The sequence below is a fragment of the Musca autumnalis genome, unplaced genomic scaffold, assembly GCF_047663935.1.
Source record: "Musca autumnalis isolate F117 unplaced genomic scaffold, ASM4766393v1 scaffold_1, whole genome shotgun sequence".
Lineage (NCBI taxonomy): Eukaryota > Metazoa > Arthropoda > Insecta > Diptera > Muscidae > Musca > Musca autumnalis.
This window is the reverse complement of record NW_027411644.1, coordinates 285,803,927-285,876,015: the sequence shown is the minus strand read 5'-3', so window position 1 is coordinate 285,876,015 and position 72,089 is coordinate 285,803,927.

Below are 72,089 nucleotides of genomic sequence, written 5' to 3'. Positions count from 1 at the left end.
ATGATTAAAAAAATGCCAGCTGACCCCATCTGCCACCGGCTAAGTTATTCCTCTTATACCAAGCCTCTAAAATCGTAAAAATTCCGAAAATCGGGAGGTACGTTTATATGGGAGCTATACCTAAACTTGAACCTATACTGAACATTTTTATACCCTCAGCATTTATGCTAACGAGGGTATATACACTTTCATACGGGCAAAATGTGCCTCATCGAAATAATGGTTTTAGACCCCAAGTATGTTTGGACGAAATGTGTTTTGGACAATTTGGAGTCGATTCAGCAATGTCCGTCCGTCTGTCTGGCTGACGATAACTCTCGAACGGATGAACCGATTCGGTTCAAATTTTGGCTTTCGTAATATTTTGCCCAAACTTAGTTTAAGTTCGAAGATGAGCTATATCGGTCCACTCCTTCCGGTACCTTCCCCACAAAAGTTCGAAACTGTTCGGAAAATTTGTGCGCACGATAACTCTTGAAGGGAGTAACCGATTTGGTCCATACTTTGCCCATCGTGGAGCGTGTACCAGACTTAGATCAGGTTTTAATATGGACTCAATCGGTCCGCTCTGTCGGGTACCTCCCACACAAAAATTTGGAAAAGTTCAGTTTAGGACCATCTCTCGAATCGCATTGATTTTTGCTTTAGCAACTTGTATCCACTGCCCTCCATACGACGGTATAAGTTTCATCAGGGGCAAGTCCATACTTCCTGAGAAAATAGCCTGAAAGTTGAAACAAAACCCCTATGACACCGTGTGAGGAGGTTGGAGGGCAAAATAACTCTCGAACAGGTCTGCCGATTTGGTCCAAAGTTTGGCCTTAGTAATATTTTCTCCAAACATAGTTTAACTTCGAAGATAAGCCATATCGGTCCACTCCTTCAGGTACCTCCCCCACAAAAGTTCAAAAATGTTCGGAAAAATTGTGCGTACGATAACCTTGAAGAGAGTGGCCGAATTTGTCCATACTTTACACATCCTAATATATCTACCACATATAGATCAGGCTCAAATATGGGCTATATTTGTCCACTCCAACCGGAAACTCCCACACAAAATTTCGGATACATGTTTACTTTAAGACCTGCTTTCGAATCACTTTGATTTTAATACTCTCAGCATTTATGCTAACGAGGGTATATACACTTTCATACGGGTAAACTGTGCCTCATCGAAATAATGGTTTTAGACCCCAAGTATGTTTGGACGAAATGTGTTTCAGACAATTTGGAGTTGATTTAGCCATGTCCGTCCGTCTGTCTGCCGGTCTGGCTGGCTGGAGCGCACGATAACTCTCGAACGGATGAACCGATTCTGTTCAAATTTTGGCTTTCGTAATATTTTGCCCAAACTTAGTTTAAGTTCGAAGATGGGCTATATCGGTCCACTCCCTCCGGTACCACCCCCACAAAAGTTAGAAAATGTTCAGAAAATTTGTGCGCACGATAACTCTTGAAGGAAGTAACCGGTTTGGTCCATACTTTCCACATCGTGAAATATGTACCAGACTTAAATAAGATTTCAATATGGACTGAATCGGTCCACTCCTTCGGGTACCTCCCACACAAAATTTCAGAAAAGTTCAGTTTAGGGACATCTCTCGAATCGCTTTGGTTTTTGTTTTAGCAACTTGTATTCACTGCCCCCATACGACGGTAGAAGTTTCATCTGGGGCAAGTCCATACTTCCTGAGAAAATAGCTTGAAAGTTGCAAAAAAAACCCTATGAAACCGTGTGAGGTGGTTGGAGCGCAAGATAACTCTTGAACGGATCTGCCGATTCGATCCAAAATTTGGCCTTAGTAATATTTTGTTCAAACATAGTTTAAGTTCGAAGATAAGCCACATCGGTCCACTCCTTCAAGTACCTCCCCCATAAATGTTCAAAAATGTTCGGAAAAATTGTTCGTACTGTAACTTTTGAAGGGAGTGGCCGAATTGGTCCATACTTTACACATCCTAATATATCTACCAGATATAGATCAGGTTCAAATATGGACTATATTTGTCCACTCCATCCGGTACGTCCCAGACAGAATTTGGGATAAGTTCACTTTAAGACCTGATATGGAATCACTTTGATTTTTGTTGAAGCAACTTGCATTCGCTGCCTCAATTACGATGGTAAAAGTTTTTTCAGGGGCAAGTCCATACTTCTTAAGCAAACAGCCCGAAGGGTGTAAAAACCCCTATGGCGCCATATGTAGTGGATGGAGATCCATTCTTTTTAGTATCTCCTCCGCAAAACTTTTGATCTTTAATCCTAATCAACATTTTTGTCGGTTCAAACGCCCAAAACTTTTAAAACCCCCTAAATACACAAGTTTTTTGGGAAAATTTGTTTCAATATACACAGGCTGAGGGTATATCTCTGTCGGCAGAGCCGACTGATACTTTTTTACTTGTTTGCAGGTATTTTGCTCACTCAGAACTCAAAATGCAAAATTTCAAAAACGGGAGGTACGTTTATATGGGGGCTTTACCTTAACGTAGACTGATATTGAATATTTTTGCAATGAGGTATTTGGTTCACTCAGAACTCAAAATGCCAAATTACAGCCAAACCAGTTGGAAAATTTCGCTAAAGTTGTCAAAATACCGAAAATCTGAGGGTACATTTATATGGCGGCTATACCTAAACGTGGATCTATATTGAATATTTTTGGTAGGTAGTTTATTCACTCAGAACTCAAAATGAAAATAACATCCAAATCGGTTGGTTAATTTGGCCAAAATGGACAAATTACCACAAATCGGGCGATACCTTTCTATGAGAGCTATACTCAAATATGGACCTAAATCCACTAAAAATGGATTTCTATCTTTTTGGCTTGTTATAAACCTACGTTTAAAATTTGGAGGCGGTAGGTCGATTAGAACTATTTTTGACAATCTTTTCCATACAAGTGGCAGTGATCCCACTGATACAGGTAGAAATTTTGATCCGATCGGCACGAAATTTTGATGGCTGACGGTGGTCCCAGAGAGGAAGAAGGCTATTGATTTTGGTGATGGTCAGATAATATACAGGCTTCGGAATGTTCAAATCTGCAAATATTCCCGGTAGCGTTATTCCAAAAGCAAAGCCTGTCAATGGAAGAAGAAAAGTTTACCTTTAAAAAGATACAATGTAGGTTGGCGCAACATTTTTTACTTGAATTGTAATGACGAATCTCCCAGCTTTGGGTAGGTGCGTTTCAACAAACGAACTATCATGATATTCTGAGGATTTTATTGATCCCAATTGTGTTACCAAATTGGTGAAATACTTGAGATATAGCAATAGGCGATCAGATACCCTATTTCTAATTTGTGGAATTTTATTTCCAATTCGGTTGTTTTTGTTCGCATTGATGGTAAAATATCCGAGTTATTGAAAAATGCACTACGCTATCAATATTTTAATATTTTGAAGTATTTTTTAATGACACATACTTTCTCTTCTTTTTCTCTTCTGCCCAGGTTTGAATCAGTACCAAGTAAATTGTCGACAGTAGTCAGATATAAAATTATTAATTATTTATTTATTTTTATTAATTATGTTTACCAGTGATAAGCTTATACACAGGGGTAGTGGCGTAGGGTAGCACATCGTTGGCTCCGTCCCGACTATAGCCTTTGCTCACTTGTTTTGAGATATATAAGTTTAATTTGGGAAATTGCAGTCATGACATTGTTTTATAAGGAGAGGACACAGTCAGTGAATTGTCACAATTTGAACTTCTATGCCTCAAAACTGTAAAACCTACGAAAATTTTGTAGAGAATTGGAAAATGTGAACATTGACCGCGATTTATTTAAAAAGAGCTCCGGCGATTTTTTTGGTTTTTGAATTTTTCTCATCTATTAACATTGTAGTTTCAGAATACGCAAATACTTCCCAGGTGTAAGCACCTTCCATTTAAAGTTGGTTCAAGAGCACCGTGATAGCCTTCAAATTTAATATGTGATATTTTCTTAGACCACTGAGTAGTTCTACAGATCTTCACAAAAATTTGGTTCAGATATGGATATAGCCCCCATATATAACTTTCCCCGATGTTGCTATAACTCGGTTAATTTTAATCAAGTAGCCTGCAAATATAGTATGTAATATTTTCTTAGCACCGTGGTGCAATGGTCTGCCCACCCGCCTTGCACACTGAAGGTCGTGGGTTCGATTCCCCGGCCATGCAACATCAAACATTTTTCAACGGCGGCAAAATACCCCTCAGTAATGGTTGCGACATTTTCTGAGTATTTCAGCCATGTAAAAATTCTCTACAAAAGTGGTGTCTTAGACACGCCGCACGTTGGGGCAAGATTGAAAAAAACGGGTCTTAATTGAAAAATTGAAACACACATTTTTGATTATCTGTCTTGACAGGGTTAACGAGTACAAAATTCTACCTCACTAGCCAAAATAGCAAAGTCGTATGTTGTTTACTTTTCGTGTAGCACAGTGTTAACATTGAACATATTTTTAAAATTTAAGAAACAGGTGAAAAGTATTAAATTTTGCTGCTTTTAAATCGCCATAACTTAGTTTATGCTACATAAACTTGGCATTTTCAAACTGGATATTTCAAACATATGTCGAGAAGGTCGTGAGAATTTTTTTTGTATTTTTCTCTTGATTGTTGTCCTTGATATTGCGCAAAAAAACTTGCGTCTAGCTTGCGCATTTTGAGTTATGTCAAAAATGGTGCAAATAGCTGTGGGTCAATTTTTTGCATTTTGGGGGTTTTGTCTTCATTTTCCCTGTTATTGCTGTACAGTATGTCGTGTTTATGGTTTAATGTCTGTGGTCACCCTACATAAGACAATGTGTGCAGGTCCACCATTATGTTATAGTTACTATATATAACGATTTATATGAAATGATGGCGATGCACAAAAATGGAGATTTATTAAAAAAAAACAAGTAAAAAAGTGTCAGTCGGCTTTGCCGACAGATATATACCCTCAGCCAAAGTGAAGCGAAACTTTTACCTCCGGACAGATCGAATGTATTTCAGGTCTCTTCAGAATTTGGCCCTTTTTGGACATTTGAACTTGCCGACAATAATGTGGAATAGGAATTAACTGCGTTAAGACACCTATATTAGGGGGGACCTATATTGGCCATTTTAGAAGTTTAACTAAATTTTGATAAAATATTAGGAGATCCAAAGTGATATATTTTAAATATTGGGGAGAAGTACCGAAAGTTGTGGACTGGTATTGCCCCATGAAACTAAGTTTGGATATAATATGACGAAGACCAAATGTTGGACAAGATCGGTTGAACAGTTCAAGAGTTATCCTGTTCTTCGACCGCCACATATGGTGACATAGGGGTTTTTTACACCTTTCGGGCTGTTTTCGCAAGAAATATGGACTTACCCCTGAAAAAACTTTTACCGTCGTAATGGTGGTAGCGTATGCAAATAGCTTGAACAAAAATCCAAGTGATTCGATAGCAGGCCTTAAAGTGAACTTATCCGAAATTTTGTGTGGGAGGTACCAGAAGGAGTAGACAAATTTAGCCCATCTTCGAATTTAAACTATGTTTTGGTAAAATATTACGAAGGCCAAATTTTGGACCGAATCGACAGATCCGTTCGAGAGTTATCTTGCGCTCCTACCACTACACAAGGTGTCATTGGGGCTTTTTGCAACTTTCCAGCCATTTTCTCGGGAAGTATGGACTTGCCCCTGATGAAACTTGTACCTTCGTATAGGGAACAGTGAATACAAGATGTTGCAACAAAAACCAAGGCAATTCGAGAGCAGGTCCTAAACTAAACTTTTCCGAAATTTTGTGTGGGAGGTACCCGAAGGAGTGGACCGATTGAGTCCATATTGGAACCTAATCTAAGTTTGGTAGAAATTACACGATGTGCAATGTATGGACCAAATCGGTTATTCCCTACAAGAGTTATCGTGCGCACAAGTTTTGCGACAATTTTTGAAAATGTGTGGGGGAGGTACCTGAAGGAGTGGACCTATATGACCCATCTTCGAACTTAAATCGAATCTGGACAAAATATTTCGATACCCAAAATTTGATTTAATAATTTAAATAGCACCATAAAAAATTAAATTTTTTTGATGTATAAAGAGTAATATTTTTTTACGCATCAACAGTGCCCTTTTTAGAATGGAATCGTCAACTTCAGTTAGAAATCGGAGTCTTAGAAACATATATTTATGGCAAAAGTAGTTTAGAAGCATATTAAAAATTTATTTATTTTTTAAAAGTATTTAGAGTTAAAAAAGTAGCGGAATATTTTATATGGAGGTTATTCCAAAACGAGAATATATAGAGATGATGTTTGATAGAAATATTTTCAATCCCTTCAAAATGCACAATTCACAATTTGAGCTAGTTTAGTTGCAATATATGCATAAAATATTCGAAAACCCCCAAATTTGACTGTAATGCTTGGTTTACATTTACGAAATCCACTCGATTTCAACTGTCAAATCCTTAGGTTAAACGTCAAATGAAATCCAGATGAGATTTCATTTGACGTTTGAGCTATGGAATTGACAGTTGAAATCGAGTGGATTTCGTAAATGTAAACAAAGCATAACTCTATATGGGGTCTATACCAAAACATTGACCTATATTGACAAATTTTCATACTATGAAGTCTTAGGCATTCAGAACTATAAATCCTAATTTACAGATAAATGTACTAAAAAATGTGTGTCAAGACCCTCGAAATAAACAAAATCGGGAGATACACATGTATGGGAGCTACACTAAAATATTGACCTAACTTAATAATTTTTTGCCAAATATTATCTTAACCAATAATTTATCATATTAGAAGATTTTAGATTCATCAAATAAGAAATGTAGGCAAATCCGTAAAAACACTTCATAGTGTTTATGGTACCCATTTATGAGGGCTTCGAATATACCTCTCCAATCCCTCAGTTTGCACCAAAACTGTGTTCCGCTATATTTATTGAAGTGTAAACATTCGAAAAATATTAACATTAGATCACTCAAATGCTTCCCTGAATTAATCTCCGTTTTTTGGAATCTTGCCCCAATGTGCGCCGTTCGGACAACGCAATACACAGTAGGTCCCATATCATTGAGCTAATATGAATCGAGGTGCGCTCATTGATGTGAGAGAAGTATCCTTTGTCCCTTCTTCGATGTTTGTGGAACAATTATTATTTTTTTTTAGGCCAGAGTTTTACCGATTTTGACAAAAATCATTTCAGATTTGGATATAGCACCCATATCTATATTTTACCGATTTTGCTATAAATCGGTTATTTGTTGATGAATAGCCTTTAACTTTAACATGAGATGTTTTCTCAGGCTACCGATTTGAACAAAAAATCGGTTTCGATCACAAATGAGGCTGTACAGTTCTATGTGGGTTATTCAGAAACACCGACCTATGTCCACAGTTTTTGGAAGATATTTTTTACCACTAGGACCCCTACATGCATAATAATAGCAAATTCGATGTGAAAATGTAGATATAAACGAAATACCCCAAATCGGGTGAAAACGTTATATGAGGGCTATACCAAAACATGAACCTACGTCCACAATGTTTGTACATAAGTTTTGTGACCTCTAGGAACCTTAAATTCCAAATTATAACTAATTCGGTCTGCAAATGCGGCCAAAAAGGACAAAATACCTCAAATTGGGTGGTATCCTTATATTCCACATTGGGCCCAATGGCAGGTTTCTGAGGCAAAAAGTCTAGTTTTGAAGTCATATATTTGTATAAATTAGTAACGGGATTAGATTCTTAACACTTTGAGCCACTTAGAAACAAAATCATTTCAACCTGGCAACGCTTCGTGGTCACATACCGAGCTGTCAAAGATATTGCATGTTACTTTGTAAAATTTTATAAAAATTTATCCAACGAAGAACAAATTTGTTTCGCTCGGCAATTAAAAACCGCTGATTTAATAAACAGTTTTTTTAATGGATAAAACGTGTAAAGGTATATAAATTAATATTCTGATTAAGAAATAAAAGAAGTTAGATTTGGTAAGGAATATTTGAAGTAGACTTGTGGTGTATTTTTTGTGTAGTTCGTATTGTAGTTTAAATAGTTTTTGGAATAAAACTCGCGGTATTGCGATGTATTGTCGAAACTATATATATATGATAGAAGGTAATAGTGAGTACTATATGTGTAAAAAAATTTCATGTCCGTATGGATCCGAATACTTATAGAAAATTACTTACAGATAGCGTGACACTTAAAAATGTGGATATTTTAATTTATTAGACTGGGTTGGGACTGGACGATGCTCAATATGACACAAGTCGCCAAATTTTATAGTAATCTTATCCGAGTTACACCAAGCATTGAAATCTTCAATATTCTAGATCTTTAAATTTAATAACTGGTACTACAAACACCTACTAAATTTCAAGATCTTAACCTGTAATTATAAAGTTTTCAAATAACGGACGCGATCGCGGTTTTCTACTTCCAAAACATAAATTAATGATAGAGGTCACAATTACTATTGTTTTGTATACCAATGCGTCTAATAATCTCTGAGATTTCGCGTTTGGCTAAAACTTGTTGTGGGGGAGGTCCCCCACCCCCTCCATTTTTCGGTATAAAAAGTACCTTACGATCTATTCTCAGACCTTATGAATCTACAAACAAAATTTTATCAAATTCGGTCCAGCCATTTCAGAAGATTTATATTTCGAACATCATGGTATACCTGAAAAGGTTTCTATATATATGTAGATATATATCTGAACCGATCAGAGCCAAATTTTCAGGACCTGATTCTAACCTGAACAGGATTTACCATATCAAATTTTAAGGCGATCGGATGCAAATTGTGACCTTTGTGGGGCTTAAAAATAAAATCGGATTAAATCGGATGAAACATATACATGAAAACTATATCTATATCTGAACCGATTCTTACCAAATTTTGCAGAAGTACTTTTATGCCCATTAAAAACATTGGAACGAAATTTGGTAGCTCTAGCTGCTTCCAGTGACTTGTTGCCTCAAAAACCTGTCATTGGGCCCAATGTGTATTCATATGGGCAATATCACAACTTGGACCCATATAGCCCATCTTTGAAAATGGCCTCCCGGCAAACAAACAACAAAAACGCATCTCGTCAAAATTTCAGCGTCCTGTCTCTAGTTTTGCGGATGCTAGAGTGATTACAACAGACGGACGGACATCTATAGATCGATTTTAACCTGATTATTTCAATGCGAATGAAAAGGAAAACAAACGTAGTATACCCTCCATGCTACAGGGGCGGGTATACAAAGTATATTCATCACCCTAGTCATGATTGGATCTGTTAGTGGAATTATAAGGCTCGTTGATTATGATATCTAACCCAAAAACATTTTAAACTTCAATCGATTTAAATTCCATACAAATCTGTCCTTCAGTTGCTGAGGATATTAAACAAGCAAATTTCCTGTGTAGCGCTCATACTCGCACAAGAGTGAATCTGCAAGCTATTATAATTTGTGATCCTTACATCTGGCCGATTTTATCGCATATTCTTTAAGGCGAGAATATCAGTTTGTATTTTCCAAGTGCATGTGCGCAAACTGCACATACGATCTATACAGTCCAGGCATTCATTCAAGGTGCAGATTCACCACGAAACTTAATGTTAGAAATTGGAGTAGAGCATTAGACCTAGGCCCATAGAAGACTGTAGTACGTTCGTCTTCTAGATCAAATCTGTTGTTATATAAATATAAAAAAGGAAATAAGAATCTAGTATGATGCCTGTTCCAGAACCTGCAAGAATCTACACATTTTTAATCCGATAACAATTTTCCCTTTATGTTATCAAAAACATAGTAATAAATGTGTAGATTCTTGCAGTTCTGGAACCGATCAATGTTGTAGCCCTCAGGTGTTGTTTATTAGTTTCAAAACCAGGACATTCACATTTCAGGGTTTTAAAGATTTGATTGATAACAAATCAACTAGAAAATCATATTTTTTAATAAAAATATCACTGCCGCTATCATTTGTCACGCAAAATGGACTCTAAATGACAATTTTTATTAAGAGCTTTCATAAACAGTAGCACACATATTTTTTGACCAAATATTTTATTTACCTTCTATGCCACAGCATAACAAACGGAACAAAACATATCGAACAAAAAACCAAACCGACAAATTCCAAATAGTTTTCCACCGACTGACGATGAGAAATTTTCGCAACAATAACAATTGCCATAACGATAATGGTAACTACTAACTGTTATTACTAAAGCGTTTTACCTTCATTCTTGTTATTGAGACAACAAACAAACAACTGGACATTAGAGGAACGTACACTAACAACAAACAACGGCCACAGCAAACAAACTCCACAAGAAAAATACAATAGTTTTTTGGGGTAAAAGAAAAACCCAAACAAACAAACAACTATGTCTCAAATAAAATTCAACAATATTTGTTAACCATCTAGGCAAATAAGCGGCAGAAAATGCGAAAAACAGGGTCAGCTGCAATGCAAAAAAGCCCGTTAAACATTGGCTGAAGCGAAATGCAATACACAATTGTTGCTACTGACGACGACGACAGCGACCAGCAACACCAACAACAAAATTCCAACTGCAACAATTGTGTGGTAGCTAAAAACACAAATTCCTGTAATGCAATGTTGCACAGTGGCTTCAGTGGGAAACATAAAGTGGACCTAAATAAAATCCATAATCCTTTAATAGATGTCCTTAAAACGTCTCAATAGACGACCTTAAAGTCGCTTCCATAAACAACTTTAAAAAAAATCTCAATAGACGACCTTAAAATCGTATCAAAAGACGATCATTAAGGCGTCTCAAAAGACGACCTTATAGTCGTCTCAAAACACGAGTTTAGTCTTTATAGACGACCTTAAAGTCGTCTTTATAGACGACCTTAAAGTCGTCTTTATAGACGACCTTAAAGTCGTCTTTATAGACGACCTTAAAGTCGTCTTTATAGACGACCTTAAAGTCGTCTTTATAGACGACCTTAAAGTCGTCTTTATAGACGACCTTAAAGTCGTCTTTGTAGACGACCTTAAAGTCGTCTTTATAGACGGCCTTAAAGTCGTCTAAATAGACGACCTTAAAGTTGTTTCAATAGGCGACCTTAAAGTCGTCTAAATAGACTACCTTAACGTCGTCTCAATAGACGACCTTAAAGTCGTCTCAATAGACGACCTTAAAGTCGTCTCAATAGACGACCTTATAGTCGTCTCAATAGCCGACCTTAAAGTCGTCTCAATATACGATCTTAAAGTCGTCCTAATAGACGTCCTTAAAGTCGTCTCAATAGACGACCTTAAAGTTGATTCAATAAACCACCTTAAAGTCGATTCAATAAACCACCTTAAAGTCGTCTCAATAGACAACCTTAAAATCGTCTCAATAGACGACCTTAAAGTCGTCTCAAAAGACGACCTTAAAGTCGACTCAATAGACGACCTTAAAGTCGATTCAATAAACGACCTTAAAGTCGTCTCAATTGACGACCTTGAAGTCGTCTCAATAGACGACCTTAAAGTCGTCTCAAAAGACGACCTTAGTGTCGATTCAATAAACGACCTCAAAGTCGTCTCAATAGGCGACCTTAAAGTCGTGTCAACAGACGACCTTAAAGTCGTCTCAATAGACGGCCTTAAAGTCGTCTCCCTAGACGGCCTAAAAGTCGTCTCAATAGACGACCTCAGAGTCGTCTAAATAGACGACCTCAGAGTCGTCTTAATAGACGACCTCAGAGTCGTCTTAATAGACGACCTTAACGTTGTCTCAATAGACGACTTTAAAGTCGTCTCAGTAGACTTCCTTAAATTCGTCTCAATAGACAACCTTAAAATCGTCTCAATAGTGTATGGGAGAGGTACCCAAGTTTTTAAGAAGTATTACGCTGGACCAAATCAATTACATTCTTCTATAGTTGTCGTATTAGCCATCCAGACAGGCTATTATTTCAATGAGGCGCATTTCTGATCGTGACAAAGAAACTATACCCCCTGTAGCCATAAGGTTAAAAGTATAAAAATCCTTACTCTTTATTTTTCTCCACTGTACCTGTGTGTACGTCCTTACCATTTATATAGTTGCAATAAAGGTAAACCTATAGGAGACCATGTTAACTAACAAACATTTGAAGTATTAGCCAAATGTGTCGTTAAGAGCCATATAAATCAAATACAACGAGACACTCACATACACACGCTCCCCATTCTGTACTTACACTTGCACTCCACACTTTGACCATAAGACAGAATGAAACTTTTTTCCAACTGAAAGCAAATACATAAACCTAACACAACAACTCACAAAACCTACCTAGTAAGCATAATAAGCCACCGTTAACTAAACGTTCTCTTTCTCTCGGTTTTTTTTCGATTCCAATATGCAGCATTGGTGACGAAAAAAGTAGTAAAAATTTGCATTTAATGCACCTAATACATGCACCACCAACCAACGAAACAGCAGCGACAGCAGTTTCTTCCACCGTCACAATTGTAACGTCATCGATATCGAACAACTCGCCGCTACTTTTGCTTAAATTGCAATTGAAATGCCAGACTTTAATCTTAGCGTTACAATCATCGTTCTGCAGAATAAATTCACATTGAATGTCGTTCGTTGCGCGCTGCACTTTAAAAGAGTAGCTGGCAGCAGTCTAGGCTGTTTGTAGCTTTGAATGGCGGGCTGGCTGGTGAATGCACCCATTTTAATGACATCCATCCAAAGAAAATTGCAAACAAAACAAACAAAACGAAACGAAAAAAACTCCAAATACAATGGCTGACAACGCCATTGAAAAAAACTCCACCACTATTTAAAGCCGCCTGCTGACAGCAAACCTATGATGACGTTTCAATGATGATATTTAAAAAAGACCATTACCGCCACCGGAAGTTAAAGAAAATTGAATTCTGTTTTTTTTTTTTCGTTGATTTTATAAAAGTTTAAATGTTCTTGCAATTATTGGGACAGCAAATCAAGGGATAATTGAGGTGAGTAATTAAAACAATATTCAAAATATCTAATTTATTATGATAAGGATATGATATAGAAATACTGCTGTAATTTTTTTCTTGATCATGTTGTGTATTCAAGGATTAATTAATCCCTGTTTCATATCAAGTGGATTCTGAGCTCTCCGTGCTCTGAACTAAATTTTTGTGTAGAGCCATTATGCTAGTAGCCCATCCTTGGAAAAAAAATAACCATGATAATACTGAAAATAGTGCTGAATGAACACCCACAGTATTGGTAAGAATTAAAGAGAATGGAATGTGTACACTAGGACGACCTAAAAAAAACACAAATTTTCTTTTTTCGATTTTGTTATAGTTATATAGGGCCCAACATCCCCAAAATGTGCCAAATATGCATGTTGAAGCTATATCAAAATCCGATACGATTTTCATAATTTTTTGTAGAAATCGCTCTTCAGCCACAATAACTTTAGTGTAAATGCGCCTTTGGCCTAGAGCTGGCAAAAAGTCCATATAGAAACCTCATCTAAGTACGGTAGAATTTTCATGATCTGCAAAGTATAGATCATATCGGTTACTCCCTTCAAAAGTAATTGTGCGTAAAAATTTTCCGAACATTTTCGAACTTTTGTGGGGGAGGTACAGGAAGGAGTGGACAAAATATTGCGAAAGCCCACGTTTGGACCGAATCGGTTGATCCGTTCGACACTTATCGTGCGCTCCAGCGAGCCAGACAGACAGGCGGACGGACATGGCTAAATTAACACCAAATTGTCTGAAACGAATTTTGTCTAAACATAATTGGGGTCTAAAACCATTATTTCGACGAGGCACATTTTGCCCGTATGAAAGTGTATATACTCTCGTTAGCATAAATGCTGAGGGTATAAAAATATCATGGTTGCCGCGATTCAGGAAACTAAGCTCACCGCCACCTGAAGCTTTCAACGTACTGCATAAGGATCGCAGCGGAGGAGAAGGACTTGCCTTCCTAATACATCAGTCTGTCCAGTACACACATGAAATGTATTGGGGTAGCGGTAAAGTCTGGTACTGTCGATGTAGAGCTGCTTATTGTGTACATATCGCCGATTAATAGATATGCCCTTCGTTATATACCCGATGTTAATTCGCTTTTAGAGAGCAATAACCGTCTGGTGCTAGGGAACTTAAATGCCAATTATGAGCTTTAGCATTCCATCATAGGTAATGACCAGAGGTGTACAGCGGTGGCCGAGCAAAATGATAGCTCCACGTTTTGCACGGTAAATGAATACGCTCCTTCGAGGAGAAGAGGAGATTGCCACAGCTCGCCAGATATCACCATTGTGGCACCAGGTCTGATAAATGACGCATCCTGGCAACCCGTAATTTCCCTTTACTCAGACCACCTTCCTATCAACGTCTTCGTTAATAAACTACCATACTTCATAACGCTGAGCGCCGTACATTTCGGAACCATTGGAAAGCTGATTTGCAAGGGTTCAGAGAATTTACCATTAATCACTTCAAAGCTGAGAGAACATTCCGGGACATCATACCTACAGCAGTCGCTTGCCATACACCAGCTAATCGAATTACCGAAATCAGATCAAATTTCCTAGCAGAGGCAACGAGACTAGCAACTGAGTGTAATGAACTTCGTCGTAAGAACCCTGACGACCCAAGAGTTGCGACCGAACATCAATGGCGGCACGTAACCTATCAAAGGCCTTAAATACCGTCAACAATGCCAAGCTGTCCGAGGGTAGAGAGAAGACCACTCTTCAGCCATGTCTGTGAACACATATTTTGGGGAAGAGATAATTCCTTTTGGGGATGAAAGCCCTTGGTGAGTATATTAAGAATCTCGAAGGACAGATCCGCCGTGAGTCGAACTTCCACGTTATGGCGTGATGAAGTTTTTGCTAGAGACCCTGTAAGCCATCAGGAATTAGCGTTATATGTATATATATTAAATGCACAAAACGACCACAAAAACGCGACAAAATCGATTAGTTGTCAATGAGAGCCGTACCCAAAATTTTCTGAGCGACATTTTTGCAGAACATTTCGAACCTGAAAAACGTCATGTTGTGGTGCTTTTATAGCGGCTCTTAAAATAAAGGACGAAAGGACATTGAAGGAAGGTCCAAGTGCGCTACGAAAATAATCCTCATTCGATTTGACTGCAGACATGTCATCTCAAAAATAAGCTAAAGCTACAGTGAACAAAGATATAACGCTAATTCCTGATGGCTTACAGGGTATCTAGCAAAAACTTCCTCACCCCATAACGCGGAAGTTCGACTCATGGCGGATCTGTCCTTCGGGGTTCTTAATATACTCACCAAGGCCTTTCTTCCCCAAGAGGAATTTTCAGTGTAATCAACAATATGTGCGGACGCCGTATGTGGAATTCAGAAATAAGAAATCCAAAAATAAGAGTCCAAGAGTGAAAAAGGCTGTGTGATATATCCGGGCTGTTTAACCTCTACCTTTCTGGAATTCCATACTCTCCAGACGGCATAAAGCTCGTTATGTATGCTGATGATTGTACGATTTTGGCGTCGGGTCATATCGTCAACGACATATGTTATAGGGTAAATATCTACAATGCTGACTTAGTGCACTTCTCCCATCTGAGGAATATGAAAATTTCCGCTCTAAATCGTCTGCTACACTGTTCACGAACTGGACGGCTGAAATGAGGTTCCGCTAAAAATATTGGTGTTTTGATTCCTATCACTAACTACCCCATGATATTGGGTGTAAAGTTCGATGGTATGTTAAAGTCGTCTGCGCAGAGCACAGCTAGAAAGGGAGGTCCTCAAGTCGTTGGCCGGCAGAACTTAGTGTGCTGACAGAGAAACGTTGTTGAATTCTTTTGTAAGCTATGCGGATCCAGTCTTTGGTCTGTTGGTTTTTGGCAAGTTATATGGCTTCAGTGTGGTATGCGTATATTAGAATGCCGACCTAAGGACTGTAATAGGTGGAGGAGGCGAAGATTTTACCTGTGTATCAGCGCAATAACATGTTCTGATTTATGTTATCCCTGTGAGAGGGGTCTAAATTTACAAACGAGAACCTCTAGATTACGCCAACAGTCTACCTAGTACAAAGACCACCCCCAGCCATCGCAGCCAAAGAACGTCAGCTGTGAAGGCAAACATGAGTGGTTTTAGTCCAGTTATGATCCGCACGATGCAGTCGCCTCTATACGTATAAGGCAGTATTCGGTGTGTTGGCGGTGAATATCGACGTCGAATGAATCAGAACTATACTTGCCATAAACATAGTTGAACGTATCGAGTTACGAGTACAACGATAGCGTTGGCTAGGTCATGTCCTGAGAATGAATGATGACGCCTTCGCTAAAAAGACGTATAAAGGCGCAATATGGTAAGCGAAGTGCGAGGTATCTAAGACTTCGATGAATAGAACAAATAAACGATGAAATCAAAATGCCAGTTTATTATTAATTATGCTCTCTGTGCTATTTCGAAATGTTCAAACCAACTCGGACCATGATCGGCGAATCTGCACCTGGAATGTCAGGACTCTCTACAGAGTAGGTGCAGTTTGGGCACTGGCGGATGTACTTGATATGTACAAAGCTGATATTATCGCCTTACAGGAAGTGCGATGGAATCGGGCAGACGTAAAGATCACAAGCGATTACGCAATGTATTATAGCTGCCATAAAACGAAGCATGAGCTATGTGTTGGATTTATGGTAAACCGGAGGCTTACAAATCTCGCATCCAGTTTCACTCCGGTTGATGAGAGAATTGCCACAATCCGTATAAAAGCAAAGTTTTTTAACATTTGTTCATCTGCGTCCATGCTCCGAACGAAGAGAAAGACGAATAGACCAAGGATATACTCTACGAGCGCCTAGAGAGAGTATATGGCCGCTGCCCTGGCCATGACATTAAGATTGTTCTAGGAGATTTTAATGCTAAATTTGGAAGGGAAAATATATTTGGTTCCACGGTCGGCAAGTTCAGTCTTCATGAGTTAACATCCGACAACGGAATGATGCTGATTGATTTTGTAGCGGCAAAAAACATGGTAGTGAGCAGCACCAGGTTCTAACATCTCGACATACACATTTCCTTGTAGCAGCCAAGGTACGCACTCGTCTTAATGTTGCGGCAAAAGTGCGATCTAACACAGAACGGGCTGGTTGTAGAGAAGCTGCAAACACAAAGAAGCCTACTCCGCTCAACTGACCCGCATGCTGGAAGACATCGCTCCTTGTCCCGATAATGTAGAAGCGCAGTGGTAAATAATAGCCCACTCCCTTCAGACTGTCGCAATATCTATACTTGGGTACCAAAAACCTCCACCTTAAATGTATGGTACCATCAGGAGTGTCGTAAAGCTACAGAAGAGAAGAACGCGGCATACATAGCAACACTGTATTCAGTAGCAACACGAAGCGAGAAAGAATCTTATCGGGAGAAGAGGAGAAGCGTATTTTCAGGAGAAAAAAGAAGGAGCAAAAAAACGTGAGCGTGAGCAACTCTAGATGTTCAAGAGTCAGAATGAAGACCGAAAATTTTACCACAGTGTAAAACACCAGACTGAAGGATATGGTGCAGGAACATTCTCCTGCAAAGATCACGAAGGTAATCTGGTAACTGATACCGATAGCGTACTGAGTATTTAGAAGAAGCTCTTTGTGAAGCTCTTGGTATCGAATATGGGAGGCGATGAAGATACCCCAGAACCAATCGTAAATGACAAAGTTGAATGTCTACCACCTAGCCAAAGCCAGGTTATGACAGCTGTTAATCAGCTGAAAAACCATAAGGTAGCAGGAGCTGATGGACTTCCCGCCGAACTGTTCAAGACGGGTGGCGAAATGCTGATAAGGAGTATGCATCAGTTAATTTGCGAAATTTGGCAGGAAGAAAGCATACCCAACGATTGTAACCTCAGCCTACTATGTCCCGTACACAAGAAAGGAGACAAGACGGTTTGTGCAAATTATAGAGGTATAAGTCTCCCACCCATCGCATACAAAGTGCTGTCGCGCATACTGTGTGAACATTTAAATCCCATGGTCAATGAAATAATCAGGTCATACCAATGCGGTTTTAGACCTGGTGAGTCGACAATTGACCAAATATTCACACTTCGCCAAATACTGGAGAAGACCCACGAAAGATAGATCGACACATACCACCTGTTCGTCGACTATAATACCGCGTTCGACAGCCCAACTATAGCAAAGGTTTTTCAAGCCATGTCTGAGTTTGGCATCCCTACAAAACTAATTCGACTATGCAGGGTGACATTGGGTGACACAAGATCAGTAGTTCAAATAGGAAAGAACCACTTTGAGCCTTTCAACACAAAACGAGGTTTCAGACAAGGTGACAGTCTATCGTGTGACCTATTTAACATCTTACTGGAAAAGGTCATACGAGATGCGAATCTATATACGGCCAGAGATAAAATACGCAAATGACATAGACATAATAGGTAGATCAACGCGAGCCGTAACAGCCACCTTTGCAAAAATTGAAAAAGAGTCTGCCAAAGCGGGTCTGGCAGTCCACGGCGATAAGACGAAGTTTATGCTATCAACACGCAAGTTGTCCAGTAGACTCGGACCAACTGTGGATGTTGATAATTACAAATTTGAGGTAGTAAATGACTCAATTTAAACTTTGAAATAAAGAGAAGAATAATATTTGCCAACAGATGCTACTTTTGTCTAAGTAAACAATTTAAAAGCAAAACCACTGGTCGTCAAACAAAACTGACACTCTACTAGACACTGATCCTACCCGTACTTATGTATGGATCTGAAGCATGGGTACTTGCGAAAGCAGATGAGGCAGAACTTGGTGTGTTTCTTCGAAAAATTTATGGTCCAATATGCGTTGACAGTGAATACCGACGTCATATGAACCACGAGCTATACCAGCCGACCGACATCGATATAGTAAAACGTATCGAACTAAAACGATTGCGTTGGCTTGGCCATGTCAGCAGGATGGATAAAAATGCCCCCGTCACACAGTGGATCCACCCATTGGCCAAAAATAAAAAAATGAATGTCAAAATTTTGGTACAACATCTGGCAATACTGACAGCTATGACATGGACCTTTTTAAAAATATATTAGTTGTTGTTTCATTAAAACGCGATCTTCTTAAGAATAGCTTCAAAAGTTGGAGCATTTGACTAATATTTTTTGTTGTGAGTACAACCAATATTTTAAGTGCAAGTAACTATATTCAAAATATCGCGAAACTAATACCTATAGCAAAATATTATAGTGGATTTTGAAGGAGAAGGTAATAGCTTAATTTTCATTATTAAAAACTAGTCTTTTAGCGTTTGTGGAATTCTAGTTAGCTGCACATTTTCTTAGTGTATTTGGAATGCCAATTCGATCATAGACTTTTATTTGACCTAAGGTTTTAGTCATGATGCCCACTAGTGCCCACCTCAGGAATAATTTTCCAAAGTAGGTCATGGGCTTAAGATTATTCAGTATTAAAATCAGCTGCCATCTAGTGCCAGACTATGAATGGTGGGTCGCTGACTAATGCTGCCTTGGAATAGGGTTTCTATGGATATATTAGCGTATAACTCTGTTATCTGACCACGTACATTAACATAATTGGCATCAGTGGCAAGATTTGTCTTACGTTGCCTGTACGTGCCTTCCAGGAAGAACGCTATCTTCTTCTTCTTTATTGCATATTCGATATTCGAATGTTAGCGACCATATTACATTTCATGTATAATTTTCTTTATATATTATTGATAAAATATGAATATAAATCTCTGTTTCTTGCGACACTTATTAAATTTTCTGCATTTCGAAATTCCGTCCATTGTTGAATATTTTGAAGCCAGGACATCTCTTGTCTTCCTCTGCTGCGTTTACCTTCTATTTTGGCTTGTAGAATTCTTTGCAGGATGCGGTATTTTGGGTTTCGCATTATGTGTCCGAGATATGAAATTTTTCTCCTTTTTATGTGATCGAAGAGTTCTCTTGTTTTATTCAATCTTCGTAGAACTTCGTCATTTGATACGTGAGCTATCCACGGTATTTTAAGAATTCTTCGATATATCCACATTTCGAAGGCTTCTAAGCGCTTGACATCTATTGCTTTTAAAGTCCATACTTCCACAGAATATAACAAAACTGGCCATATGTAGGCCTTTATGAACCTTGTCTTTGTTGCAATGTTAATATCATGGCTTGTTAATACTCTTTTGTATTTGTGAAAGGTGTCTCTTGCCATTTCTATCCGGCATTTAATTTCTTTGGAGTTATCCCACTGATCATTTATTGAAAACCCGAGATATTTGAAGCTCGACATTCTCTCGAGTGGAGTGTTATGAATTGTTATATTCATGTTTTCAAAATTATCATATATTTTGTTTTATTGGTGTTTAATCTTAAACCATATGTTTCACTACACGCAGTTAGTCTTGTGACAAGGTTTTGTAGACCCGATAAGCTGTCTGCTATTAGGGTAGTATCGTCAGCGTATCTGATATTGTTTACGTATTCATTATTTATTAGGACTCCTTCTTGGACGTTGTTAACTGATTCCTTGAATATTTTTTCGGAATAAATATTAAACAATAGTGGGGACAGTGCACAGCCCTGTCTTACTCCTTTGGATATAGATATTTCTTCCGTAATTTCTCCATCGATATTAACATGTGCACTTTGATGCCAATACAGACTTTTAATGCATCTAATTTCTTTCTCGCTTATTCCAATTGTCGCCAGAATATCCATGAGCTTGTCATGCTGTACGGTGTCAAATGCTTTCTCGTAGTCTATAAAGCACATAAATATATCCTTATTGACATCTCTACATTTTTGAACCAACACTTGAACGCAGAATAGTGCTTCACGCGTTCCTTTTGCTTCTTTGAAGCCAAATTGTGTTTCACCCATTTCCCTTTCGCATTTTTCATATATCCGTTTATGTATAATTTTAAGGAAGATTTTTAGGGCATGGCTCATTAGGCTGATAAGTCGGTAGTCGTTGCATCTTTTCGGGTGAGATTTTTTTGGGATGGTTATAAATGTGGACTTCAGCCAATCCTGGGGGTATTGTCCTGTGTCATATATGTGGTTAAATAGTTTTGTTAGCAGGTCAACATTGTCACCATTTATCATTTTTAGTATTTCGGCAGGTATTTCGTCAGGACCCGTGGCTTTTCGTTCTCGGAGGGATTTTAATGCATCTTCAACTTCATTGTTTGTGATTGCCTCGCCTGTCATTTGCTGTGATATCCGGTTGTCATAATCCGATCTGGTAGAGTCTCTGAATAAGTTTTGTATGTATTCTTTCCAGATATCTTTCTTCTCAGCAGTTTCAAAAACGGGTTCATTATTATTGTTGTAAAGGACTGATGAATTGGTATTTCTGTAAATGTCGGCTGCTTCTTTCATTTTTTTGTGTAACTGGAAGTCGTCGTGCAGTGTCATCAGTCGTTCAATTTCTTGGCATTGACTGTTCAGGTGGTTATTTTTGGCTATACGCACTTCCCTTTGAATTTCCCTGTTGATTTCCCAATACATCTCGTAGTTACTATTTTTGTATTTTCTACGCTCATCCATCAGTTGAAGTATCTCTTCAGTCATCCAACTTTTACTCTTTGGTTTTGTGTAGTTTCCAAGCGTGTTACGTGCAATTGAATTGATTGTGGTCTTCACACTGTTCCATATATTTTCCACGTCATTCCTGTTGATATTGATTAATTCTGTGTTGACTTGAGAAGAAACGTCAGATCTTATTATAGGATTTTCGAGTTTTCCGATGTCAATTTTTCGATTTCGTGCTTTATTTGACTGGCGTGCTAGTTTTATGTGCATTTTTGCCATCAGGAGATTGTGGTCAGATGGTACATCTGCGCTAGGGTATGTTGTGACCTTTCTTACAGACGAGCAGTGTCGCCTGTTTATAAGTATGAAATCTATTTGGTTCCTTATCACATTGCCGACTCTATCTTGGGGGGATTTCCAAGTATATAACCTTCTTGGCGGCAGGGTGAACAGAGTATTGGTAATTTTCATTTTAAATTCCTGGCAAAATTCGATGAGTCTGTCACCTCTTTCATTTCTATCTCCTAGGCCATATATTCCTTTTACTCCTGCAACTATATCGCTTCCTACCTTTGCATTGAAATCGCCTTGGATTATGGTTATTTCATGCGGCTTTGTTATTTTAATGAGTTCTTCGACTTCAATGTAAAACGCTTCAATCTCGTCATTACTTTTATCTGCTGTAGGTGCATAGACTTGAATTATATTAATGTTGACTGGTTTTGCTGATATTTTTATTATCATAGTTCGATCAGATTTTGGAATGAATCCGATGACACTTTTGGCTATATGTTCCTTCACTATAATGCCAACTCCATTCCGATGATTTCTATTCGAGTTACCTGAAAAGTATATTTTGGCATTTTGGGATACAAAATCTCCAGTGTTTGGCCACCAAGTTTCACACACTCCCAGTATGTCCACATTGAGTCTATCCATTTCAGCTATGGTATTGTTGAGTTTTCCTGCTTCATATAAACTTCGAATATTCCATGTACCAATATTCAGTGTCTTTTTGGTTTTACCTCCGGGGATTCTTAGCACCCTCGAGTTACCGGAGATTGAGGGCCGTGTGTTTTGTTCTGCATTCATTGTTATATGGTTTTCAAGGGATAAATACATCAGTGATTTCCCCTTATCTTCTGATGGGTTTTAAGTTTACCGTCTTGATTTCAGCCGCTCTTCCTAGAGTACAGACGCTGTTTGCAGCCGCCCACTGTGGAAACAGACACCGCTACCTGTTGGTCCGCGAGAGGTATTTGATTTCCCTCCTACCACCCATATCTGGGAAGCATTCCCCTATCCGCCACCTGGGGACGCTATAAGAGCTATATTAAAAATTTTACCAATTTTCAGACAAAAATGTTGATTTTTTTAATCCGCTAAATTGGTTGGCTTTTATGTTGTTTTGGAGATTGTTTTGTTTCCCCAAGGCTATTTTTGCATCATAAGATAACCTTTGTTCATGTCATTTTGTATTAACAGCGTAAAACAATTCTTACCGTATACCCCCTCCAGAGGGGAAAGGGGGGAGAATGTTACGCTCGTGGTTTCTTAAAACACTGTTCGCAGCATCACAAAGCTGTAACCGGCGCATTGGCTTGATTTTTACACTCTAAATATTTTTGGCCACTTTCTCCATTCAAGTGGATCCACTGTGCGTCAGAAAGGCATTTGAATGCGAGCCACTCGATGGTATACGCCGCAAGGGAAGGGGAGGCCAAAAATCCGATGGAAAGATCAATTTGAAGAAGATATCACAAAACACGGCATCCAAAATTGGAGAAGTAAAGCAAAAGATCGGTGCCTTTGGAAACCTATTCTTAGTTCAGCTTATGGAACAAGACGTTATGTTTAGTATAAAAGCCATGTAAGTAAGTAAGTAAGTTAATGTCGGTTGTGTTAAGGCATTTCACAAGGTAAACTGTGTGAAAATTGCTGTTATCCTTTCTCGGTCCTAGATTCTTGGAAATGAACCCATGGTTCAAGGGTAGAATTTTTAATTACTTTCAGAGCAGAACAAATTTTCGCCGTCCATTGCACACTTCATAGCTTGGAACAAAAGTTGTCCATTTCCATGTACAGGCGACCAGGCCAAACTTAAACAGAGAATCTCCAGAAACTTCGAAACCTACATCTGTGAAAACAGACACTAATCTAATTCGACCTCTAGGGGCACGAACAAAATAAGTTAATTATGAGAATTTTCAACAGTGTTAAGGTCTATTAAGATTTCCTTCACCGAAATTTATGTATAAAGCTTTTGTCAAATATCTACAATCACGAATAGGCTGTTTTGTGTCTTAAAACCGAAAAATACAACCCTCTGTCATTGACTTACAAATTTTTAAAGCTGGTCCCTTTAATGATTTTTCCCATAATTTACCAATGCGACTATTCCCAAACAGCTTTTCTCAACATTCCCATAGCTAATCCTTAATTATCACCATCATCTGCCCTTTGCATATTCCCATGAGACAAGTGAGTATTTTATTGACAATATCACCATAACTTTAGCAATGCTAGCCAAATTTATGTTTGCCTTATCGAACTGTTGACAACAATCAAGGCATGATCCTCAGGATCATTTCGTTGAAGCTGCAATCAGTTAACCAGTTTTCTAAGTTTTTTGCAACATTCGGCCGTAGTACTACAGTTTACAGTTTGTTGTGTAAATTTATATTTGGCATCCATTCTGCATGGCCAGGTTTATGTTGTTCCTCGTAACTATGCGCATAGAAAGAGAAAATCTTAAAATTTATGGTGAATTTTTGTAAATTAAGTTCAACTAAATGACAGCTGGGCTTAAAAATGGAATTTATTTTCTGTAGATGTAGCGTTTTTTGCCATTTCTTCTTTTTAATTTCCATTTAGTTTTCTTGTGTCTGAGCTTTACGTAGTGTTGGGATGTTACTCGAAAAAATACTCTATGAAATGTTGGGATGTTATTTAACAACGAGTTGTCTGCCGGGCTGTGTCTGTTTCTTTTATTTGGCTGGCAGCTTTAGGTCACTGAGCTTGTCCACTTAATCGCACTTTATGCGCATGTGTGCACCCGCTCCTGCTGCAACATAAATTTACAATTTAACTACTTTAAGAAAAAGGAAAAAAACGGACGAAACGAAAAAAAACAACTCGCAAATACGATACAAACGCACACACGAAGGTAGCATGGCATTGCTGCACAAATAAACACATGGCTTCAAAGCAGACGTTCTTGTAAATAAGTTTGTTTAAAATGTTGTTTCTTTTCGAGATTTGACGTTTTCTTCTTTGGACAGAACTTACTTTGTTGCAGAACAAGGGTTAAGAATTACTGCGATAATTATGCCCATATTCTTCGAGTTGGTCTTAAGGAAATCACCCTGATTTTAATCCATGTTTCAACTTACTTAGATGGCTTTTATTCTAAAGAAACGCAATCGTTGTAGCTCGATACGTTTTGTTATATCGAAGTCAATCGGCTGGTACAGTTCGTGGTTTATAAGCCGCACAGTGGTTCAGAATTGTTTTCCTGGTCAAAACTCTGTAACTTTTGAACAGAAAGAGACATTTTCATAATTTTTTGTTCGACAGATAACGTAATCAGCTTTCCAATGCATTAAAAACAATCAAATTCGGTCCAGTAGTTGCAGAGGAAAATCATGCAATTATGAATACAACACAAAACATACGGCCCTCAATCTCCGGTAACTCGAGGGTGCTAAGAATCCCCGGAGGTAAAACAAAAAAAAAAACTAAAAATTGGAACATGGAATGTCCGCAGTTTATTCGAGCCTGGCAAACTAGCCAACACACTTAATGAAATGGAAAGACATAATATTGATATACTCGGCCAGAAGCAGAAACCATAGAAACGGAGTTGCAATAATTGTCAAAGCCCATATTGCCAAATGTATCACAAGTGTTATTTTAAAATCTGACAGGACCATGATGATAAAAATAATGGCCAAGCCACTTAATATAAATATTTTGCAAGTATATGCTCCTACAGCTGACAAAACCAACGAAGAAGTAGAACTCTTTTATAATGAAATTGGTGAACTCCTTAATCTGACAAAACCACATGAAATAACGATTGTTCAGGGAGACTTCAACGCGAAGGTAGGAAGCATCGCTGTCCCAGGAACAAGTGGACAGTATGGATTGGGAAATAGAAATGAAAGAGGTGACAGACTAATAGAATTCTGCCAAGAACACCGAATGAAAGTAGCAAACACATATTTCTGCCTACCCCCCAGACGACTGTACACGAGGAAATCGCCACAAGATAGAACAGGAAACACAATTAGAAACCAAATTGATTTCATTCTCATAGATACGCGCCACTTTACGTCTATAACAAAGGCCTCGACATACCCAGGAGCAGATGTTCCTTCTGATCATAATCTTCTTATGGCAAATATGTGCACAAAGATTATATCTAAATCCAAAAAAACACATCGTAAAAAACTTGATATTGGAAAACTTGCAAATCCCCTCATTAAAAGTAATATAACGCATAACTTAAATTTGCAACTGAACACAATTAACGCTGATGAGGTTGAAAATATATGGGAAAGAGTTAAAACTACCATAAACACCATATCTCAACATGATCTGGGAAACTACACAAAACCAAAGAATAAGGATTGGATGACGGATGAAATTCTACACCTTATCGATGAACGCCGAAAATACAAAAATTCAAATTACGAACTGTATTGGGAGCTCAACAGAGAAATTCAAACAGCCATACGAGCTGCAAAAACCGCTTATTTGAATAATCAGTGCGAAGAAATAGAAAGATTGAGAAACCTACACGATGATTACAACCTACACAAGAAATTAAAGGAAGCTGCTGGTGTATATCGTAAAACAACTTCTGCTGTACTATACAATGAGAGCAATGAAATAGTGACTGAAATTAGCGAGAAAGAAATAATTTGGAAAGACTATATACAAAAGCTCTTTACAGATGATAAAAGATCATGCTACGAAAATCAATCCACGCAAATATTGTCTGGAACGAGCATAACGGATTCTGAAGTAGAATGGGCCATTAAATCTTTGAGGGACAAAAAAGCAACAGGGCCTGACGAGATACCTTCAGAAATATTAAAACTCATTGATGGAAACAATCTACAACTATTTACCAAACTTTTCAACCATATATATGACACAGGACAATTTCCACAAGACTGGCTGAAGTCCACGTTTATAGCAATTCCGAAGAAGAGCAATGCCAAACGATGCAGTGACTATAGACTCATAAGCCTTATGAGTCATACATTAAAGATATTCCTTAAAATAATTCATAATAGGATATATGAACAATGCGAGAAATCAATGGGAGATACACAATTCGGATTTAAGGAAGGAAAAGGCACACGAGAAGCTTTGTTTTGTATCCAAGTTCTTATACAAAAATGTCGGGAAGTTCAGAAGGACGTATTCATATGCTTCATCGACTACGAAAAAGCCTTTGACACGGTACAACACGATAAGCTGATCGAAATAATCAAGTCTATTGGAATAGAAGACAAAGAAATAAGATGCATAAAAAGTTTATACTGGCATCAAACTGCCCAAATTGATGTCAACGGAAAAACAACAGAAAAAATAATGATATCCAAAGGAGTTCGACAAGGATGTGTCTTATCTCCACTACTATTCAATATATACTCTGAAAAAATATTTCAAGAAGCATTTTTAAATATTCAAGAAGGTATAAAAATCAGAAATAAATATATGAACAACATCCGATACGCCGACGACACCACTATTCTGGCTGATACTATGTCGGGACTACAAAGTCTTATGAACAGACTCACTGAATATAGCGAAAAATATGGGCTAAAAATTAATATCCAAAAGACTAAGTTCATGGTGATTAGTAGAAAGAATTCGCACACGGACACATCTTTAAAAATACATAACTCTACTATTGAAAGAGTAAAATGTTTTAAATACTTAGGCGTTCTAATTAATGAGGAATGGGACAACAGCAAAGAAATTAAATGCAGAATAGAGATGGCAAAGGACGCGTTTTCCAAATATAAAAAAGTGTTAACAAGCCATAACATAAACATTGAAACGAAGACAAGATTCGTTAAAAATTATATTTGGTCAGTATTGCTATATGCAGTTGAAATTTGGACCATTAAAGCTGTAGACATTAAAAGACTCGAGGCATTTGAGATATGGGTTTACAGAAGAATACTAAAAATACCCTGGACAGCTCACATATCGAACGAAGAGGTTCTCAGAAGAATGAACCGCACCCGAGAACTTACAACGCATATTAAAAAGCAAAAGAGTGCATACCTAGGACACATTATGAGGAATCCCAAATATAAAGAACTCCAATTAATTCTCCTAGCAAATATAGAAGGTAGAAATTCCAGAGGTAGAAAAGAAACAACCTGGCTCAAGAACATTCAGCAATGGACCGGATATCATAACGCAGACCACCTTATCAACACATCACGAAATAGAGAACTCTTTAGTCAAATCATAAATAACATTCAATGAAAATAGAAACTATGTAATTGTATGATCGCTAATATTCGAAAATCGAATAAGCAAATAAAGAAGAAGAAGAAGTTGCAGAGGAATTCAAGGTAAAAGCTAAAAAATTGAGTTTTTTTTTATATTTTGGAAAAAATATGAGTGTTTTTGAGTTTCACGGTACTCTTTAATCAACTTTAAATGAAAGGAGCTTGCACCTGGGAAGTTATTGCGGATTCTGAAATTACAATGTTCATAGGTATTCTTACCTATGAACATTATAATTTCAAAAAATACAAAAAATTGCCAAAGCGCTTTTTAAATAAATCGCGGTCAATGTTCACATTTTCAGAGTTTGTTAGGTTTTCACGATTTTGTTCGGAACCGCAAGCTTTTTAAAATAGAAACTAAAGAAAATGTTGTAGTAGTGAAAATTCTCTACAAGATTGTCCTTTGGAATATTTTCGTAGGTTTTGCAATTTTTGATATATAGAAGTTCAAATTGGGACATTTCAATGACTGTATCGTCCCCTTATGTCATGACTGCAATTTCCCAGCTTAAACTTATATATCTCAAAAATGGTACAACCTAAGAAAAAAATTACGAAAGCCAATCTTGTGGAGAATTTCCACAGCTATTCCTAAGAATGTGACCTGAACTTCTATATCTCAAACCTGGTAACCCTAGGAACAAATAATAGCAGTCAATCCTCTATAGAATTTTCACAACTACAACATTTTCTTTAGTCCCATTTCGATGGGACTTGCGGTTTCCAAGCGAAATCGAAACATAAAATAAACCCAAAAATGTGAACTTTGACCGCGATTTATTTTAAAATTCCTTCAGCGATTTTTTCTTGTTTTCGGATTTTCCTCATCTATAAACATTGCTGTTTCAGAATCAGCAAAAAACTTTCCATGTGTAAACGGTTTTAAATTATGGTTAGTTAAGGCGCACCGTACCTGTCATTGTTTATAAGGAAGCGATACAGTAAGAGCATAGTCCCGATTTGAACTTCTATATCTCAAAAATGGCAAAACCTACGAAAGTATTCCAAATGACAATCTTGTAGAGAATTTTCTCTGCTACAACATTTTCTTTAGTTCCGTTTTGCAGTTCCCATCAAAATCGTGAAAACCTGAAAAACCCCTAAAAATGTGAACTTTGACCGCGATTTATTTAAAAAGCGCTCCGGCGATTTCTTTGGTTTTTTTGATTTTTTCTTATCTATAAACATTCTTGTTTCATAATCCGCAAAAACTCTCCTTTCATTTAAAGTTGGTTCAAGTTCGATTGGCCAACTACAACTGTGTTAAAAATGTGTTACTAGATTTGAACTAAATCGGGTGGCACCGCTATATGGGGGCTCTAGGAAAAAAATTTACCCATATTGGTTTTGGTTTCACATTCATGTATTGTCATCCAAGTCTGAAAAGTGTGCAAAGATTTGATTGGTCAACTGCAACTGCGTTAAAAATGAGTTACTAGATTTGCACTAAACGGACACCGAAGCAAGTTAAATAAAAAACTGTAAAAAAATAAAAAATTAGAATTTTTTTTTAAATTTATAGTTTTTTCCAAAATTAAAAAAAATACCACTTGGGTTTTCATAATTCTCATATAACGCTTATATAAAAAGTTATTTAAAAAAGTCCATTTGTTTAAAAAAGCTGTATGGAAAAAACACACATTTTTGTCCATGTAAATTCAAAAAAATTAAAAAAAGTGTTAAACGGGCGCAACAGGACGTATGCAAAAGTATATATAAGGACACTCTCGGGCATCATTTTGTGAAAACGGAACTTTGTTCCAAACTGTTCCCCAAAAGTTCTAGTCCCCTAAATTTTGAATTTCACTAAAATTTTGTACCTGAGGAAAAATAAAATAGCTCACTTCGTGTAAATGCTACGGTAAGGAAAAATAAAATAGTTCACATCGTTAAATGCTACGGTAATTTGTTGAAACGTTCCTTTAAAACAACAATCCAACCTACCTAACAAAAAATCAATAAACACAATATCTGTTATAGTTTCCGAGAAATAGCTATTTCTTTCTCCAGAAATTTGCAAAAATTACGTATTTTCCAAAAGTGCCAAAAATTTTCGTTTTTAGAAGCTCGCCCCCACCTTTCAATATGTTGACATATTTTTTGGTTTCCTTAATTTCAATATGTTTACTATTGAAGCCCATATAGAAATTAACAATCCTTGACAACAAAATATGATGGTTTTGGCCAGGAAAATCGACTCCTGAACCACTGTGCGCCGCTGGTATTTACCTTCAATGCATATGAGTCCATAAATCTTTCGAAGAATTTTTCTATCAAACATACCGAGTTCTGCCTCATGTGTTTTCGCAAGTATCCATGCTTCGGATCCATACATATCTACCGGTAGTATCTCTGTCTGGTTGAGTGTGTTTTTTGTTTGACGTGGTCCGATTCTACTCTGCGTCTTGCGTGATGATACCAAAAAATTGGTCTTATCGCTGTTTACTGCCGCCTGGCGATGTCGATGTAATTTTCGTACACCAGTATCACAGTTTCTTTATTGCATATTGTGATATTTAAATAACGCTATGGGCTATATCACCACCTTTCACTATTCAGTATAGCCCCCATATAACAGTACCTCCCGATTTTCGGCATTTTGAGGATTTTATCTACAATTTTTAACCGAATTAGCGGTGATTTGACATTTGAGGATCCTAACGGTCACAACACCTCTCCACCAAGAATTGTCAACATATATCCATGCCTCCATATAACCCATATACCTTCCAATTTTCGGTAATTTGAAGAGTTTAGCAATATTTCTTGACTTAACTGCCTTTATTTCAACATTTAAGGTTCACAAAATATATCCACCAAAAATTGTCACCATAGGTCCAAGTTTTGGTATAGCCCACATATGACGGTACCTCCCGATTTTCGGTATTTTAAGGATTATAGCTACCCTTTTTAACCGAACTATCTGTAATTTAACATTTGAGGTTCCCAGTGGTCATAAAATATCTCCACCAAATATTGTTAACATAGGTCCATGTTTTGGTATACCCACCATTTAACGGTATCTCCCGATTTTCGGAATTTTAAGGATTACAGCTACCTTTTTTGACCGACCTACCTGTAACTTAAAATTTGAGGTTCGCAAGACATCTCCACCAAAAATTGTTAACATAGGTCCATGTTTTTCTATAGTCCTCATATAACGGTACCTTCCGATTTTCGGTATTTTGAGGATGTTAGCTATAATTTTTAACCGAACAACCTGTAATTTGACGTTTGAGTTCCGCATTGGTCACAACATCTCTCCACTAAAATTTTCAACATAGGTCCACATTTTGGTATAGCCCCCATATAACGGTACACCCTGATTTTGGGGGTTTTGACCGAACCATCTGCAATTCAGCATTTGAGGTTCCAAGTCGTCACCAAACTTCTCCATTAAAATTTTTCATTATAGGTCCATATTTTGGTAAAGCCCCCATATGACGGAACCTCCCGATTTTGGTTTTTTTTCAGGATATTATCAACATTTGTCGACCGAATTATCTGTTATTTAACATTTGAGGACCCCAGTGGTCACAAAACTTCTGCATTAAAAATTGTCAACATATGTCCACACTTTTATATAGCCTCCATATAAAGGTGCCGCCAGTTTGAAGAAATTTTCAGAAACATTTGCTAAACTTATTTAGGCATTTTGGGTATCCGTGGTCACACAAAATTTCGGAAAAGTCCAGTTTAAGACCAGCTCTCCAATTGCTTTGATTTTCGTTTCAACAACTTGTATTTGCTTCCCCCATTAAGTCGATATACGTATTTCCTGAGAAAATTGGCCGTACTTCCTGAGAAAATTGGCCGAAAGCAGTAAAAAGCCCTGCGGCACCATGTATAGTGCCTAGGGCGCATGACAACTCTCGACCGATTCGGTCCAAAATTTGGCCTTCATACTATTTTGTTTAAACTAAATTTAGATTCGAAGATGGGCCATATCTGTCCACTCCTTCGGATACCTCCCCCACAAAAGTTCAAAACTGTTCGCTAAAATTGTGCAAACGATAACTTTCGAAGGTAGTAACCGATTTGGTGCATATTTTACACATCGTAAAATGTGGGCTCCATCGGTCGACTCCTTCGGGTACGCCCCACACAAAATTTCGGAAAAGTGCAGTTTAAGACCTGCTTTCGAATTGATTTGATTATTTTTGCAAGAGCTAGTATTCGCTGTCGTCAATTTTACAAGTTTTTTAGAGTCCATAATTCCTGAGAAAATAGCCTGAAAGCTGTAAAATCCCGCTAAGGCACCATGCGCACTATAACTCTCCAACGGATAAACCGACTCGGTCCAACATTTGGCAGTCGTAATATTTTGTCCAAAGGGTGCCTCCCTCACAAAAAAATGTTGTTTAGGGCCTCCTCACCATTTTAATTTTTCTTACAACAGGTTGTACTTAAGGCCCCTATTACGATGGTACAAAATTTTGAGTGGCAATTCCATACTTCTTAAGAAAATTACCCGAAAGCTGAAAAAACCTTACCAGCCAGCAAGTGTAGTGGCTGGTGTGACGGACAACTCTCGAACAGATTACTGCGTTGGACCACACTTTGCATATCGTAATATTTCTTCGAAGATGAAATTCGAAGGAGGTGATTATAGGTCCACTCCTTTCGGTTCCTCTTCCACAAATGTTCGAAAATATTCCCTAAAATGGTACGCACGATATCTCATAAACGGAGCAACCGATTTGGTCGAAACTTTGGATCTCGAAATATTTTGTCCAAACTTAGTTTTTGTTCAAAAGTGGGCCCTATCGGTGCTCTCCTTGGGTTACCAGCCACACAAATGTTTAACATATTTGTTTAAGTGCGGTTAAGGGTCTGTTCACCAATTACATCTTTATCCCACCCCTACACACCAACAACCACCCACACTCAAAGTTTCTAGCTTCAGCGGTTTCGTCTGGTCGATGATATGACAGTCACTCACGAAGCTCTTTAATATATATACATAGATTTTGGACTTAGCAGTAAATGAGCTTTCAACTACTTATCCATAATGGTTATTTATGAGCATTTTATATATTCAGAATAAATGGTTAAATATGAACCTTCCATGTAAAAATAATAAGTTTTACGATCAATTTGTAAGAAGTTACTACTGCCACCATTTGCGGAACGAAGTCATTACTGGGATCATTGTCATCTTCTTTAGTATGGAATCCAACACTTTGGAAAAATTATATTTTCATAACATGAGCACGCTATCTGTGATTATCTCGCCCTTCTCCAAAGGAGGAAGCGATGTACAAAAGCCATCAAAGTTTGATGGTGGTGGAATTACATATAATTTTTTTCAAACTTCCTCACTTCAATTTATCTGGTTTCTCCTCCATTATTTTCTCCATTGTAACTTGTGCTGATTAAAACTATTGTCCACCTGATTATCAACAGGGAGTTACATCGGGTTTGTGTTTCTTTATAATTGTGACTTTTTCTCATTTGTGTTTTGTTCCACTTCCCCATTGATCATACCAGCCTCCTTATAATACAACTTAGCATTTCACTTTTTTCCTCTCTTTTCTACGCATTTTCATTGTAAGTGAAAAGAATTTATGATCCGAAGTCACATAATTTTTGTTGGCAAATAACAAATTGCCAAGGAAGTAAGCAGATTTAGTGGAAATTGTTTAATTGTGTCTACCTTCTTGGTCAGATAAGAATCCGTTCGGTTGCTTTCGGAGCGTTGCCCATGCCATATTGTAAGTGACGCACGCCTGGTGTCATGAAATTTTGGAATCTGCAAAAGAATTACTTCATCGTGGTTATTGCAACTTCATAACGGGCATATTGTGGATGGATGGACGGACGGGGGGTCGAAGTATTGCACAACAAGTAGATTCGATATTTTTATGCGTTAATACGCATGTAAAGTTTTTTTTTCAAGTTCATATTGAAGATATTCATTGGTGCAGTTTATTTGTTTGTCCGGCAAAACAAAAAAAAATAACATTTGAGCATTGGAAACGAGAGATTCGGACATCATAAACTGCAAAGAAAAAATAACAGAAAACAACTTAAGAAATCAGCTTATGTAGGTGCTGGAAAATAGCAAATGCTTGTTGGCTTATTTGGTAGGTAAGTGTCCACCTTAATGCAACGAAAGTGATGGACAAAGGAGTCAGAGAGTGCAGGCGGTAGAAAGCTAATGGTGTTGGTGTATAACTTTCTGGGCAGTCAAGCGACCGCCAGGCCGGCAGACAGACATTTTGGACATTTTGGTTGCAAAAGTTTGCAAGACTTCCATTGCAAAGACTTCATGCGTCGCACTTCATTGCATAAATTAAATTTGTATTGCAAATTTATGCGCCATGATGAAGTTGTTACCTGAACCAACATAATTTTTTGTCTTTTCGTTTCATTTGGACATTTGGGAGTGAGTTGGTGTCGTTCTTGCCGTAGTGTTACTGTTCCTGGGTTGTGATATTGCCGTTGTTTGCTTGCTGGTGGTTTCCAATTGCCATCAGCCATCCATCCAAACTAAGCATTTACCATATGGTCGTCGTCCCTGGTCGTTTTGATTCTCTGTGTGGTATGGCTTGGTGTGGGCTCCATGCGCTTGCTTGCAATTGTTGGCTTAGTTGCAGTGTGTGGCATTCAGGTGGTGAATATCACTGCCGTTTGCTGTTTTTTTGCTTATTTTTTGTTCTACAGTCTGTCTTATAATGTCTTTGAGGTTAACGCCCATTTTTCATTTTGGGAATCTCCTGTATATATTTCCTAGTTTGTGTTTTTCTTGTTGGCTTCCAAAAACTATGCTAAGATTTTTACAAGTGTTATATTACTTTTGGCGGATTCTGTTTAAATTGATTTGTTGCAAACCATAGCAGTGGCATTTCAATCGCCAGATACTTGGTATATTAAATATGTCCACACAAGTTGAAATGAATGATGACAGGATTGAATTTTTCAGCTAGCTAGGGAGGGAGCGGAATGTGACAGTTTATTTGGTCACATAAAAATGTTAGATGTAAAGTTTTTATGAATGACATTGAAAGATAAATATTTTTGTTGTTTTATTTATCTCAAGGCTAAAGGTAAGAAAGCAAAATAAATGTGTTCTTTGTTCGGTAGGCCGAAGTTTGAATGCCTCAAGCAATGAGTAAATCTTAAAACTATGGCCATGATATTAAGATTGTGTTAGCACATTTAAATTGGAAAGAGAATATCCTTGGACCCGTGGACAACGAGTTTAATCTTCATGACCAATAACACTGCGCTAAAAAGTCGACGGAAAAATGCGGGGGTTCTCATGCACCAATTCGGCTTAAGTGTAAAAACGCTTAGCAAATAACTGAAAAACTACTTTTCTCGGGTTCTATGCTGCGTAGAATACACCAAACAGTATAATTATTTATTTTTTCTAAAAAGGAAATTATGTTAGCTTACGAAAATGGGGAAAGAATGGGAAATGAAATCGGTTGAAAAATAAATGAGTTACGCATTTTTTTGTGTTTTAACTTTTTGGTTTTTTATGCATAACCATTCCTCCCTCCGGCTGCGGTAATCACTCTGCGTATTTTGTTTGCGGGCAGGTCAAATTCGAAGATGGACTAAATCAGTTCATGTATTGATATTTTAACGTTTTTAGCTACAAATTCAGGCCGAATTAGATATAATTTGGTATTTAGGGGTTCCTAGGTTTTAGCCGTTCGTCCGTCATCACTTTATTTGCGAAGTGAAGGAAGTTCCAGTTCCAAAAGCCGAATTATTGTCGTCGTTTGGGATTGGTTTAAACAAAATTTTTTTTGAAATGCTCTTTCCAGATCCTCATTACTCAATCTGTATCAGTTACCAGGGCCCTATTCCACGAAACAACTTATCAACTTTTCATTTTGCACTTATCAATATTTTTGACAATTCTCAAAGTTAAGTGTTCCACAGAACCATTATTTTTTGATAAGTGATAAGTTGCTAATTATAAAGTGAGTTTGCTTACTTTTCAAAATAATGTAGCTCTTTTTTTGATTTCTGTTCCACAAACGTTATTTCTGCTAAGTGAAAAGTTGTAACGGCAAAGCGTATTTTGCTAAGATTTTGCAAAAAAATTTGATCTTTCGTTCCACAGAAAACTCTGCATTTTGATTTTGCAGATCAAATTTTGATAAGTTTGCTTTAAATTTGCGATGTAAACGTTCTCTTTGCCAATGTTCATTGTTAAAGCGAGATTTTGTTCGGAAATAATGAAAACACGGTTATGTCAAGAAATTGTAAAGATTTTTCCGAACTTCTACCCTCTGAACCATCCTACTTCGAACTCTCACTATCCGAAATTCCACCCTACGAACAACCCCATTCCGAACTTCCACCCTGCGAACAACCTCACAAATCGATGTTTCTCGATTTTACATTTAGACTAAACTCTATTTGAGAGACTATTTTTATTTATTACTATACCCTCCACCATAATATGGAGAGTATATTAGGTTTGTCATTTCATTTATAACTCATCGAAATAATCATTTGCGACCCTATAAGGTATATACATATATTTTTGATCAGCGTAAAATTCTAAGTTGATTTAACCACATCCGTCCGTCAGTCTGTTGTAATCACGCTATCTTCAGAACGAGTTGAGATAGGGGGGTGAAATGCTGTTCACACGTGTCTTAAATCAAGTTGGAAGGTGAGCTTTGTTATAGCCCCCATATAGCAGTGCCGTCGATTTCAGCTATTTTAAGGTTTTTAGCTACATTTTCAGAACGAATTGGTTAAAATATGCTTCCAAAACTTACCGACATAGGCCCACCTTTTATTATAGCCCCCATATACCTCCCAATTTCAGCTACTTTGGGGTTATTAGCTACATTTCCAGGCCGAATTAGGTATAATTCAGTCAATCACCAAGAAACGTCTCCACAATAAATTATGGATATAGGTCTACGTTTTATTATATCCCCCATATAGCAGTACCGTCCGATTTCATTTTAAGGTTTTTAGATACATTTCTAGAACGAATTAGTAATAATTGGGCAAGTAACTTCTCCACTTTGTGGAGAAAGAAAACTAATTATTCTATGTCGAACATAACTCTTTTTACTTGTTTTATTTCGCTTAATTTTATTGTATTGTATTTTATTTTTTTTTTATTTGTATTTCCTTTTATTTTATTTTAGATTATTTTATTTCACTTAATTTTATTTTGTTTATTTTACTTTACTTTATTTTATTTATTTTTTAACTTTATTTTATTTCAATTTATTTTAGTTTATTTCATTTAATTATACCCTCAGCCTTTAGGCTAAAGAGGGTATTTACACTTTGATACGACCAAAAATGTGCCTCATCGAAATAATGGTTTTAGACCCCAAGTATGTTTGTACGATATCCGTTTCAGACAATTTTGAGATGATCTAGCAATGTCCGTCCGTCTGTCTGTCTGTCTGTCTGGCAGGCTGGTGCGCACGATAACTCTCGAACGGATCAATCGATGCGGTTCAAATTTTGGGTATCGAAATATTTTGTCCAGATTCGATTTAAGTTCGAAGATGGGCCATATAGGGCCACTCCTTCAGGTACCTCCCCCACAAATGTTCAAAAATTGTCGCAAAACTTGTGCGCACGATAACTCTTATAGGGAATAACAGATTTGGCCCATACTTTGCACATCGTGTAATTTCTACCAAACTTAGGTGAGGTTCCAATATGGACTCAATCGGTCCACTCCTTTGGGTACCTCCCACACAAAATTTCGGAAAAGTTCAGTTTAGGACCTGGTCTCGAATCGCTTTGATTTTGTTTACGCAAGTTGTATTCGCTGTCCTCTATACGACGCTGTAAGTTTCATTAGGGGCAAGTCCATACTTCCTGAGAAAATAGCCTGAAAGTTACAAAAAACCCTATGACACCGTGTGTAGTGGTTGGAGCGCAAGATAACTCAAGAACGGATCTGCCGATTCGGTCCAAAATTTGGCTTTCGTAATATTTTGTCCAAACTTAGTTCAAGTTCAAAGATGGATTATATCGGTCCACTCCTTCCGGTACCTCCCCCACAAAAGTTTGAAAATGTTCGGAAAATTTGTGCGTACGATAACTCTTGAGGGAGTAACCGATTTGGTCCATACTTTGCACATTATGAAATTTCTACCAGACTTAAATGAGGTTCCAATATGGACTCAATCGGTAAACTCCTGCGAGTACCTCCCACACAAACTTTCGGAAAAGTTCAGTTTAGGACCTGCTCTCGAATCGCCTTGGTTTTTGTTTTAATATCTTGTACTCACTGTCCCCTATACGAAGGTACAAGTTTTCTCAGGGGCAAGTCCATATTCCTGAAAAATAGCCTGAAAGTTGAAAAACAAACCCTATGACACCGTGTTTATGGGTGGAAGCGCCAGATAATTCTCGAACGGAAATGCCGATTCCGGCCAAAATTTGGCCTTCGTAATATTGTTTCCAAACTTACTTTAAGTTCGTAGATAAGCCATATCGGTCCACTCCTTCAGGTACCTACCCCACAAAAGTTCAAAAATATTCGGAAAAATTGTGCGCACGATAACTCTTGATGGGAGTGACCGACTTGGTCCATACTTTACACATTCTCATAATATCTACCAGATATAGATCAGGTTCGAATATGGACTATATTTGTCCACTCCATTCCGTACCTCCCACACAAAATTTTGGATTAGTTCACTTTAAGACCTGCTATTGAGTCACTTTGATTTTTGTTGAAGCAACTTACATTCGCTGCTTCAATTACGATGGTAAAGGTTGTTTCAGGGGCAAGTCCATACCTCTTGAGAAAACAGTCCCTATGGCACCCCCATGGTCTATGTCGGTCCATTCCATCCATTTGTCCATTTTGAACTTTAATCCTAATCAACGTTCATACGACCAAAATTTTGAAACCCCCTAAATACATAAGTTTTTTGTGAAAAAAGTGTTTCAATTTGCACAGGCTGAGGGTATATCTCTGTCGGCAAAGCCGACTGATACTTTTTTACTTGTTTTACTTTATATCACTTCATTATACCCTCAGCCTTTAGGCTAAAGAGGGTATTTACACTTTGATACGGCCAAAAATGTGCCTCATTGAAATAATTGTTTTAGACCCCAAGTATGTTTGTACGATATCCGTTTCAGACAATTTTGAGTCGATCTAGCAATGTCCGTCCGTCTGTCTGTCTGTCCGTCTGTCTGTCTGGCTGGTGCGCACGATAACTCTCGAACGGATCAATCGATTCGGTTCAAATTTTGGGTATCGAAATATTTTGTCCAGATTTGATTTAAGTTCGAAGATGGGCCATATTGGTCCACTCCTTCAGGTACCTCCCCCACAAAAGTTCAAAAATGTTCGGAAAAATTGTCCGCACGATAACTCTTGAAGGGAGTAACCGAATTAGTCCATACTTTGCACATCGTGACATTTCTACCAGACATAGATGAGGTTCCAATATGGACCCTATTGGTTCACTCTTTCTGGTACCTCCCACACAAAATTTTCCTTAAGTGCAGTTTAAGGCCTGCTCTCGAATCGCTTTGATTTTTGTTGCAGCCACTTGTATTCACTACCCCCATTACGACGATATAATTTTTTTCAGGAGCAAGTCCATATATCCTCAGAAATCAGCACGAAAACTGCGAACAACCCACATAATACCATGTGTCGTAGTTGGAGTGCACGATATCTCTCGAACGGATCAACATATTTGGTTAAAATTTTGGGTCTTTCAATATTTTGTCCAAACTTAGTTTAAATTCGAAGATAGGCCATATCGGTCCACTCCTTCCGGTACCTCCCCCACAAAGGTTCAAAATGGACTATATTGGTCCACTCATTTGAGTACCTCCCACACAAAGTTTGGAAAAAGTATAGTATAACAACTCCTCTCTGATCTTATTAATTTGTGACGCATTGTAATTTTTAAGACATTGTAATTTTTTTCCGTGGAAAAGTCCATACTTCCTGAGATAATGACCCAAAAAGGTCCAGAAGATCCTACCGGCACCCCCTAAACTGGCTAATGTGTAAAATAACCCTATAAAATAGAAATCGATTTAGCTCAACTTTGTAAATTGAAAAGTAAAATTGTAATATATTTAAATTCAGAAAATTAAGTACAACATATTTAATTATATAGTCTGTAAGGAAAATATCCATAGACTAATAAAGAAAAAATATTTCGTACAGATTTGTATTAGGTCCGAATATGTACTAGATCGGATCACTGCTATGGGTACACCCTACCCAAAGTTTGGAAAAAATACACTCGTCATGGATCATTCTGAATTTTGTTGCAACATGTAGTTTTTTGCGGCCCTTTGTATCCTGGAAAATTTTCCCAACAGCTAAATAACCTACAGAAGTATTATGTTAACTTTTTTTCTTCGGGTACGTGGCTGAGGGTATATCTCTGTCGGCTCAGCTGACTGATACTTTCTTACTTGTTTTATATTGTTATTTATTTCATTTTATGTTTTATTTTATTTTACTTCATTTGATTTATTTTGATCTTATTTTAATTTATTTCATCTAATTATTATTTAATCTTTATTAAAATTATTTTATTTTATTTTTATTTCATATTAATTTATTTTGTTTTATTTCATTTTATTTTATTTTATTTTTATTTCATATTAATTTATTTTGTTTTATTTCATTTTATTTTATTTTATTTTATTTTATTTTATTTTATTTTATTTTATTTTATTTTATTTTATTTTATTTTATTTTATTTTATTTTATTTTATTTTATTTTATTTTATTTTATTTTATTTTATTTTATTTTATTTTATTTTATTTTATTTTATTTTATTTTATTTTATTTTATTTTATTTTATTTTATTTCAGTTTAATTTAATTTATTTAATTTTATTTTATTTACTTTTAATAATATCAGTTTCTTTTAATTTTTTCGCTCGTCTCAATTTTACATGTGCTATTTATTATTGCCAAGTAAAAAATAATGCAAAGATGATAAAACGTTCTGTGGAACAAATATCATTTACACTTTGCAAGAGAACTGAGAGACTTACCAATATGGCGGAAAAATTGAGCAAGAGAGCACAACAACTGTGCTAAAAGAACAGTGATAGACAAATTTGCTAAGTGCAAGGGAAATTGAAAAGTAATTTTGTGGAACAAAAAGAGGTTATCACGAAAGCGATAAGTTGTTTCGTGGAATAGGGCCCAGGTTACCATTATAATCTTTGCAGGAAAATATGGCAGCACCAAATAAAACGGTCAATGTGGTGTTTTACAATCTGTTAAAATTTTTGGACTTCAGACTTGTGTTGCAGCTTCTTTTCCAATTTTAGCATTAAAATCCATGGGCGTAGCCAGGAATGCTTTTTGGTCGTTCTAGGGGTGGGCAAATGCTTGTTTTTTCGTAATATTTATAATTTTGTACATACAAATGAACTGTTTTGTAGGATCTAGGGGGGGGGGGGGGCAGCTTCCCCTCTCTAGCTATTCCAGGCAACGCCCATGTTAAAATCTCCTAGAGCAATCTTAATGTCATAGTCAGTGAAGTTGTCATATGCTCTCTCTAAGAGCTCGTAGGCGCTGATCCGGATTGGGTGGCAAATCTCTCATCAACCGGAAAGAATCTGGATGTCAGGCCATAAATCCAACACCTAGCTCATGTTAATTTTATAACAGTTTTAATACAGTGCACAACCGTTTGTGATCTTTCGTCTGCCCGGTTCTATCGCACTTTCTGTAAAGCGTAATATCAGCTTTGTACTTACCAAGTACATCCTCCAGTGCGCAAACTGCACCTGCTCTGTAGATAGTCCTGACATTCCAGGTGAATGTTTGCAGATCATGGTCATTAAAACGTTTGCGGGGGTCGTGAACTTTAGAGGGGTCTGTTTTTTATTTTTGTATACCCTCTGTCTTTATGCTAAAGAGGTTATATAAACTTTGAAAAAATCAACCTTATCGAAATATTGGTTTTAGACCCCCAATATGTTTGGACGAAATCTGTTTCAGGCAATTTGGAGTCGATTAAGTCATGTAATTTCGTCTGGCGGGATGGTGTGTACTATAACTATCGAATAGATCAACCAAAACGTTCCAAAATTTGACATTCGTAATATTTTGTCCACTAAAATTAGTTCGAAAAAATTTCTGTAAAAATTTGTGTGTATCTCGCGAAGGGAGCAATCGGTTTGGTCCAAACTATGCACATCGTATTATTTTTTCCAGATAAAGATAGGATTCTAATATGGACTATATCCGCCCACTCCATCGGGTACCACCCACAGAAAATTAGGAGAAGTTAAGTTTAAGACATACTCTCGGATCGTTTTGATTTTTTTGCAGCAAGTTGTTCGTCCCGCCTCTTTACAACCGTCCATACCTCTTGAGATAATGGTTTAAAAGCTCCAAGAAACCCGGACGGCACAACTAAAATTGAAAATCCCCAAGATAACGCTCGCAGGGAGTTTCTGATTGGTCCAATCTTTGCACATCGTTTGCAGAAGGTTGCTTTCACGGCCCCTATTACAGAGGCAATTTTTTTTTTTCGGAGTAAGTTCATACTTCCTGTGATAATTTTCCAAAGACCCCTGCCGGCACACACTAAAATGACTAGTGCGCAACTCTTACACTTTTTCAAAAAAATATTTCCAAACTTAGTTTGCTTACTAAACATTTAAGGTATATGTCAATTAATTGGGTTAGCCCTCGGTACCTACATTAGAGTTATGACTGTTTCACCTTTGTGTTAGAAAACTAACTTCCTGTAGCAAGAAAGAATGAACTTTTGCCTATTAATGACTAAAATAACGTTTATTCTATTTAAGTATTAAAAAAGGTTACGCACAAACCACATTGCACAGTGGTGGCACTTACATGGGAAGGTGTGACAAAAATACTTCTAGATGATATATCGAACTGAAATTTTTATCAATTGGTCCTCGGTGGCTAAAAACACTCTAACAAAAATATTGGAGTCCTAGGTCCAAAATTTCGCGTGGTTCCCATGTAGCGAGTCATTCTCAATGGTGGGCAAATTGCGAGAGACTCATGTATATTTTACACTTTTGTGTATGAGGCCGAGCATTTCTACCCAACAGTGTGAATTGAAGTATTTTACTGTTGCCAACATATTGTTTAACCGAATTCGCTGTAATACGGTACTAGGAGTTGTTATTGCATAGTAAACCTCCCCGCGAGAAACTGTCAATATTGGTCCATGATTTCCTACATCCCCATATATGATTTCTATCTCGATTTAATGTATTTTACAGATATTTAACAAATTCTAAACGGATTGGGCTTTAATAGTGAACTCAGAGTTTAGAGCAGGATTTTATAAATAAATGTGACATTGGTCCACTTTTGGCCACAGCCTCCATAGGGTTACCATATATTTTTCTGTACTTTATACGATTTATTCACCTTTTTTTTCTGCAGAATTACCTATAATAACGTATTTTTGGTTCTTAGTGCGGGGAAAATTTCCACGTGTTGCAACATTAGGGTGTCCCAAAAAAGAAAACATATTTATTAAAGTGTATACCCCCAAAACCTTTTATTTTTCAATCGCGAGTTTTCAGTGCGGCTCTAAGTTACCATGTTAAAAGAAATCACTAATAGCACAAAAACATTATATTGAAAGAAAGGATAATAAAAAAAATAATTTTAAAAATTCAAAAAATATGAATCCAGGAACTAAAAAAGGAAGTTAAACTTATAACCAGATTATAACCAAAATATTTGGCAACCCTTGCAATTTAGAGAAATTTTCATAAGTAGAAAAATGAAGCTTAGGCAATTTACTAAATGATACAAATGAAGTTATGGCGTTAAAAATAGTCCTTTGTTTCATATATTCGCTTAGAATATAACTATTTTTTCTCATTTTTAAATACATTTTTTCTTCAAAATTAATCATGTTTTTGAGGATTTTTCTCCTTAAGAACAGCGAAATGGAAAAATTAAGTTGAGTTTCGAAAAATTTGGAATGTTTTGAAGCGATTTGCATCTTTAAATTTTTAAAATGACGACATGAATTTTTTTGTTGGGCGCATCCACTGTGCATAATTTCTTTTTCATTTTTTAAATACTATGAAATGAAAAAAAATATTTCTTGTTTCACGAATAAATTACTTTTGCCTATTATTGACTATAACAAGTGAGAAAAGGCTATAGTCGGTACTGGGCCGACTATGTGATACCCTACACCACTACCTCTGTGCATAATCTTTTCACTCGAAAACATTTCTTTTAGGGAGATACGAATGTTTTCACCTATCTGGCTTTTATACCAAATGACTTAAGGTGAACTGAACCAAAATAATTAATATTTAATTTTATATTGGACTACTATCGACATCACCAATATCAATATTCTTCTATCTCTGTGAGAAAATTTCGTGATGATCCGATCAAAATTCCGACCAGTAGTGTGATTGCAGAAAACGTGGAAAAAAGGGATGTATTACCGACTATTGCGATATCTCTATTATTTGACCACCTACGCCAACCTACTTTGCATAATTTTAAAGATGGGATTTTCTCCTTTCTTAGTCGGGCTTTGCTTTTAGATGGTTCCCAACCAAAGGTGTGATATGTGTCATTATAACTAAAATCGCAAAAATGAAAAGTTGGGTTCTATTAGCGACTATTGCGATATCTTCGTTGTGTGACCGCCTACGACAACCTACGTTACATCGTTTCAAAGGCGATATTTTCTACTTTCATTGACAAGTTTTGTTTTATATATACCCCTTATAGACGCTGAGATATTTGCTTTGGAATAAAATGTAGACTTTTTCTCCAAATAACTTTTTTGCTCATTCCGACCCCTAATTATTATCCGACCATCACTAAAATCAATAGGCTTCTTCCCCTCCGGGATCCCCATCAACACCCAAAATTTCGTGACGATCCGATCAAAATTGCGACCTGTAGCGTGATTTCCAAAAAAGTGGAAAAATGGGATGTATTACCGACTATTGCAATCTCTTCGTTATTTGGTCACCTACGCCGACCTAGTTTGCATCATTGTAAAGATGGGATCTTCCACTTCCATAGTCAGGCTTTGCTTTTGAAAAGTCCCTAACCAAAGCTGTGATATTCGTCATTATAATTAAAATCGCAAGAATGAAAATTTGGGTTTTATTTGCCACTATTGTAATATCTCCGTTGTTCGATCACATACGAGAACTTTGTCAGATCTTGCTTTTGGTATACCCCATATAGAAGCTGAGATATTCGCTTTGGAAAAAACGTTGTCTTTTTATCCACATAAGTTTTTTGCCCATTCCGACCCCTGACCATTAGCCGACCATCACCAAAATCAATAGGCTTCTTTTCCCTCATCAACACCCAAAATTTCGTGACGATCCGATCAAAATTGCGACCTGCAGCGTGATTACAAGGTTTAGATGGACAGACGGACGGACGGACGGACGGACACACACAGCCAGATCGACTCAGCTCGTCGAGACATTCATTTTGGTATATATAAGTATGGGTCTACGACCATTATTTCGATGCGTTACAAACTTTTTGGGCAAGACCAACTTATAATACCCTCCCCACATAGTGGTGTAGGGTATAATAATTATTCCATTTAAATATTGAAAAAGGTGTAGCATAAACCATTTTTAATTGATATGATATATGAAACAAGTAAAAAATTATCAGTCGACTTTGCCGACAGAGATATACCCTCAGCCTGTATGGATTGAAATACCTTTTTTCCCAAAAAAATTATGTATTTAGGGGATTTTCAAAATGTTGGGCGTTTAAACCGAGAAAAATATGAATAGGACTGAAGCTCAAAAAATTGCGGCGATATCGATAGATAGTTTTTTTCCATACTATTCTACGAAAAACATAATATTGCTGTAAACAGGGCCACTAGGGAAACCTTCGCTAAAAATGTCTAAAGGATCCTCGAACAGACCTTTAATCACACACAAATATTGAACAGATAGAGCCCAAATTTGAACATAAACTAAGTTTCGACAATATTTAGAGATCCAAAGTTTGGACCAAATCGGTTGTTTCGTCTATTAGATATCGCGCGTAACATTTTAGCGAATATTTTCGAACTTTTGTGGGGGAGGTGCCGGAAGGAGTGGACCTATAAGCACCAACTTCGAATTTTATCTAATATTCGAAGTAATATTACGATATCCAAAGTATGGACGAACGCAGTATTCGGCTCGAGCTCTCCAACCACTACATATGGTGCCATAGGGGTTTTTTTTACAACTTTCGGGCTGTTTTCTCAAGAAGTATGGAAGTATGGACCCCTTAAAAAACTTTTACTGCTGTAATTGAGGCAGCGAATGCAAGTTGCTTCAACAAACATCAAAGTGATTTGAGTTCAGGTCTTAAGGTGAATTTATCCAAAATTCTGTGTGGGAGGTACCCGAAGAGTGGATAAATATAGTCCATATTCGAATCTGATCTGTTTTCTCAAGAATTATGGACTTGCCCCTGAAAAAGTTTTACTGTCGTAATTGAGGCAGCGAATGCAACAAAAATCAAAGTGATTTGAGCTCAGGTCTTAAAGTTAATTTATCCAAAATTATGTGTGGGAGGTACCCGAAGAAGTGGACAAAAATAGCCTATATTCGAACTTGATCTATATCTGGTAGATATATTAGGATGTGTAACGTATGGACCAATTCGGTCACGCCCATCAAGAGTTATCGTGCGCACAAATTTTCCGAACATTTTTGAACTTTTTTGGGGGAGGTACCTGAAGGAGTGGACCCATATGGCTTATCTTCGAACTTAAACTAAGTTTGCACAAAATATTACGTAGGCGTAATTTTGGACCGAATCGGCAGATCCGTTCGAGAGTTACCTTGCGCTCCAAACGCAACACACGGTGTCATAGGGGTTTCTTTGCACTTTTCAGGCTATTTTCTCAGGAAGTATATACTTGTCCCTGATGAAACTTGTACCGTCGTATGGGCGGCAGTGAATACAAGCTGCTACAACAAAAATCAAAGCAATTCGAGACCTGGTCCTAAACTGAACTTTTCCGAAATTTTGTGTGGTAAGTACCCGAAGTAGTGGACCGATTTAGTCCATATTGAAACCTCCCTCATCTAAGTCTGATAGAAATTTCACGATATGCAAAGTATGGACCAAATCGGTTACTCCCTTCAAGAGTTATCGTGCGCACAAATTTTCCGAACATTTTCGAACTTTTGTGGGGGAGGTACCGGAAGGGGTGGACCGATATAACCCATCTTCGAACATACACTAAGTTTGGACAAACTATTACGAAAGCCAAACTTTGGACCGAATCGGTTGATCCGTTCGAGAGTTATCGTGCGCTCCAGCCAGACAGACAGACAGTGTATATATACCCTCGTTTTACCTCAAATGAAGATGCAATTACAGTTGTAAACCACTAACTAACTAAGTGTATTGAAGTTTCAGGAGATTATATTGAAAAATAAAAATATTTTTGAAAAACTAACTATTCTCTTTCATTGATAGGCTAAGAAGTTTCCGAACCGCCCTCTTACATTCGATCTGTCCGTATGTGCAAGTTTCACTTCACATTGGCTGAGGGTATATATCTGTCGGAAAAGCCGACTGACGCTTTTTTACTTGTTTAAATGTGTTTTTAAACTTCTGAGCTTTTTAAAATATTATTTTCATAACTGAAAAACTTCGAAGCGTGGATATCTCGGAAACTAGGCAGGTACGAGAAAGACGACCAAAAATTCAGAAAGAGCATACGCGAAAACCATGGAAACCACCTATATCTCAAAAAGTCAAAAATGGAACACTTAAGCATTACACCGACGTTATATCTGTCGACTAAAGCGTCTGATTCCTTATCACTTATTTTCGTCGATTACATCCTAATTTGTTTATTTCTCACAAATATTTGCATTTTATTAACATATGGAATTGAACGGTGTCATCCAAATCAACTTTAATTTAAAAATTGTCCATAAACGGCAATTGCAATTTCAACATAAATTAGAAACTTGAAATCTCCCGCTGGGCATCCTCAATTTTACAACTAATTATAGTATTCACCCAGTGCCCCTCATCTGACCAGTTCGATTCGATTAACACAAAACACGTTTCCTTTTTTAATACACCACACCGGTCATATACTAACTAACAACCATCATCAAATATGGAAAAGTCATTCAATAAATTGGTTTAATTTGTTTAATATGCAAATCATATGGCTTAACGAACACTTTGCATTGTTTAATATTTAACAATTATTAATGATTAATAATTTAGACAAATGTGCTGAACAACAACAGCAAAAACAAGACAAACTGCAGCTGCAACAATGTTAGCAGCTTCTGGCTGTTTTTTTTACTCCATCATCTTCATTCCAACACTATTTGCAATAATATTCAATATCATTACAACGAAAATGCAGTGGGCAAGGTGTTGTAATTGAATTGCATTGGTCAGAGTTAAGGTGATTCATTTCCTTTGGAATTAGTTTTTTGTCACATCAATTCATATCAACTGATGGTAATCCACTTAATTAGTTAAATTTGAACTATGTGACAAGGGGCATAATCACTAAATTATTTATGAAATTAAAAAAGTGAATATCATTCTGTGCATAGATTTCAAAATTTGCACAAAAACATTTAAACTATAGGTTAGCTACAGTTGTATGCATGAAGTAATTGGGCACCAATACCCACCCGATTCCCTGCAAACAATGTTGCCTACCTTTTTGAATGTTTAATAATATTATATCCCACAGCGATAGCTGTCATTTTAGTAAAGTGTATTTAACTGCAGCAAAAATACCCAATGAAAAAATGCATGCAATAATATTTTTTTAAAAAAATAAAAACAAATTACACTTATGAAACATGCAATCATCTACAATTAAAACAACAACAATAGCAACAATAAAAATAGCCGCAGTTGTAAGCACGCAGTTTATGAATATTTTATAAGGCCAATGGAAATCCAATCTGCATTTCGCATAACAACTTTTGGGCCTACCCTAACAGCAAACAGCGAAAGAAAAAAACACAAACTAATATAACAATAGAATTGTTGTTCAGATTCAAACGTTTTATGTCAAATCTTCCATTTTATTATGCTTATCAAATGCATATCTAATTTGAAGTCATATATTTATAGGAATGGCATGACAGATGTTTCGTGCTCTCAAAATATCAATCTCTGCAACAAGCGTGTATTTAAGTGGAATGAAGTTTAAAATAATATATAATTAAAATTTAGTTGAGTTAAATTTAATTTATTTTACGCTTAATGTGTTAATTGCATGTTATTAGTTAAGGTATTGCAGACTAATTTCAAAAATGTGGAAATGAAAACATTTCAACTACTTAAGTAATATTCTTTAAAAATAAACGTTTTGAAATTCCCTAAAAATGTGATAGAAAACGGCAACTAACCCCACAAATTTTGGGGCAGAGATAATTCCTTTTGGAGATGAAAGCCCTTTAATTGTTCCACAAACATCCCATACGGGACAAGGGAGACTTCTCTCATACCAATGAGTGCACCCCGATTTATATTAGCTCAATGATATGGGACCTACTGTTTATTGCCGAGTCCGAACGGCGTGTCCTAAGACACCACTTGTAGAGAAGTTTTACATGGCTGAAATACTCAGGAAATGTCGCCAACATTACTGAGTGGTATTTGGCACCGTTGAAATTTTTTGAGTTGCCTGGCCGGGGAAACGGACCCAGGACCATTAGTGTGCAAGGCGGGTGTGCATACCATTGCACCACGGTGGCACCCTATGATGAAAGCCCTTGGTGAGTATATTAAGAACCCCGAAGGACATATCCGACGTGAGTCGAATTTCCGCGTTATGGCGTAATGAAGTTTTTTCTTGAGACCCTGTAAGCCATCAGGAATTAGCGTTATATCTTTGTTCACTGTTGCTTTAGCTTATATTTGAGATGACATGTCTTCAGTCAAATCGAATGAGGATTATTTTCTTAGAGCACTTCGACCTTCTAACTCGCCTCCATCAATGTCCTTTTCGTCTTATATCTTGGTCACCCATGGTGTAGACAATATGGTCTAGAGATATATAGCGTTTAAAAAAACGCTGGGAAGGTATCCCACCTCCTCCGAAATTCATTAAATATACATAACAATGGCAAACATTGAGCTTTTGCTGCAAATTTGATGGAAATCGGTTCAGTAGTATTGAAGGTAGAAAATATTTAAAAAAAAACATGTGTGGTCGGGTCTTTAGGCCCCAAAAAAGTACCTAGATTATAGATTAATCCAACAAAATTTAAACCGATACATGCGTAATTTTTGCACATATAGAGTTTTTTAACGATATCGCATAGCGGAGGTTCCCCGTCCCTTTGGAATTTAATAAAATATGTAGCCTGTTTTCGGGGGTCGTGCCTGTACATTCCCTGACAAATTCAGAAAAATCGGTTCAGTAGTTTTTGCAGTAAAATGTTCTTTCCATAAAAACCTAAGTTGGGTTATGGCGGTATTTGATTTTTATTCATAAAGATATGACGTTTCTTTAAATATGGCAAAGGGAAATACCCCGCCCCCTTCGAAATTCAAGAAAATATGCATCCTATTTTCACCCGTTCAGTAGTTTTGTAGATGTAATATATTTCAAAAAGTGGGCGTGGTCAAGCCTTTGAATCCTAGAAGTAGGTAAGGTCTGAGACACAACCACAATTGTCTCGCAAATTAATTTCCAAACCGATACATATGTACGTAATTATTGTGAATATATCATTTGTAAATTGTTAGCCTAGTTTCACCTGGGGCTATCCTTTTACATTCCCTGACAATTTCAGGAAAATAGTTTTTTGTAGAAAAGATTATAACTGAAAATTTAAAACAAGTAAGAACGGCGTTAAACTCGGCCGGGCCGAACTTGTTATACTCTCCACCACAAGTTGTATTACGAAAATCCGGAGGTACCGTTCTATGGGGGCTATATCGAAACGTGGACCTATGCCGACGAATTTTAGTCAGAAATGGGGCAATATGAAAGCGTGGACCTGTACAGACATATTTCTGGCGAACAGTTTTATATCACATTGAAGACTAAATACCAAATTTCAGCCATTTTGGTGGAATATTGAAGACACGACATTCAGAATACGAAAAATCGGGAGGTACTTTTCCATGGGGGCTATATGAAGGCGTGGACCTATACCGACAAATTTAAAGGGAAAGTTTGAGTACCCTCAACGAAGTCTAAATACCAATTTTCAGCCATTTCGGTGGAATATTGAGGCCACAACGTTCAAAATACCGAAAATCGGGAGGTACCGTTCTATGGGGGCTATATGAAGGCGTGGACCGATACCGACAAAGTTCTGGGGGAAAGTTTTATACCACCAACGTAGACTAAGTACCAAATTTCAGCCATTTTGGTAGGATAATGAAGCTAAAACCTTCAAAATACCGAAAATCGGGAGGTACCGTTCTATGGGGGCTATATGAAGGTGTGGACCGATACCGACAAAATTCTGGGGGAAAGTTTTGTACCCCTAAAGAAGACTACGTACCAAATTTCAGCCATTTTGGTAGGATAATGAAGCTAAAACATTAAAAATACCGAAAATCGGGAGGTACCGTTCTATGGGGGCTATATGAAGGTGTGGACCGATACCGACAAAATTCTGGGGGACAGTTGTATACCCTTAAAGAAGACTACGTACCAAATATGAGCCATTTTGGTAGGATAATGAAGCTAAAACCTTAAAAATACCGAAAATCGGGAGGTACCGTTCTATGGCGGCTATATCAAAACGTGGACCGATATATCCCATTTTCAATACCAACCATCCTGCAAGTAATAAAAATTTCTGTACCAAATTTTTGACTCTCTATCTTTATCGTGATTTCAACAGACAGACAGACGGACGAACGGACAGACGGACATGGTCAAATCGACATAGAATTTTCTGCTGATCAATAATATATATACTTTATAGGGTCTCCGACGAATATTTCGATGTGTTACAAACGGAATGACAAACTTTGTCTTATCGCCGTTGACTGCCAGATCCACTTTGGCAGACTCTTTTTCAATTTTCGCAAAGGTGGCTGTTACGGATCGAGTTGATCGACCTATTATATCAATATCATCTCCGTAGGCCAGTAACATTATATCCTTATTGTATATAGTGCTATTTTTATCTCTATCGGTATATACATTCGATTCTCATATGACCTTTTCCAATAGAATGTTAAATAGGTCACACGATAGGCTGTCACCTTGCCTGAAACCTCGTTTCGTTTCAAAAGGTTCCGAGAGGTTCTTTCGTACTTTAACAGCTGATCTTGTATTAGCCAATGTCATCCTGCATAATCGTATAAGTTTTGCAGGGATACCAAACTCAGACATGGCTTGAAACACCTTTGATCTAATTGGGCTGTCGAAGGCGGCCTTATAGTCGACGAACAGGTGGTAGAATATATTTCCAATCATCTCTTTTTTCGGTTTTTCATTACCAATTTCGAATTTCTTGATTTCACTCCAGTAACCCACTCATAGAAAAAACATCCCACAGTGAAAAAAACAAAGGAAAAAAACAATTCACTCTAAAGTTGACTAACACTGCAAACGTTTTAAAGTCCATTATCTGCGAATTTGCACCTGGAATGTTCGCACTCTTTATAGAAAAGCCCAATTGTTTAATGAAAGCACTCCTCATCCCGATAACATATCAGCACAATGGCAAAAAATTGCCCACTCCATGCAAACAGCAGCAAAATCCTTACTTGGATACCGGAGACCTCCAACAAGAAACCCATACCTCCAACAACAACCTCATATCCCTGTATAATAGCGTGATGTGTTTCTACATAAGATTACATACGGACAGCTCGAATGTATTTAAGGTCTCTTCAGAATTTTGTGGGCCTTTTTGGACATTTGAAAAGGCCGACAAAAATTTGGATTAGGTATTAACTGCACTAAGACATAAATGTTGAACCTTAGTGGGGGAGGAGAAGTTGAACTAAATGTTGACAAAATATTTGGAGATCCAAAGTTTGGACCAAGTTGGTTGCCCCATTCAAGTGATATCGACCTAGCATTTTAGTGAAATTTTTTAAATATTGGGGAGAAGTACCGGAAGTTGTGGACCGGTATTGCCCCATGAAATTAAGTTTGGATATAATATGACGAAGACCAAATGTTGGACAAAATCTGTTGAACAGTTCGAGAGTTTTCGTGCTCTCCGACAGCCACATAAGGTGACACACGGGTTTTTTACACCTTTCGGGCTGTTTTCCCAAGAATATGGACTTGCCCCTGAAAAAAACATTTACCGTCGTAATGGAGGTAGCGAATGCAAATCGCTTCAACAAAAATCAAAGTTATTCGAGAGCAGGTCTTAAAGTGAACTTATCCGAAATTCTGTGTGAGAGGTACCAGAAGGAGAAGACATATATAGTCCATATTCGAATCTGATCTATATCTGGTAGATATTTTGGGATGTGCAAAGTATGGATTACATCGGTCACTCCCTTCAAGAATTATCCTGCGCACAATTTTCCGAACATTTTTGAACTTTTGTGGGGGAGGCAACTGAAGGAGTGGATCGATATGGCTTATCTTCGAATTTAAACTATGTTTGGACAAAATATTACGAAGGAAAAATGTTGGACCCAATCGGCAGATCCGTTCGAGAGTTATCTTGCGCTCTAACCACTACACACGCCGTCATAGGGGCTTTTTGCATCTTTCAGGCTATTTTCTCAGGAAATATGGACTTGCCCCTGATGAAACTTCTACCGTCGTATGGGGGGCAATGAATACAAGTTGTTGCAACAAAAATCAAAGCGATTCGAGAGCAGGTGCTAAACTGAACTTATCCGAAATTTTGTGTGGGAGGTACCCGAAGCAGTGAGCCGATTAAGTCCATATTGGAACCTCATTTAAGTCTGGTAGAATTTTCACGATGTGCAAAGTATGGACCAAATCGGTTACTTCCTTCAAGAGTTATCGTGCCCACAAATTTTCCGAACATTTTGGAACATTTGTGGGGGAGGTACCTGAAGGAGTGGACCTATATGACCCATCTTCGAACTTAAATCAAATCTGGACAAAATATTTCGATACCCAAAATTTGATCCGAATCGATTGATCCGTTCGAGAGTTATCGTGCGCACCAGCCAGCCAGACAGACGGACGGACATTGCTAGATCTACTCAAAATTGTCTGAAACGGATATCGTACAAACATACTTGGGGTCTAAAACCATTATTTCCATGAGGCACATTTTTGGTCGTATCAAAGTGTAAATACCCTCTTTAGCCTAAAGGCTGAGGGTATAAAAATTAAAAGTGGTTTGTGCGGGACCTTTTTCAACATTTATGTGAAATAAAAGTTATTTTAGTCATTAATAGGCCAAAGGCTATTCATTCGTGCAACAGGAAATAATTTTTTGATAAAATTTTTTTTTTTTCATTTCATAGTACTTATACCCTCAGCATTTATGGTGACGAAGGTATATGGTAGTACTCAAGAAAGTTTTACAATCGTTGAAGTTGATGTTCACCATTTAATAAGTCGCGAACTGTTAATATATTTTATAAAATATGAATATATTTATATTAATTAAAGTGTTTTAGCCACGATCTCATAATATGGACCATAACAAATAATTTTCGTGGAAGCTGCGTTGGTGGTAATATAAACAAGTAAAAAAGTATCAGTCGGCTTTGCCGACAGAGATATACCCTCAGCCTGTGCAAATTGAAAAACTTTTTTCATAAAAAAATTATGTATTTAGGGGGTTTCAAAATGTTGGTCGTATGAACCGACAAAAATGTTGATTAAGATTAAAGTTCAAAAATTTTGCGGAAAAGGTACTTAAAGGAATGGGCCGACATAGACCACGGGGGTGCCATAGGGGGTTTCTACACCCTTCGGGCTGTTTTCTCAAGAAGTATGGACTTGCCCCTGAAACAACTTTTACCATCGTAATTGAGGCAGCGAATGTAAGTTGCTTCAACAAAAATCAAAGTGATTCAATAGCAGGTCTTAAAGTGAACTTATCCAAAATTTTGTGTGGGAGGTACGGGATGGAGTGGACAAATATAGTCCATATTCGAACCTGATCTATATCTGGTAGATATTATGAGAACGTGTATGGTATGGACCAAATCGGTCACTCCCATCAAGAGTTATCGTACGCACAATTTTTCCGAATATTTTTGAACTTTTGTGGGGTAGGTACTTGAAGGAGTGGACCGATATGGCTTATCTACGAACTTAAACTAAGTTTGGAAACAATATTACAAAGGCCAAATTTCGGCCGGAATCGGCATTTCCGTTTGGGAATTATCTTGCGCGTCCACCCATAAACATGGTGTCATAGGGTTTGTTTTTCAACTTTCAAGCTATTTTTTCAGGAAGTATGGACTTGCCCCTGAGGAAACATGTACCTTCGTATGGGGACAGTGAATACAAGATGTTACAACAAAAACCAAGGCGATTTTGTGTGGGAGGTACTCGAAGGAGTTTACCGATTGTGTCCATATTGGAACCTCATCTAAGTCTGGTAGAAATTTCATAATGTGCAAAGTGTGAACCAAATCGGTAACTTCCTTCAAGAGTTATCGTACGCACAAATTTTCCGAACATTTCCGAACTTTTGTGGGGGAGGTACCGGAAGGAGTGGACCGATGTAATCCATCTTTGAACTTGAACTAAGTTTGGACAAAATATTACGGAAGCCAAATTTTGGACCAAATCTGCAGATCCGTTCGAGAGTTATCTTGCGCTCCAACCACTACACACGGTGTCATTGGGTTTGTTGTAACTTTCAGGTTTTTTTCTCAGGAAGTATGGACTTGCCCCTAATGAAACTTACGGCGTCATATAGAGGACAGCGAATACAACTTGCGTAAACAAAAATCAAAGCGATTCGAGACCAGGTCCTAAACTGAACTTTTCCGAAATTTTGTGTGGGAGGTACCCGAAGGAGTGGACCGATTGAGTCCATATTGGAACCTAATCTATGTTTGGTAGAAATAACACGATGTGCAAAGTATGGACCAAATCGGTTACTCCCTTCAAGAGTTATCGTGCGCACAAGTTTTGCGACAATTTTTGAACATTTGTGAGGGAGGTACCTGAAGGAGTGGACCTATATGGGCCATCTTCGAACTTAAATCAAATCTGGACAAAATATTTCGATACCCAAAATTTGAACCGTATCGATTGATCCGTTCGAGAGTTATCGTGCGCACCAGCCAGACAGACGGACAGACAGACAGACGGACAGACAGACGGACGGACATTGCTAGATCTACTCAAAATTGTCTGAAACGGATATCGCACAAACATACTTGGGGTCTAAAACCATTATTTCGATGAGGCACATTTTTGGTCGTATCAAAGTGTAAATACCCTCTTTAGCCTAAAGGCTGTGGGTATACAAATTAAAAGTGGTTTGTGCGGGACCTTTTTCAACATTTATGTGAAATAAAAGTAATTTTAGTCATTAATAGGCAAAAGGCCATTCATTCGTGCAACAGGAAATAATTTTTTGATAATTTTGTTTTTTCATTTCATAGTACTTATATCCTCAGCATTTATGGTGACGAGGGTATATGGTAGTACTCAAAAAAGTTTTACAATCGTTGAAGTTGATGTTCACCATTTAATAAGTCGCGAACTGATAACATATTTTATAAAATTTGAATATATTTATATTAATTAAAGTGTTTTAGACACGATCTCATACATATATGGACCATAACAAATAATTTTCGTGGAAGCTGCGTTGGTGGTAATATAAAAAAATGGGAAAAATGTGTTGAAGTAAACAAGTTTTTTGGTGTTCTTTCTTGATTTCTGGCCAAACCATGCAAAATACAAACCTGTGCTCAAAAAAAGAACTAAAGAATACCCCTTGGGCAACATGGTTCTAGTGTATAACTTTTCGATATATACACTGCATCCCTCTAAAATCGATGCTGACATTTTGAAGTTTTGATTTCAGTGTTTTTCGCATTTTTATACCCTCCACCATAGTATGGAGGGTATATTAAGTTTGTTTTTCCGTTTGTAACGCATTGAAATACTCATTTGCGACCCTATAAAGTATATATATTCCTGATCAGGGTAAAATTCTGAGTCGATCTGTGCACGTCCGTCCGTCCGTCCGTCTGTGGTAATCACTCTAGCATCCACAAAAATGGAGATAGGACGCTGAAATTTTGGGAAAATGCGTCTTTTGTTTGCAGGCAGGTCAAGTTCGATGATATCTATATCGGTCCACGTTTTGGTATAGCCCCCATGTAACGATACCCCCAGATTTACGATATTTTGCCGTTTTTAGCTACATTTTCAGACCAATTTAGCTATAATTTGACATTTAGGGTTCTTAAGTGTCAGTAAACTTATATAACAAAAGTTGTGGACATAGGTCCACGTTTTGGTATAGCCCCCATATAACGATACCCCCCGATTTACGGTATTTTGACGTTTTTAGCTACATTTTCAGACCGATTTATCTATAATGTGACATTTAGGGTTTTTAAGTGTCAATAAACTTATATAACAAAAGTTGTGGACATAGGTCCACGTTTCGGTATAGCCCCCATATAACGGTACCCCCGATTTACGGTATTTTGACGTTTTTAGCTACATTTTCAGACCGATTTAGCTATAAATTGACATTTAGGGTTCTTACGTGTCAATTAACTTATATAACAAAACTAGTGGACATAGATCAATGTTTTGGAATAGCCCCCATATAACGTTACCGCCAGATTTCAGGTATTTTGACGATTTAAGTCGCATTTCTTGACCGAATTAGCTATAATTTGATATTTAGGGTTCTTAGTGACCAAAAAACGTATATTCTAAAAAAAATTATGAACACAGGTACATGTTTTGGTATAGCCCCATATAACGGTACCTCGGTATAACGGATTTCGGTATCCCCATATAACGGATTTTCGGTATTTTGAGAATTTTACCTACAAGTTTAACCGAATTATCTGTAATTTGAACATTTGACATTTGAAATTCTTAGTGGTCACCACAACTCTCCACCAAAAATTGTCAAGAAAGGTCGATGTATTGATAAAGCTCCCATATAAAAGTACCTCCCGATTTCCAGTAATTTGATGATTTTAACTACAATATTAAACCGAACTAGCAGTAACATTTGAAGTTCTTAGTGGCCACAACACCTCTCCATAAAAAATTTTCAACATAGGTCCATGTTCGGATATAGCTCCCATATAACGGTACCTCCCAATTTTCAGTAATTGGCAATTTTACCTAAAATTTTTAACCGAACTAACTGTAATTTGACATTTGAAGGTTGTAGTGGTCACCACACATCTGCATCAACAATTTTCAACATAGTCCCAATATAACGATACTTCCCGATTTTCGGTACTTTGAGGATTTTACTTAAAATGTTTAACCGAACGTATGTCCATGTTTTGGTATAGCCCCAAAACAAACCTCCCGATTGTCCGTAACTTAGCTTTATTTTTTGGACGAACTTTCTGTAATTTGAAATTTAAAAGCCAACAAAAAATGTTCATTTTTTTAATTAATTTTTCGTTAGAAACGAGCTTAATGACCTAATGATGCGAGTAAAGGCTACCCAGACATATCGGCTGTGGGGCGGCTTCGATATCATCCAACTTTTTCTCTTTCAAACGCAATTTGTTTTTTACAACGCTGAATATTTGTTCAATCATTGCATGGCTTTCATGTTCATTTAAGTTCATATTTGCGTATAGCCCACATACCTCCGAACTAGCAGTTAATGACATTTGAAGTTCCCACGTTATGTACCGATTTTCGGTATTTTGAGGATTCTAGCTACAATTCTTAACCGAATTAGGGGTTATTTGACATTAAAGGCTCCCATCAAAAACTGTCAACATAGGTCCATGTTTTATTATAACCCCAATATAACGGTATCGGTCAGTTTCTAGCCCACCAAAAATTGTCAACATACATAGTTAGATATAGGCACAATAAAAAAGGGCCTACCGAATGAAACATTTTATGTACATTATCTGACATTTTAACGTACCCACTTAAAGTTGGGGACAGGAATGAAAACTAATTATTCCATTTTAGTTCAGAATATTTTATGGTGGAGGGTATGAAAAGTTCGGCCCGGCCGAACTTAACGCTTTTTTACTTGTTTTATAATTAGAGGGTGTAACTAGATAATAATCCAAACTAGTTATATGATTGTAGAACTCGCGATTCCACATCGTTGGATGTATATCTCATGAGTGTGCTCTGTACAGCTTCCTAGTAATATGAGTCCAAAGGCGAAAATTTGGTGCGTAAATTTTCCGAAAAAAAACTATTTTTTGGTTTTAAAATTTACAACTGTCGTGCAGGTACCCTTGAACCTCGCGTGATTTTAGTTTTTTTTACGTGCCGGATCTAAGAAGCCCTTCCGCGTTCGAATCCATCCACTAAAACGCCGGATATAGATACCTTGAAAGTAGGAAAATCTGCAAAAATATATTTTGACAATTCCGCGAATTGAACCGCGATTTTCTTTGATTGTTTTTACATAAATGTAATCCTTTATACGCGATTATAATATTTGCCAAAAAGGTATGTCACAAATTACAAAGATTCGGGAGTAATATCCCTATTTATCCCAAAATAGAATGCTGTGGCACATCCGCAGTTCTTGACGAATCTGTCTAAAATAATTTATATTGACGTATTTTTAATAGGCCTCCATTGAAATCGGATGCACCTTATAATCATATGCACATCGCGTAATTTTTGCCGACTTGAAGGTTTTTTGAATAGTAAGATGCAACTGATGAAACACTTTGGCCGCTGAATGAAACATGGGAAAATCAATGCATATTGATAGACATGTACTCCCTGTACCAGAAAAGCACATGCACCTCAACTGATTTGAACGGATTCGCAAATCACAGTAAGCAAATATACTTTCACGATGACAAACTATTTTCTTTGAAGAAATTTTAGAAAAATATTTCAGGCTTTTTATGGAAATTTATCGAAATAGTAGAATAAGTCCCAAAAAAAATTCTCAAATTTTTCGTATTAAACCAAAGAATATATTTTTGAAATAATATTCCAACAATAAGTTTTTGTCTTTTGTTGTTGCTGCAGTATGCAAGTTAAAAAACCAATCTTTAAAATTTTGGTCTCACATTTTTCTGGGCATTGTCTAGATCCTGTACGTATTTTTAGTTTATCTTTAGAGATTTTCATGGACTCTGAGTTAGAATAAATAAAATTTACTCCAAGATTCCTTCATAGTTTTTTGTTTTTCCGCGAAAATAAAAACAAATTTAGAAATATTTTAACATCAGCGGATAGATATAACATTCTGTTGACGATTTACGAGTATACATATATTTTCTTATGAAAACCCAAAGGGATTTTTTAAATATATTTTTTTTTATAACGGAACAAATCCACCTATAACTATTGGGTGCAGAATCCAATTTTGTGAACGCGAACATATTTGAAACCACAATTTTTTTCTTAACCTAAGTCCCAAAAATCGCGGATGTGCTCGCAAAAAAAAAATTATTTTTTTTTTCAATGGTACGTATTGAAATTTGCCATATACACTTTCATACGGGCAAAATGTGCCTCATCGGAATAATGGTTTTAGACCCCAAGTATGTTTGGACGAAATGTGTTTCAGACAATTTGAAGTTGATTAAGCCATTTCCGTCCGTCTGTCTGTCTGGTTGGAGCGCACGATAACTCTCGAACGGATCAACCGATTTGGTCCAAAATTTGGCTTTCGTAATATTTTGTCCAAACTTAGTTTAAGTTCGAAGATAAGCCATATCGGTCCACTCCTTCAGGTACTTCCCCCACAAAAGTTCAAAAATGTTCGGAAAAATTGTGCGCACAATAACTCTTAATGGGAGACCGATTTGGTCCATACTTTACGCATCCTAATATATGTACCAGATATAGATCAGGTTCGAATATGGACTATATTTGTCCACTCTTTCGAGTATCTCCCACACAAAATTTTGGATAAATTCACTTTAAGACCTCCCACACAAAATTTTCGAATATTAGATGAAATTCGAAGGTGGTGATTATAGGTCCATTCCTTCCGGTACCTCCTCCAGAAAAGTTCGAAAATATTCCCTAAAATGGTACGCGCGATTTCTCATAGACGTAGCAACCGGTTTGGTCCAAATATTGTCGAAACCTAGTTTATGTTCAAATTTGGGCTCTACCTGTCCAATCCTTGTGGTACCGCCCACATAAATGTTCAACATTTTCGTGTGGTTACGGGTCTGTTCGAGGATCAAAATTCAAGATAACAATCAACCACAATAACGTAGCAAAGGCATCAATAAACAACTTTCTGGAATATGCGAAATGTCTATGAACGGTTCTTAATGGTAAAAATAGTAAACATCTTTTGAAAATATTAAATTTTTATACTTTTTTCTCTGACTCTGGTCCAAAGATACGCAACCGCCCAAAAATTAAGGATACAGTCAACTACAAAAATGTACTTTAGATTTCAACAAACAAGTTTCTAGAACAAATGAAGATTCTAGGAACGATTCATCAAGCTCAAAATTCGATTATATTAGATCATTCTTTCCTGTTCAGTTCCGTAAATAACAAACCTTTCAAATTTCCTTGAGTTTTTAACAGTTTGTTATTTCCAAACCTGAGCAGGGGGAATGTTAAAAAAATTTAATTGTTCGTGAATTTCAGCCCTAAGAATCATTCCTAGAATCTTCATATGTTCTAAAAAGTTGTTTATTGAAATCTTAGGTAAATTTTTGTGGTTGACGGTATCCTTAATTTTTGGGCGGTTGCGTATCTTTGGACCAGAGTCGGAGAAAAAAGTATAAAAATTTAATATTTTCAAAAGATGTTTACTATTTTTACCATTAAGAACCGTTCATAGACATTTCGCATATTCCAGAAAGTTGTTTATTGATGCCTTTGCTACGTTATTGTGGTTGATTGTTATCTTGAATTTTGAACGGTTTAATATCTATGGAGCAGAATCCTAGAAAAGAGGATACAAATCGCAATTGTTTTGCTATTTTGACCATTAAGATCCGTTTCTACAGAGTACGTATATTCTAGAAAGATGTTTATTGAGATCTGAGGTACATTTTTGTAGTTGGTTATTTGCTTTAAATTTGATAGGTTTTAAATATGTATAACAAAACTTGAGAAAAAATGTTAAAATAAATTTGACCATGGCGATTTTGACCTTGCAGATGAAGCTTGATGGATTATATGTCTTGACAATTTTTGTTCTTCAAGACAAGAGCTACAACTTTGCCTCCGAGATAAATTCAAATTTCCTAACGGTTTGGAAGATATAGTCCTGACTAAATGACCCTTTCTACATCAAAGCCTCAAACCTTTGGAGGCCTATACCCGCGAAAGTTGATGAGATAGGGAAAAACGGCGAGACACTTATCTTCTCATTTTTGGTGTTCTATCACACTGCGGTGTCAGAATATGGTTATTAATTTTCGTGTTGCACAGTGTTATTTATTGGATTTATTGGAAAACGTGAATCTAAGGAGATGTTTTCTAATTACCACTTTAGCGACAACATTGAATATCTATGGAATATTTTATGAAGAAGCACCAGAGTAATAATTCCAGATTTTTATATAATGTTTATTGAATCAAAATTTGGACCATAATCGCAGATACTAAGGACATTTCATAACTAAAAACTTTGATTTTATAGTCGATATTTGAAACCAAAACAATAATAAAATCTTTGAAATACTATCTCAAAGACATGGCTGGTCTCGGAGACATCAAAATTACAGTGACCATATAAGGAGTAAATGTAAGAAAACATTATACGAGTATTGACCCAATTCCAATATCCTCTACAAAACCACAATTACTTCAAAATAAAGACAATCATCCGTAATGCCTTTTTTCCAGCCACCCAAAGCGAAATACAACTTAAATGAAATTTGAAATTAGGACGATTGTCATTGAATGACAGCCAGATGTACTGAGTGAGCATCAAGTGTCAGACCATCGAAAGAAAATAAGTGCCAAAAAACAAACCAACAATGTAAAGCATATCGAAAGCCATAATCATTATTGGTTTATTCCGGTATTGTTTTAAGAAAATTGTTCCACTTTGGAATGGAATTGGCATTGGCAGATTAACACCATAACGGCAGCGGCCACAGCTTTCTCCCTCCCCGGGCAAGCTATGCATGAGGATTGGTGGGGCTGTAGGCACACATCAAATTTGTTCAACTAAGAAATTCGTGCCCAAAACCAAGAAGACCGACCGTCCTCGCCTGTCTGTAACAATTCGTCTCCCTCCGAAACAGAAAAAAAATGTCAGAACATTTTGTTGTTGAAAATTCCAATCCTGGATAGAAATGAAATTCGTTGAACTCATAGCAACAACAATAACAACAACAACGAAAAACTAAAACCAAGTTATTTTGTAGCAATCAAAGGGGAGGTTACCCTACCTACCACTCCGCCTCTTGGCGGCGACGATACAGGCGCTGTAGAACAGGCAAAGCACCACATTGCTTTGTTGCTGCTGACGCACAAACACATTGTGCGGTGGTGCCTGTCAGTTATTTTGATTGACAGTTTGACTTGAGATCTTCGTAAATGTTTTATTTCGCTTGTGTTACGCTGATTATTATTATTTTTATTATTATTGTTTTATATGTATTACGTGTTACGGCGAATTAACAGGAAAACTCGAACAAATGTGCTGCTTGTACACTCAGGCTGAAACTCACAGCCACACATACATGTATTGTAACAACAATCATGGGGTCCAAGGAATGTAAGACGACATCAGTGAAAATTACTTGACTTGTATTGGGACTAGGGACAAGTTATTTGTACGCATTCAATATAAATAAATAACAAAAGTATTTTATATCAAAATCGTAGGCACAGTGTTTCTAAACTCATAAAAGAATTATTTACAAGCTATCAGAGCTATAGACCAGACTTTATAGTAGACTTTGCGGTCCTGCAAACAAATATATGTATGTATGGTGCAAACAAATACACACCGAAAAGCCACAAAAAACAAACACATGCAACAGTGGGCGCTTTCTGAGAGCAAGGGAGCGTAAATGATTGAAATTTATGCTCACTTGTTCTCAGCAAGCGCTCACTGGCTATCTCTAACATATGCACGCATTTAAAAATGGTGGTTGTTTATTGAAAGGCATAGACAGACTTTAATAAAAGAAAAAACTGAATTAAATAACTTATAAAAAGTCGCACTTTTAACAAGAATAAAATATATACAAACAGCGTTGAAGGGTGCAGCCGCTAGCAACTTACCCGCTGGTCGAATGCCCGAAATCAGACCAAATTTCCCAGGAGAGGCAACGGGTATAGCAAATAAGCGTGATGAGGTTACTTTAACGATCCCTGAAGACCCAAGAGTTAGAGAGCTTAGTGTTGAAGTCAACAGGATATAAGGCGTACATAAGCGGAGAAAGAGGCTAAACCTCCCGAAGCAATGCAAAATTGGTACAAAAACACCCGAAGGGGTGTTTAACTGGCAGTTTGTGTGTGTGTGTTACACCGTATAAGAGCCTCCGCAGTCGAGGAGGTACCACCACAGTTTACAATGAGCGATAGTGCAGATGTCATCCGAAACGCAAAATCATCCAAAGCGTTGGACCCGCACGGAATTTCAATGGTAATGTTAAAGCAACTGGATTAAACCTTATTGGAGCATTCGACAAGTGTCCTCAATCTATCTTTAGCCATTAATATTGTACTAGAAGCCTGGAAAGTTGGCAAGGTGGTCCCGCAACTGAAGCCAGGCAAAGATGCCAGCAGAGGCGAATCGTGCAGACCGATCTCCCGTTTTGTCGCCAGTAGCGAAGATTCAGTTGCCAAACATCAACATGGATTCCGGAAAATGCACAGCATCACACCAGCATTACACGCCATGTCCACACATATCAGTAGAGGACGAGCAGTTATGGTGGCTCTTGACCTATCGAAGGCCTCTTTGATACTGTAAAACTTACCAAGCTGTTCCAGGACATAGAGAAGACTTCCGTCCAGCCGTGTTTGACTTGTTAGACAATTAACTATATGTGTGGAAGCCATTCATTTCTGGAATTCAGAAATAAAATTTCTAAGACCCTTACAGTGAAACGGGGAGTTCCCCTTAAACTCTACCTTTCTGAAATATCACACCCTCCACACAGCATAGAGATCTAATGTTTGCGGATTATTGCACTATCTTGGCGTCGGGATCTGTCGTCGATGGCATAGTTAAAAGTCTACATAGCTGATTTAGTGTAGTTCTTCCCTCTGATCTGAATATGAAAATATCCGCTTCTAAATCCACTGACACACTGCTCGCCATCTAGACGGCTTAAATGAGTTTCCTTCTGAATATATTGGTCGATGATGCACTGATGAGGGCCACACCCTTTCACTCAGAAGGTATGCGGTTCAATCCTTGGCTTACATTTCCAGACTATTTCAGCCATTAAAAACTACTCTGCAAGTGTCGCACGAAACGACATTCGGACTCGGCGATAAAAAAAGTAGGTCCTATATCATTGAGCCAATATGAATCGCGTGCACTCATTTATATGAGGGAAGACTCCCTTGTCACTTCGGGGATGTTATGTGATTCCAACCACTAATTATTCCAAGATATAGCGTATAACGTTCAACACAATGTTTAAGTCGTCCGCGCAAGCCACAGCTATTTGCGACAAGATCAGAAGTAAGAACAAGGTTCTCAAGACGCTGGACGGCAGCACTTGGGGTGCTTACAAAAACCAGGTTGACGTATAATAAAGGAATAGGCCGGTCTGTGATTAGCTATGTGCGCCGCCAGTACAGTATGCAAATGTTAGCGCTACGCAGTTGAAGAATACTTAAACCTGTCTGAACGCCTCCCTGAGAACTGTAAGAGGGTTCCTACTAATGACACCAGTGAACCGTGTTCATGAGGAGACGAATATTTTAACGGTGCATAAGTACAGAAAGATGTTGTCGACGCAGTACCTGCTTGGTTTTTACTGCCCTGAGCATCCCTGCTACGATCTAGTGGAAAGTCTTCCCCCACCTTGGTACGTCAGGAGAGATCTTCATGATCTAAAGAGAGTGGCCCAAAGGTACAAGCGAGAACCTCTTGATCAACGATCCTATCAGGCAGGCATGAATAGCATTCACACTTATGCAATTGCGCAGGCTGTACAACTGTACAGTATGAACTGTATGAGTGCTTCGCAGAAGAAGAACGCCAGCGGCCAAGGCAATCACGAGCTGTTTTAGCCTAATTAAGATCAGGGCGATGTAACCGACTCAATTCGTATTCTCAATTTCTCGGTAGATTGTCACACATGCAACTTTGCACATCGTAATGCAGGAATAGATCAGGTCCAAATATGGAATATATCGGTTCACTTCTTTGGGTAAGTTCCACTCAACATTACCAACATTTTCGCACAAATAAAAAAAAAATCAAGTAAAAAAGTATCAGTCGGCTTTGCCTCGGCCTCAGCCTGTGGGTATTGAAACTTTCATCTATTGACAATATCAAATGTAGTACCGGCTATACATTTCCAAAGGATCTTCGAACATATCCTAAACCGTACTTAAACAAAAATGTTGAACTTTTGTGGATAAAGACCGATATGGACCATTTCTAAAGTAAAACTACATTCGGACCCCAAGGAGTTGACATATCGTCGGTGTCATGCTTAAGTGTTCCATACGCCATTTGCCCGTTTTGAGATAATCGCATTTTAATGTTTTGCGTCACGACTGTGTGGAGCTGACTAAAGCAAATATTTATATTTTTGACTTGAAATATCAATAATAGTATATAGAACATATTTGCAAAAATTTAGAGGAATAGGTATTGGAATATAGAAGTTATAGAGATTTTTTTAAAAAAACAATTTTTGTCGATTTGTTCCATATCCGCACTTATGACACAAATGTGAAATATTGTAAATCACATGGAACAAAGTGACAAAAAAATTTTCCATATTTGCCTCAATAAATTAAATACTTCTAAGTCGAAAATTAAAATTCTGATTTTTTAAATGTGTTTTAAACTTCTAAGTTTTTAAAATATTAACTTCATAACTGAAAAAAGTTTATGCTTTTCCTTCGAGGCGTGGATATCTCGGAAACTAGAGCAGATAGAAGAAAGCCGACTAGAAATTCAGAAAGAGCATACCGGAAAACCCTAGAAACCACCTGTATCTCAAAAAGTCAAAAAAGGCGTATGGAACACTTAAGCATGACACCGACGATATGTAGTCCATATTCGAATCTGATCTATCTCTCATAGAAATATTACGATGTTCAAAGTGCGGACCAAATCGGATACTCTCTTCCAGAGTTATCGTACGCACAAATTTTCCGAACATGTTTGAACTTTTGTGGGGGAGGTACCTGAAGCAGTGGACCGATATGGCTTATCTTCGAACCTAAACTAAGTTAGGACGAAATAATACGAAGGCCAAATGTTGGACCGAATCGGTTTATCCGAAAATGGGTTATATTGGTCCACACCTTCCGGTACCTCCCCCACAAAAGTTTGAAAATGTTCGGAAAATTTGTGCGCAAGGTAACTCTTGATGGGTGTAACCGATTTGGTCCATACTTTGCACATCGTGAAATTTCTACCAGACTTAGATGAGGTTCTAATATGGACTCAATCGGTCCACTCCTTCAGTTACCTCCCCCACAAAAGTTCAAAAATGTTCGGAAAAATTGTGCGCACGATAATTATTGAAGGGAGTGACCGATTTATTCCATACTTTACACATCCTAATATATCTACCAGATATAGATCAAGTTCGAATATGGACTGTATTTTCCCACTCCTTTGGGTAGCTACCACACAAAATTTCGAAAAAGTTCACTTCACGATGGTTTTTGTTGAAACAAAACAACTTGCATTCTCGGCCTCAAGTACGACGGTAAATGTTTTTTTTCAGGGGCAAGTCCATACATACTGATACTGCGTTCGTCCACACTTTGGATATCGTAATATTTCTTTGAATATTAAATGAAATTCGAAGGTGGTGCTTATAGGTCCATATTGGGAGGTCCGGTACCTCCCCCACAAAAGTTCGAAAATATTCGCTAAAATGGTATGTGCGACATCTTACAAACGTAGCAACTGATTTTTTCCAAACTTTATTTATGTTCAAATGTTCAACATTTTTGGGTGGTATGGTCTATTCGAGGATCCTTTGGAAATTTTTACCGAACGTTTTCCTAGTGGCCCTGTTTACAGCGATATTATGTTTTTCTTAGGCAAGTATGGCACAAAAGCCCTATCTATAGATAACCCCCCCAAATTTTTGAGCTTTAATCCAATCCATATTTTTGTCTGTTCATAAGCCCAACATTTTGAAAACCCCACTCTTAATACATAAGTTTTTTGGGGAAAAAGTGTTTCAATCCACACATGCTGAGGGTATATCGGCAAAAGCCGACTGATACTTTTTTACTTGTTTCAGGGACAGTCCATATTTCCAGAGATAATGTCACAAAAGCTCTAAAAATTTCTCTGAAATCCAGATTAAAGATGGACTTTATGGGATAATTCCATAGATTCCCTCTCTCATAAAAGATTAAAATCGTCCCCAAGTCAAGGATTGTTCGAAAATAGTCCTTGTGATTCTGTGATTTGTAGGGAAACTTTATTGGCTAGTGCTCCAACCTCTGCCCATCGTAATATTTCCGTCAAGTGTAACTTTGGAAAAGCCGACTGATTCTTTCTTTTTTGTAGATAATTTTATAGAAGACCAGTATGTTAGAGTTGTTAGGCATTCTTCTCAGAAAAAGATTATCGTCTACAATACTTGTGGGCGTTCCTATAGAAGACCAGTAGATGATCAGTAAGTCCTCCTTAAGAAGATTAGTAGGCAATTTTAATATAGATGTTAGTTCTTCTATAGATCCAGGAATCCAGCAAAATTTGAAGGAAGGGGTTCCATGCGATGACGTGGTGTCATGGCATCTTTTGCATTGGTTCAAAAGAAGTCGTGAAAGATCCGATCTTGTTGTCATCAGCATTTGAACCCATTCCATCGATCCAATAGAGATGAATTTTGTGTTTTTATTTATACACATTTTTCTAAATATATAAGATTAATTATTTACAATAGGCTTGATGTTGTCGGAGACTCGAAATCACAGCCAACGTTGTTAAAACTCTCGTCGTAATGATAATGTCATGGCAAAGGGTTGGTGAAAATGACATGCCAAAGCATTGGTGGAAATGACATGTCAAAGCATTGGTGTAAGTGACATGCTTTGGATCCAAAAATGAATAGCATATTTTTGTGTCCACGCTCATATAAAATTCATCGATGAATATGCTAAAAAGATGACATGCCAGATCACTTACCCCCATGATTGAATGACATCTTTGGCATCGAACATTTTGCTGGGAATTGTCATCTGTTATTTCGACTATTTTTTATCAGGTTCGAAACACCGTGTCTTTTGCTACTGCTGTAGATATACACTCCGCATTTCAACTCAAAAAACAAAAATTATTTGTAAGGGGGTAATGGAGAATGAATATAAAAATCAAATAAAAGATTAGGGTAAATTACATATTTGTTTTCACATTTTCAACTGCTGCTGTTGTTGTTGGTGCTTACCATTTTGTTGGTTTTTTTGTTACGCTCCTTTTAACAAAATGGAAGAAAATTGAATTGAGAATAACAAACAACAACATCTACAACAACAATAAGAAGAACCCAACAATTGTATAAACGGAATTTACAAATTAGCTCTGCAAGTTTAATAACAACGTCAATTTGATGGCGTCACAAAAAAAAGACAGAGGATGATGACGAGCAAGGCAGGCGGACCGGGCCGGCAAGTGGTGTACATAAATACCACGGCGGCGATGATGATAGTATGAATGTTTATTTTACAAGGTTGCATTGTCAAGATATTTAATGTTGACTTTGTATTACGATATGTGGCGTTTAAACGTAATTGTTTACTTTGTTTGATACGATGGCCAATGAGAAAAAAGGTCTAACAGATAACAAATAAATTTTACAACATTGTTGTGGATTAATGTATGGAAAATAATTATAACAATTCACATTTTGTTTTAATAATAAAGATTTTTTGTTTTGTAGTTTTAAAATTATTATAAAGGTAGGTAGGTACATTTGTAATTTTTGCAAGTAACTCAACTGAAACGATTTACATAGGTGCTGTTCATGTGATCTAATAGTACGTTTCAGTACAACTGCTCACTAGAGCTATAACCAAAAAAATACCACCACATAGCCGTGTAGAGCATGGAAAACTATTATGAAATACGGTGTAAATTGTTCTCTATCGCGAAAAAATTTTCCACACCAAATGCATTGAAGTTCAGTAATACATTTTTTAATTTTATCTGTTATAACAACATATTTGCTTTTCATTAAAATTTTTATTTTTTTGTAATCTAATTTAAAATCATTATCAAACCGTTCTGGACCAATTTGTTCTCAAATCGCGCCATTTCGGAGCATATTAGGAACTTTTGACACTATTGCAATTTTTGGTTTTTCTTTATAAACTCGTGAATTTTATGTTTATATTTTTTGTACCTATCGGACAAGAGAATATGGGGTAATTTGCAACGAATTCACGAAAGTTACAGGCTGTTTTTGTTGACTTTGCCTGTGAGAATCGTATTTGTTGTTTTCTATAAATATTTTTTCAGACAAAGCAAATTTAAATTTTTAAACTTTTTTCATCGAATCGATCTTAGAAACGCGTTTTTGTTATCAGGACAAAATTCCCCACACGGGAATGTCCAATAGGGCTATAACCAAAAAATACCACACCAGTACCATCTGTGGAATATTGTTCTGATAACAAAAACGCGTGTTTTAGTTCGATTCAGTGAAAAAAGTTTCCGCACCCACTGCGATTACTAAAGCTCTTTTCATATTTTTTCTATTTAAAAATTTAAATTTGCTTTGTCTGAAAAAATATATGGTGCGGAAACTTTTTTCGCGATAGAAAAAAAAATTACACCTTATTTCATAGTAGTTTTTCATGCTCTACACGGCTATGTGGTGGTATTTTTGATATTTGCAAAAAAGTGCAAAAAGTTATATCCCTACTGCTCACTATGCCAACATAAAATATATTGCAGAAAACGAATAATATTCAAAGGCTTTACCGACAGCTAAATACCCTCAACTGTATTAAATAACCACAATAGCGAAATTTGCTGTAATATAAGAAATAACTGTCATTTTCATAGGTGACAAAAGAAGTTTTCGATGTTTCCAGTGTACATTTATTAGCGCTTGTGGGCTAGATATCATAACCAGGGGGCCTAATTATCACACTGACAGGCTCAATCAACACAGTCTACACCAACAAAAAACATAATATTTCTTATATTGCAAGAATACCACTTGGGCGGTATATTAAGAAAATTCGGGTCATTACCGGGAGAAGTATGGAGAAGAAAATTATAGTGTTGTAACAAAGTATATTAAATCTGTGCGAGAGTTGTATAAAGTAGCAGAGGCACAGGAAATAATATTGAGTTTGGCATTCTTCGTCAAGGGGTAAGACAGGACTTTAGTTTCAGTTCATGTCAATGACATTGTTTTTCTAGTAACACTTAAACTTCGAGCGGACATTGATGCAGAATATGTTTTTAACTGGCAATTCTTCACATACGCATTTTTAGCCAAATTAAAGTAGTTTTTTACGCCCTGAGAAAGTTTCTTTAAATTTTCTCTCAATACATACTTTAATTTGTAAAATTCTTTGCACGCTGTTGTTATTTTTCGTGATATTTGCGCATATAGTCCCAGGCTAGCAAACTCAGATTGAATTCAATTTCCTTTCGTTATCGCCGATTACATGTTGTTTCCCAGGGCGTTACGAAATAAGTCCTCAATGAAATAACTCCCCAAACTGAAAATTAAATAAGTCCCCAAAATTTTATACACAAAACAACAACAACTATAATTTAAATTTTTGGGGATTTATTTCATTTTTCTGGGGATTTGTTTCATACAAAAATTTGGGGACTTATTTCATTATGAAATAACTCCCCAA